We start from the raw sequence: 60,948 nt of genomic DNA, 5'->3' as shown, positions 1-60,948 counted from the left end.
CCTGTCCCTGTCCGGGGTGGCACTGGGTGGCTTTAGGGACCCCTCACCCCCAAACCACTGCAGGATTTTCCCGGCTCTGTGTGTGAGTGCAGCCCCCAGCACAAGCAGGGCTCTGTGCAGAGCCCCCAGCTCCGGAGCAGGGAGCAGAGCTGAGCCTGAGCAGGATTCCCAGCGGGAGCAGGAGCGGTGTGGGAGGCTGCAGGCCCAGAATAGGCTGTGGATGATGAAGAATTCTGGGATCTATTCTTGGCTCAGGATTGAGGCGTGATCTGGTGCCTCCAGCCAGGCATCAGAACAGGATCTCCCCGCGCCGCTTTGACATTAATCTGAGCGGACCCTGCAGGGAGGAGGGGACGAGCCTTCCTCCCCTGTCCTGCAGCCACAGCCTGTCCCGAGCACCCAGCGCTGCTCTGGGAGCTTTTCCAAGCCCAGCGTTTCTCTCTGGCTGCCTTTTGGGCCGCGAGTGACCAGGGCTGGTTGAAACCCCAGAGCTCGGAGAGCCCGCAGGTTGCCGGGCCCGCAGGGAATGTTCTGCCCGCTCCGGGGAACACTGTCCCGGCAGTGCGGGAGCGCCGGGCAGCGGGCCGGCTGCACAGTTAATTATAGCCGCCAGGGCTGGGCAGTGTTGTGTTTGCCGGGGTTGCCGGGGAGATGAGCAGCAGCCCCGGCAGCTCCGAGCTCGGCCCCGGCGCTGGGCTCGCAGCTCTGCCACCGCCAACCTTCCCTAATATGGTCCAGCAGCAGCCCGGAGCTCATCCAGCTCTGCGATCCATCGCAGCCTCGGCAGCCTGTCCTGAGGTGTGTTTCAACTCCCTCCTCCGGGAAAATCCCACTGGGGAACTTCCCCTGCCAGCACTGGCACCCTCGGGCTGGGGCAGGGTCTGACCAGAGGAGCTGAGCAAAGCACTGCTGAGACCTCGGGGCTTCCAACAGGAAACCAGAAATACTCTGGGGCAGGTCCTCAGTTCATGGAAACCTCCTGGGAGCCAGGCTGGGAGAGCTGGGGGTGCTCCCTGGACAGGAACAGGACCCAGGGAGAGCTCAGAGCCCTGCCAGGGCCTGCAGGGGCTCCAGGAGAGCTGAGAGGGACTGGGGACAAGGCTGGAGGGACAGCACACAGGGAATGGCTCCCAGTGCCACAGGGCAGGGCTGGCTGGGATCCTGGGCAGCAATTCCTGCCTGGGCTGCAATTGCCAGAGCAGCTGTGGCTGCCCCTGGATCCCTGGCAGTGGCCAAGGCCAGGCTGGGCACTGGGGCTGGGAGCAGCTGGGCCACTGGGAGGGGTCCCTGCCATGCCAGGGGGGCACTGGGGGGCTCTGGGGTCCCTTCCCACCCAAACCATGCCAGGATTTCCTGGTTCTGTGATTCCAACACTTGCCTGTGCTGCCTGGTGGCTCTGGGAAATTCTCTGTTGAAGGAATGGGGATGCTGGTTTGACATTCTGGGACACTTCCCTGCTTCCTGTGCTTCCACTCTAATGGAAACCCTCCAGCCCTCACTTGTACACTTCTCAGATGTTCTAAGCACCTTTATTCCCTTTTTATTCACAGTTAATTTTCTTCTGCTTGGCCAGGCTGGAATGTTGATGTGGCTGCAGTGAAATCAGCCATGGGAGACCCCTGGACAAGATTAAAACTGATTTTTATTGTGGGACAAAGAGTTACCGAGGAAGAAATCCCAATATTTTTTGTTCATGTTTTCTTCCTTCTATTTTCTGCTTTCCCTTGTCTGGCAAGGGAGCAAGAATCAGCTCCAAGTGTGGCAAGTGTAAATGTAGTGTTGCAGGCTTTATCACAAGCCTGTAATAAATCATAATCAGCATTAATTAGCAGTTCATGGCACAGGGCAGTGGTTAAGTGCAGCTCCTCTGCTCCCAGAGCAGGGGACTTCGACAGGGGCGGGACAAGGACATGAAAGGGCTGAAATGGAACAAACAGCACAGGGGGACCAAATAAGTGCCACAAATAAACAATTAAACCCAGGCTCTGCAGCCTGGCCATCCATGGAATTCCTGTGGGAAAAGCTCCTGGCACACTGGGGGTGCCTGGGGGGACACTCGGTGTCACTGGGCACCTCTGGGCACTCTGCAATCATGGGATGGTTCAGCTGGAAGAGCCCTCAAGGCCCATCCAGTGCCATGGGCAGGGACACCTTCACTGTCCAGGCTGCTCCAAGCCCTGTCCAGCCCGGCCCTGGGGCCCTGCCAGGCGGAATTGTTCCTTCTCACACCTTCCCTTTACTCCTCGTGTGCTCATGGCCTGACCCTGCCATAAATAACCCTGCAAAGTGCCAGGGTGTTCCTCAGCTCCCCAGGAAACGGCCTCTAATCTGATTTATCCCCGATATTCCCCATTTCCACATGTCCCAGAGCAGGCAGCACTCATGCATTGTGTTCACCTGCCTGGAACCCACAAAAATCACAGAAACCAACCCTGGCTCGGCCTCTGCCCGCTGCCTCTGGGAACACCCCGGTGAATCCCCATCCCGGGATAAACTCCAAAAGGAATTGAAGTCATCTCCTCACCTCCGGAAACGTCACTGAGGCCTCAGGTAACTTCTACAACAGAACTGGCTCAATAAATAACTGTCTTGTCAAGCGAAAGTCAGCTTTCAGCTGGGTCACACCATTAATAGTGCGTTAGGCTGGAGAATGTGAGTTACACCGGCAGGTTTTGTGTCAATTCTCCTGCAGAAAAGATGCCATTTTTTTACCCCTTCGTGAGCTTGCTCTGTGGAAATCTCCCTCCTCACGTCTGGCAGGGAATAAACGGCGTCTTTTTTGTCTTTTTTGTTCGGAGCGCTCCTAAAATCGGCCCCTGAGGGACGGGCCCGGGGCTGCGAACGGGGCTCGGGGAGGCTCAGGCGGGCACAGCCGGGGGTCGGACAGGCCCTGGAAGGGACACACGGGGGTGGGACAGGCCCTGAAGGCACACACGGGGGTGGCACAGGCCCTGGAAGGCACACACGGGGATCGGAACCGAGCGGTGAAGCCGCCGTGGGTCCAACAGACCCGAGTCCCGCGGAGCCCTCACGCCGCCGCCATGACACCCGCCACAGCCCCGCCCGCGCCGCTCCGCGCGCCCGCTCCCGTCTCGATGGTCAGGGCGGCGCTCTCGGTCCTCCCGGCCGGCAGGGGGCGCGCTGGCGCTGGGCGGGGTAACGGAGCGGGGTCCTCCCGGCCGGCAGGGGGCGCGCTGACGCGGGGCGCGGGCGGGGTCCTCCCGGCCGGCAGGGGGCGCGCTGACGCGGTGACGCGGGGCGGGGTCCTCCCGGCCGGCAGGGGGCGCGCTGGCGCTGGGGCGCGGGGCGGGGTCCTCCCGGCCGGCAGGGGGCGCGGCGCGGGGTGGCCGCGCGCGGGCGGCGCCGCCATGGACGCGCTGAGCCGGGCCGGGCCGCGGCCCCGCCGCGCCGCCGCCGCTGCCGCCTCACCCCTGCCCTGGGGCCGCTTCGCCGCCTGGATCGACTGCGTGTGTGTGGTGACCTTCGACCTGGAGCTGGGACAGGCCATGGAGGTGCGCGACAGCCGCCCGGGGATGGGCACAGCGCGCCTGGGAGCGGGGGTGATGCGGGGGTCACGGACTGGGAGTGTGAGGGGACGGGAGTGTGAGGGGACCGGGAGTGTGAGGGGACAGGGAGGGACACGAGGGGACCGGGAGTGTGAGGGGACAGGGAGTGTGAGGGGACCGGGAGTGTGAGGGGACGGGAGGGACACGAGGGGACAGGGAGTTGTGAGGGGACCGGGGGTGTGAGGGGACGGGAGTGTGAGGGACCGGGGGTCTGTGAGGGGACCGGGAGTGTGAGGGGACCGGGAGTGTGAGGGGACAGGGAGTGTGAGGGGACCGGGAGTGTGAGGGGACAGGGAGTGTGAGGGGACCGGGAGGGACACGAGGGGACAGGGGGTGTGAGGGGACCGGGGGTGTGAGGGGACAGGGGTGTGAGGGGACCGGAGTGTGAGGGGACCGGGGGTGTGAGGGGACCGGGGGTGTGAGGGGACCGGGAGGGACACGAGGGGACCGGGGATGGAGAGGGGGAATCGGAATAGGGAGGTGGAAAGGGGGTCAGGGAATGGGGGTGTGGAATGGTCAGGGGTGGGAGAGACGGAGTCAGGGATGGCGGAGAGAAAAGGGGATGAAGAATTGGGGATGGAGGGGATTGGGAATGGAGAGTGGGAAAAGTGGGATTGGGAATGGAGAGAGAAAAGCGGGATTGGGAATGGAGAGAGAAAAGCGGGATTGGGAATGGAGAGTGAGAAGCGGGATTGGGAATGGAGAGAGAAAAGCGGGATTGGGAATGGAGAGTGGGAAAAGCGGGGATTGGGAATGGAGAGAGAAAAGCGGGATTGGGAATGGAGAGAGAAAAGCAGGATTGGGAATGGAGAGTGGGAAAAGCAGGATTAGGAATGCAGAGTGAAAAGCGGGATCGCGGTTGGGGTGTGGAAAGGGGCTCAGAGCTGGGCTGGGAGCAGGAACAGGGAGGGGAGGGGAGGCCGAGCAGAGATGTGGGGTGGGGGGTCTCTGTGGGTGGGGGGTCTCTGTGGGTGGGGGGGCACAGGGCAGCATCCAAGAGACCCTCATGGATCCTGTTCATGGAATGAAAACCTGCCCTGGGTGACACGTCCTGGGGAGCCAGGCTGGAGCTGCAGAGGGACTGGGGACAAGGCTGGAGGGACAGCACACAGGGAATGGCTCCCAGTGCCACAGGGCAGGGCTGGGCTGGGATCCTGGGCAGCAATTCCTGCCTGGGCTGCAATTGCCAGAGCAGCTGTGGCTGCCCCTGGATCCCTGGCAGTGGCCAAGGCCAGCTGGGCACTGGGGCTGGGAGCAGCTGGGGCACTGGGAGGGGTCCCTGCCATGCCAGGGGGACACTGGGGGGTCCCAAGGTCCCCTCCCACCCAAACCATACCAGGTTTCCAAAGACAAATTCCCAGCAGCCAGGGCAGGGGAGGTTTCCCTGGCTGGGTTGGAGCAGAGCTGGGCCCAGAGGGGTGGAATTGGATGGGCAGGGCTGGAAAGGTGCTCCCAGCTGCTGGAATGTCCCAGTGCTGCTCCTGAGGGAGGATTTGGGGGAGCTGGGCTCCCCAGGGGCTGCTCTGTGCTCTGGGGATGGGCAGTGTGGATTGCTCTGGGCTGAGGCACCACCTCGAATTCCTTCTCATTTCTGGTGTGACTGTGGGAGTCTCTCCTTTGCTCTGCCCGTTTTGGGAGGTTCTGTGGTTTGCAGAGCATTGAGCTTTCTCAGTTTTAAATGCTGGAGATCCCAAAGGGAATGGGAAGCAGGAGGGACCAACTCCAGCTTGTTGCTGCTCCCTTGCCTTGAATACTTGACTTGTTTCTTCCCCCTGAGCTGAAAATGAATAAAAAATCTCCTCCAGACCCCAAGCTTCACCTGTTTGATCCTTTTTTCCTGCAAAACCAGGTCTGAAATACCCCAGGAAAGGGAGGCATGCTGGGATGATAATTAGCATGGAGAATTGGGTGCTTTGTAGCTGTGTTTTGATGTGTGAGGGTGGGTTCTCCCCTGTCTGGCTTTGTGAGGAGGGGCCTTTGAGGGATGAGGGATGCAGGAATGTTCTTTGTTCATCCCTGGAAGGGAATTTTCCTTCTTTTTCTTCCTTTTCTCCCTTTGCCTGCTTCAGTCAGTGGGAAAATGTCCTTGTGTGGCAGAAATGGCTTAGGAGAGCTGGGATCATCTCACTGTCCCATTCCTGTGGAAAAACCTGGTGCATCTCTGTTCAGAGGGAAGGGAAGGAGCAGGGCTGGGCCATGGGGAGGGAAAGCAGGAGCAGGAGGAGCTGTGGGGGCCTGGGGGGCTCTGGGGACACCAATTTAGGGGGTCTGGGATACAAACCAGACTCAGGGGTCTCTGGTGGGTGCAAACCTCTGAAATCCTGCTCTGAGAGATTCAGAAATTTCAGAGACTCTGAGAAAGATCCCAAAGGTTCTGGAATTCAGCAGTTCCCACTCTGCTTCCACAGGCAGTGGAGAAGCTGTTGGAGAGCAGAACCCAAATCGAGGCAGGAGTGAAATGGAATTCCTGTTCCTGGCCCCTCCACCTTCAAAGACTCAAATAAACACTTTAGGGTGTGATTGGAGCCCTTTTGGGCTGCTCTGGAGACATCCAGGGACTTCTGAGTTCCTTTTCATTTGCCTTTCTTTGGCTTTTGAAAAGTCACAGTGACTCAGATTCCTTTTGCCTTGGGTTTGAGGTTTTGAACTTTTGGATATTTGGTGATTTCCCTGCACCCCAAACATGGAGAAACATCAAAGTTGAAGTGAAGAGGAAGCAGGGATGAGAATCCCAGAGGGATTAACTTTGGAAAGACCTCTGAGATGATCAATCCCAACCCTGGAGGTTAAAGGCTGATTTTCCAGCAGTTGTGTTGCAGGAAGCCCCCCCAGAATCCAGCGAGGAAGCAGAAGCCTTGTCCCAGTTGCTGCTCTGGGTTGGGCAGCAGATGTTGAGGGAAGCACAGTTCTGGGATTCACAGGCTCCTGAGGGATCAGGGTCACATCTGCCATGATTCCCTGGGAATTCTCAGCATGAATGTTCATTTAGGAGGGGATTAATTAGTCCCAACCACAGGGAGTGTTGGGGTCAGAGCAGGGGAACAGGAGAGTGCTGCCCTGGGACAATCCCAATCCCAATCCCAATCCCTTCCCAGTGCAGCAGCCCAGCCTCCCTGGCCCTGTGCATCCCTGAGGATCATTCTCTCAGGGTTCTGTGGCTCTTCCCTCCCAGCTCAGCCTCAGAGGGCCTGGCAGTGTTGATGTTAATTGGGAATTTGGCTGGCTGGGCTGCAGGCACCGCCCTTGCCAAGGGAATTGTCAGAGCTGGGTGAACTTCCAGCCCCCTGGCACAGGGCCACCCTGCTATTTATAGCCTGGAGAGGAGAGCCAGGCCTGCCTGGAGCTGCTGGCTGGAGCAGCAGCTGCTCTGGGGCAGAACTGAGATCAGAGCTGGGCAGTTCCTGCTCTGCTGCAACTCCTGCCCCTCCCAGGCAGCAGGGGCTCTGTGGGACCCTCCCCAGGGCTCTGTGGGACCCTCCCCAGGGGCTCTGTGGACCCTCCCCAGTGCTCTGTGGGATGGACCCTCCCCAGTGCTCTGTGGGACCCTCCCCAGGGGCTCTGTGGGACCCTCCCCAGGGGCTCTGTGGGACCCTCCCCAGTGCTCTGTGGGATCCTCCCCAGGGGCTCTGTGGGATCCTCCCCAGTGCTCTGTTGGGATCCTCCCCAGGGGCTCTGTGGGATCCTCCCCAGTGCTCTGTGGGACCCTCCCCAGGGGCTCTGTGGGACCCTCCCCAGGGGCTCTGTGGGACCCTCCCCAGGGCTCTGTGGGACCCTCCCCAGGACCCTGCCCCAGGTGAGACCCCACTGCAGAGCTGTCCCAGCCTGGGGACACAGCAGCAGCACCTGGAGCTGCTGGAGAGCCCAGAGGAGCCCCAGGGATCCAGGCTGGGAGAGCTGGGGGTGCTCCCTGGGCAGGAACAGGATCCAGGGAGAGCTCAGAGCCCTGCCAGGGCCTGCAGGGGCTCCAGGAGAGCTGAGAGGGGACTGGGGACAAGGATGGAGGGACAGCACACAGGGAATGGCTCCCAGTGCCACAGGGCAGGGCTGGCTGGGATCCTGGGCAGCAATTCCTGCCTGGGCTGCAATTGCCAGAGCAGCTGTGGCTGCCCCTGGATCCCTGGCAGTGGCCAAGGCCAGGCTGGGCACTGGGGCTGGGAGCAGCTGGGCCACTGGGAGGGGTCCCTGCCATGCAAGGGGGCACTGGGGGGTCCCCAAGGTCCCTTCCCACCCAAACCCACCCCCAGGATTCCTGGCCCTGTGCCTGCTGGGCTCTCATGGATGATGAGAAGCACAGAGTCAGCCTGGAGGAGCCCTCCAAGGCTCTCAGGTCCAGCACTGATGGAATTCCTCCCTCCTGGGCCCTCCCAGTGCTGCTCTCCCACCCCTCACCCCCACACCCCCTGCTCCTGTCCAGCTCCATTCCCACCTGTCCCTGCTGTGTGTGCTGTCCTGCTCCTGGCAGATGTTTGCACATCTGGAATTCATTCACTCAGCCATCACCTCTCCAGATTCAATCTAAACCAGGAGCCTTTGGGTCCGTCCCCAAATGCAGATAAACCCGGGTTTAGTGCCAGGCCCAGAGTGTAAATCCTGCCAGGTGCTTTGCTGAGGGGTCTGTTGGCACGGGAGGAGTGGCTGTGTGTGCAGCTGTGGGCACAGGGCTGACACAGGGGCTCTGCTCTCTCCACAGCTGGTGTACCCCCACGACTTCAGGCTCACAGAGAAGGAGGTAACCACCCTTCCTGCATTCCTGCTTTTCATCATTCATTTCCTTTTTGTTCACCCTTCCTTCATTCCTGCTTTTCATTCATTCATTCATTCCCTTTTCACTCACCCTTCCTGCATTCCTGCTTGTTATTCATTCATCTGCTTTTCACTCACCCTTCCTTCATTCCTGCTTTTAATTCATTCATTTCCTTTTCATCCCCCATTTCTACTTTTCATTCATTCATCTCCTTTTCCTTCACCCTTCCTTCATTCCTGCTTTTCATTCATTCATTTCCTTTTCCTTCACCCTTCCTCCCTTCCTGCTTTCCCCTCCTTTGGGAGCAGCTCTCAGGTGGGTCTCACTGGGTGTTGGTTTCTTTGCAGAAAACAAGCATCTGCTACCTGTCCTTCCCAGACTCCTACTCAGGTGGGTGGCACCAGGGTGACAGAGGAGTCCCTGGGGTGCAGCAGGGCTGAGGGGGCTGCAGGGAGCACCCTGGGCTGGGTGGGAACCTGTGCTCCCAGGAAATTCCCAGTGTAGTCCCTGGGGTGGCAGCTGTCACATCCCTGTGTTTGGGAGCAGGAGCTGGGGAGGGGACACTTCCAGCAGAAATGTCCCCAACCTGTGTTTATACATCACAAAGGGACAGTGAGAAATCAATCTGCTCATCCAGGCAGGCCCTGGGGCTTTAGGGGTTGGGTTTCTGCACTTTCAGGGAATCCTGGAGTGGTTTGGGTGGGAAGGGACCCCAAATACCCCCGCAGTGCCCCCCAGCCATGGCAGGGACCCCTCCCAGTGCCCCAGTGCCCAGCCTGGCCTTGGCCACTGCCAGGGTGTCCAGGGGCAGCCTGTGCCAGGGCCTCCCAGGGCAAAGCTTTTTCCTGGAGTTCCCTTCCTTGTCCTTCCCATTCTCTTCCTTTTCCCTCCTTTCCTGCTTCCCCTCTCCCCTCCCTGTTGGATCTCTCTGCTGTGCTTTCCCCTCTGTCCCTGCCTGTCCCCAGCTGCATTCCCCACAGCACCATGCCCCCCTGGAGCTGTCCCCAGCTCAGTGTCCGTGTGTCCCTGCTGTGTGTGCAGGTGGCCTCGGGGACACCCAGTTTCAGTTTCCGGCTGCGCCAGGCCGGGGGCTCCCGCAGCTCCCCGTTCCAGGACGACGGGCGCTACAACCGCGAGGCGCCGCTCACGCTGCAGGTGGGTCCTGTCCTGCATGGGGGTCCTGGCCTGGGTCCTGTCCTGGGTGGTCCTGTTCTGGGTCCTGCCCTGGGTGGGGGTCCTGCCCTGGGTGGGGGTCCCTGTGGGAAACCCTCCCCGTGCTCTGGCCCTGGGGATGGTGACACAGGACCATCAGCACAGGGATTTCCTGCTGTGCTCACAGGGAGCTGCTGGGAGAGGAATTGGGTCAGGGGGGTCAAAGATTGAATTGAGTCATGGGGAGGGGGATCTGAACTGAGTCAGGGGCACCCCAGCTGTTTTGGGAGGAGGAGTGGGATTAAGGGGACCCACTGGGAGAGGGAGCTGAATCAGGAGATCTCAGCTATTTTGGGAGAGGGAACTGAGGCAGGGACCCCTCCCAGTGGCCCAGCTGCTCCCAGCCCCAGTGCCCAGCCTGGCCTTGGCCACTGCCAGGGATCCAGGGGCAGCCACAGCTGCTTTGGCAATTGCAGCCCAGGCAGGAATTGCTGCCCAGGATCCCAGCCAGCCCTGCCCTGTGGCACTGGGAGCCATTCCCTGTGTGCTGTCCCTCCATCCTTGTCCCCAGTCCCTCTCAGCTCTCCTGGAGCCCCTGCAGGCCCTGGCAGGGCTCTGAGCTCTCCGTGGATCCTTTCCCTTCCCTCCCAACCTGGCTGTAGTTGTGTCTCTCCCTGTGTCCCCATGGGAATCTCTCTTGGAGGGCTGGGATGGATTCTGGGCTGTTGCCAGAGCAGAGGGGTGGCTCAGGAGAAGGTTGGTGACAGTGGGGCTGGGCTGTCCCTCACTGTCCCTCACTGTCCCTGTGTCCCTGTCCCTGTGTCCCTGTCCCTGTGTCCTTGTCCTTCTGTCCCTGTCCCTGCAGCGAGAGGCCGCTCACTATTTCGGCTACGTGTACTTCCGGCAGGTCAAGGACAGCTCCATGAGGAGGGGCTACTTCCAGAAGGTCAGTGCTGAGTCCAGAATCCCAAAATCCCTGGGGCTGGAAGAGCCCTCCCAGCCTGACCCCACCTTGTGCCCAGCCCAGAGCCCTCAGTGCCACCTCCAGGAATTCCCTGGGCACTCCAGGGCTGGGGATCCACCCCTGCCTGGGCAGTTCCCATCCCTGATCCCCTTTCCATGGGGAAATTCCTGCTGTGCCCACCCTGCCCTCCCTGCCCAGCCTGAGGCCATTCCCTTGTCCTTGTGTCAGTCCCAGCAGTGTCCTGAGCTTTGTGCCTGCCCCTGCAGGAGTTCCTTTCAGACTCCTGCTGATGCAGAAATCAGTTTTCCATCCCCACTAAAGCAGTGAGTGTCCCACTGGATTGCTCAGGGGAGGAATTGTCACACTTGAATGAGGTTTGAGTTCAAATGGCCACGTTTGGGTTGGACAGGTGTTTAAATGACTCCTGCATTCCCAATTAATGCACTCATTAGTGGTTAAAGAAGAGAATCGGTGTAACAGTGGAACCCCCAGTGGGGCTGGGTGGGACAATTGTAAAAAACTTTTGATTGATTGCACAGGAAAGCCCCAGTTAGAACAAAAAAGGCCTTGCTGGACACAATTCCTCATTCCAAGGTCCTTTGTCCTTCCCCAGCATCTCTTGGCTTTGTTTATCTGCCCAGCTCCCATTCCAGGAGTCGCTCCCCACACCTGAAATGGTTTTTGGGAGCTCTGAACCCACCAGCAGTTGATTTTTATTCCCTCTCCAGCTGCTCTTTTGCTCCATCCCTTTGCTCTCCCAAATCCTGGCTCACTGCAGGTGGGCAGCAAGAATTCCACCCAAGTGCTGCCTGGCACTGCTCCAGGGGTTTTGTTGTGGGTTTATTGTTCCCACAGTTTGGTTTTTCTCTGAATGAGGCAGAGAGATGGAATTTCTAGTTGCTTTAGAAAGTGTGGTTTATTTTTCTTATCTTTTATAAAAAACATGAGTTCTTGTGGTAGGTGTTGAAAGCATGCCTAGAAATCACAAGATTTATGGTTACAAGGTCTTTTAAGGATTTATTAAGCAATAAAACCTTGCTAGCAAAGATATTCATGTTATTTGACTAATACTAAGAAATTTTGTCTAATTACAATGTGACCTTTCTCAGCCAATCCTGTTCTGACACACACATCCATTCTAAGACTTTTGTCACCTCTACAATTACTTTTTATTTTTTCTTTATCTTAAACTTACAGCCAAACTTTTCTCTACTTAACCTGTTTCTGCTTCCAGCTTTGAATTTACATTCTTGCTTCCAGCACCAAAAGCCTGGGAGCTTTTCCCAAGGCCTCAGGTCAGATCCTGTGTGCTTTCCTAGACTCTGATTTACAACCCCAGTGTTCCTGAGCATTGCTTGCATTTTGAACTGCACCACTTTGTGCTGGGTTTTTGAAGCTCACCCCTCTGAGCAGTGCAGGAATGAGCAGTGCTGAGTGTGCAGTGCAGGAGTGTGCAGGAATGAGCAGTGCAGCAATGAGCAGTGCAGGAGTGTGCAGGAATGTTCAGTGCAGGAATGAGCAGTGCAGGAATGAGCAGTGCAGGAATGAGCAGTGCAGGAGTGTGCAGTGCAGGAGTGTGCAGTGCAGGAATGTGCAGTGCAGGAGTGTGCAGTGCAGGAATGAGCAGTGCAGCAATGTGCAGTGCAGGAATGTTCAGTGCAGCAATGAGCAGTGCAGGAGTGTGCAGTGCTGAGTGTGCAGTGCAGGAGTGTGCAGTGCAGAGTGTGCAGTGCAGGAATGAGCAGTGCAGGAGTGTGCAGTGCAGGAATGAGCAGTGCTGAGTGTGCAGTGCAGGAATGTTCAGTGCAGCAATGAGCAGTGCAGAGTGTGCAGTGCAGCAATGTTCAGTGCAGGAATGTGCAGGAATGTTCAGTGCAGCAATGAGCAGTGCAGGAGTGTGCAGTGCAGCAATGTGCAGTGCAGCAATGTGCAGTGCAGCAATGTGCAGTGCAGCAATGAGCAGTGCAGCAATGAGCAGTGCAGCAATGTGCAGTGCAGCAATGTGCAGTGCAGCAATGAGCATTGCAGGAGTGTGCAGTGCTGAGTGTGCAGTGCTGAGTGTGCAGTGCAGCAATGAGCAGTGCAGGAGTGTGCAGTGCAGGAATGAGCAGTGCAGGAGTGTGCAGTGCAGGACATGAGCAGTGCAGGAGTGTGCAGTGCAGCAATGAGCAGTACAGAGTGAGCAGTGCAGGAGTGTGCAGTGCAGGAATGAGCAGTGCAGGAGTGTGCAGTGCAGCAATGAGCAGTGCAGGAGTGTGCAGTGCTGAGTGTGCAGTGCAGGAATGAGCAGTGCAGGAATGTTCAGGCAGGAATGAGCAGTGCAGCAATGTTCAGTGCAGGAATGTTCAGTGCAGGAGTGTGCAGTGCAGGAATGTTCAGTGCAGCAATGTGCAGTGCAGGAATGTTCAGTGCAGGAATGTTCAGTGCAGCAGTGTGCAGGAGTGTGCAGTGCTGAGTGTGCAGTGCAGGAATGAGCAGTGCAGGAGTGTGCAGTGCAGCAATGTGCAGGAATGTTCAGTGCAGCAATGAGCAGTGCAGGAATGTGCAGGAATGTTCAGTGCAGCAATGAGCAGTGCAGGAATGAGCAGTGCAGGAGTGTGCAGTGCAGGAGTGTGCAGTGCAGGAGTGTGCAGTGCAGGAGTGTGCAGTGCAGGAATGTGCAGCAATGTGCAGTGCAGCAATGAGCAGTGCAGGAATGAGCAGTGCAGGAGTGTGCAGTGCAGGAATGAGCAGGGCTGGAGGTGTGCAGTGCAGCAATGTGCAGTGCAGCAATGTGCAGGAATGTTCAGTGCAGCAATGAGCAGTGCAGCAATGTGCAGTGCAGCAATGTGCAGGAATGTTCAGTGCAGCAATGAGCAGTGCAGGGATGAGCAGTGCAGGAATGTTCAGTGCAGGAGTGAGCAGTGCAGGAATGTGCAGGAATGTTCAGTGCAGCAATGAGCAGTGCAGGAGTGAGCAGTGCAGGAATGTGCAGGAATGTGCAGTACAGGAATGTGCAGTGCAGGAATGTTCAGTGCAGGAGTGTGCAGTGCAGGAATGAGCAGTGCAGGAATGAATGTGCAGGAATGTTCAGTGCAGCAATGTGCAGTGCAGCAATGGCAGGAATGTTCAGTGCAGCAGTGAGCAGTGCAGCAATGTGCAGGAATGTTCGGTGCAGGAATGAGCAGTGCAGCAATGTGCAGGAATGTTCAGTGCAGCAATGAGCAGTGCAGCAATGTACAGGAATGTTCAGTGCAGCAATGAGCAGTGCAGGGCTCAGGGCTGATCCCACACGTGCCATTCCCAGTCCCTGGTGCTCGTGTCCCGCCTGCCCTACGTGAACCTGTTCCAGTGCCTGCTGCAGCTCATTGCCCCGGAGTACTTCGACAAGCTGGAGCCCTGCCTGGAGGCAGGTGAGCTGGGACAGGGATTCCAGCCTGGGACAGCAGGGCTGCATCCTGAAACACAGCTGGAATGCTCCAGAGGGAGCAAATTCCAACAGGGGAGAGCTTGGTGTCCGAGAGGATAACAGGGGTACAGGGAGTTCCCAGGGATGCAGGGTGTTCCCAGGGAATGGGGGTGTTCCCAGGGATGCAGGGTGTTCCCAGGGTGTTCCCAGGGAATGGGGGTGTTCCCAGGGATGCAGGGTGTTCCCAGGGAATGGGGTTGTTCCCAGGGAATGCAGGGTGTTCCCAGGGATGCAGGGTGTTCCCAGGGAATGGGGTTGTTCCCAGGGATACAGGGTGTTCCCAGGGATGCAGGGTGTTCCCAGGGATGCAGGGTGTTCCCAGGAATGCAGGGTGTTCCCAGGGATACAGGGCGTTCCCAAGGACTCAGGGTGTTCCCAGGGATGCAGGGTGTTCCCAGGGATGCAGGGTGTTCCCAGGGGATGGGGTTGTTCCCAGGGATGCAGGGTGTTCCCAGGGACTCAGGGTGTTCCCAGGGTGTTCCCAGGTGTGCAGGGTGTTCCCAGGGATGCAGGGTGTTCCCAGGGTGTTCCCCAGGGAATGGGGTTGTTCCCAGGAATGGGATTGTTCCCAGGGGATGCAGGGTGTTCCCAGGAATGCAGGGTGTTCCCAGGGTGTTCCCAGGGATGGGGTTGTTCCCAGGGAATGAGGTTGTTCCCAGGGAATGGGTTGTTCCCAGGGAATGGGAGTGTTCCCCAGGGATGCAGGGTGTTCCCAGGTGTGCAGGGTGTTCCCAGGGATGCAGGGTGTTCCCAGGGTGTTCCCAGGGATGGGGTTGTTCCCAGGAATTCAGTGCATTCCCAGAGCCAGTAATCTACTGTGCCTCCATCAGGCCTTCTCTTGCTGGGTCATTTCATCCTGATTTATCAGCTCTGATTTGCCACAAGCCAGGGGGATTGTGAGCTGGGAACAGGGACAAATTCCCTTTCAATGCCAGGATGAGCTGGATTTGAGCTGGGTTTCCCCTCAGGTGAAACTCTCCCCTTGCCTGTGTCCCTCAGTGTGCAACGAGATCGACCAGTGGCCACCGCCCGTGCCCGGCCAGACCCTGAACCTGCCCGTGATGGGAGTTGTCATCCAGGTACTGGGCTGTGCTGCAGGAACCCTGTGTCCCATGGGACACCCCAGTCCTCCCCACATCCCCACAGCCTTCCCTGGAATTGTGGCTGGAGGAGTTTTCCGTGCTGCTCCCATCCCGGAGTGACGCTGCTCTCCCCCTGCAGGTGAGGATCCCGTCCCGGGTGGACAAGCCAGGCTCCAGCCCCGTGAAGCAGTGCAACCAGGAGGTGAGAGGGGCTGCCAGGGGGGAGGAGCTGCCTCTGGCTGCTGGATCCTGCTGGGATCCTGCTGGGATCCTGTCTCTGGCCTGGGATCAGGGTGCTCTCAGCAGTTCCACTCCAGGCTCTGCTGCCTGCGGTCACACAGGGCTCTGCCCCCAGCCCATGGTTACTCACTGCTCCCCTTGCTTTTCCCTGCTGGGCTCCTGCCTTCACCCCTGAGCTGTTTGGAGTTTGCTGCAGTTTTGGCTCTGCGCTGCCTTGGATTCTTCCCCCTTTCCCCTTTCTCTGTGACTAACACTGGTTTGGTGCCACATCTCTAACCTCTCCTGGCTCTGTTGTGTCTCAAACACTTTCCCTGCAGAGGAAACCCTGGGAAATAAAGGAGCAGATGAGGGCAGCCTTTGCCATCTGGAAAAGCAGGGAATCCTCCTTAGTTTGTAGGCACAGATCTGAAGTGGGGTGCAGAGCTGCCCCCAGCACAGCCCTCGGGATGTGAGGGTGTTCCCTGTGCCCCCCGTGCTGGCTGCTCCCATCTCCTCACAGGTCACTAACAGCTACTAACAGCCTTTTCTCCCTTCCTCATCCAGAACCTGTTACCAGCCCCGCTGGTTCTCCCCAGTGTTCATGAGCTGGATCTGTTCAGGTGAGAGGCTCCTCCCCACCCTGTCCCCTCCACCTGCTGGGAGCAGGGATGGTGCAGTCACACACTGCTGCATTCCAGGGACTCCTTCGAGTTCTGGGCAGGCTCTGGAATCCAGGGCTGTCCTGTCCTGTTTCTCTGACACACTGAACACAGCACCTGTCCCTGCTCTGAATCCAGAGCTGTCCTGTCCTGTTCTCTGACACACTGAACTCAGCACCTGTCCCTGCTCTGAATCCAGAGCTGTCCTGTCCTGTTCTCTGACACACTGAACTCAGCACCTGTCCCTGCTCTGAATCCAGGGCTGTCCTGTTCTCTGACACACTGAACACAGCACCTGTCCCTGCTCTGAATCCAGGGCTGTCCTGTTCTCTGACACACTGAACACAGCACCTGTCCCTGCTCTGAATCCAGGGCTGTCCTGTTCTCTGACACACTGAACACAGCACCTGTCCCTGCTCTGAATCCAGGGCTGTCCTGTTCTCTGACACACTGAGCTCAGCACCTGTCCCTGCTCTGGAATCCAGGGCTGTCCTGTCCTGTTCTCTGACACACTGAGCTCAGCACCTGTCCCTGCCCTGAATCCAGGGCTGTCCTGTCCTGTTCTCTGACACACTGAACTCAGCACCTGTCCCTGCTCTGAATCCAGGGCTGTCCTGTTCTCTGACACACTGAACTCAGTACCTGTCCCTGCTCTGAATCCAGGGCTGTCCTGTTCTCTGACACACTGAGCTCAGCACCTGTCCCTGCTCTGAATCCAGGGCTGTCCTGTTCTCTGACACACTGAGCTCAGCACCTGTCCATGGGAACCTCCTGAGGTTTAACAAGGCTGAGACCAAGGTGCTGCATCCGGGTCAGGGCAAGCCCAGGGATGAATCCAGGCTGGAGCAGCCCTGGCAGAAGGATTTGGGGAGAAGGATTTTGGTCCAGAGGAGGCCCCAGGGTGGCAGGGGTGGCACTGGATGGGCTCTGAGGTCCCTTCCCACCCAAACCACTCCATGACTCTGATCACAGATTGCTTTGACTTTGCTTAGAGCATTTCCTTTAAACTTGTGTGACACAACTGAGTGGTGAAGACCCCTGAATTCCCCTGGCCAATGCTGGGAGTCCATCCTAGATCTCAAATCCTGGATGGGAGCACACCTGGGGGGCTTGCAGGCCTCAGCTGTGTCTGGTCCATCCTGAACTGACCCCCTGCCCTCTGCCTGTCATTGTTCCATGGCCCAGGTGCTTCCAAGCCAGTGCTGATCCACATCCAGATGCTGTGGGAGCTGATGCTGCTGGGGGAGCCCATGGTGGTGATGGCACCGTGCCCGAGCGTGTCCTCAGAGATGGTGCTGGCCCTGACCAGGTAACACCCAGCTGCTGGCAGCTTTCCCTGCCATGTGCACCCTGCTGCTCACCCAGGCTGGGTTGGTTTGCTCCTGAAAGCTTTGCCAAAGTGAAAAGGAGCCTCCCCTGCTGCTTCCAGCCCTGAGGGACGTTCTCTCACAGCTCAGAGCTCTGCCTTAGCACAAACACCACAATCCTGGAGCTGCCCCAGGGAGGACAGCCAGGCCAGGCCAGGGACAGCCAGGACAGGACCGGACCAGGGCCAGCCAGGTCAGGGCCAGGGCCAGCCAGGCCAGGGACAGGGACAGCCAGGCCAGGGACAGGGACAGGACCAGGGACAGCCAGGCCAGGGACAGGGACAGGGACAAGCCAGGCCAGGGCCAGGGCCAGCCAGGCCAGGGCCAGGTGCTGCCCTGGGGACACCCTGAGCCCCCAGAGCGCTCCAGGCTGGGGCAGAGGGGCTGCAGAGCTGGGAAAGGCGCTGGGGCTGCTGAGCCAGGGTGGGCACAGCCCAGGGCAGGGACTGTCCCCTGTGCTGGCCCAGAGTGACCCTGCCATGCCCAGAGTGACCCTGCCATACCCAGAGTGTCTTTGTCATACCCAGGGTGTCTTTGTCATGCCCAGGGTGATCCTGCCATATCCAGAGTGACCATGCCATGCCCAAGATGTCTCTGCCATACCCAGAGTGACTGTGCCATGCTCAAGGTGTCTCTGCCATGCCCAGCGTCCCCATGCCGTATCCAGGGTGACCCTGCCATACCCAGGGTCCCCATGCCATGCCAGAGTGCCCCTGTGCCATACCCAGGATGACTGTGCCATAACCAGAGTGTCCTGTGCCATACCCAGAGTGCCCTGTGCCATGCCCAGAGTGACCATGCCATACCTAGGGTAACCCTGCCGTGCCCAGAGTGACCCTGCCATGCCCAGGGTCCCCATGCCATGTCCAGGGTGACTGTGCCATGCCCAGGGTCCCCATGCCATGCCCAGAGTGACTGTGCCATGCCCAGGTGCCCTATGCCATACTCAGGGTGACTGTGCCATACCCAGAGTGACCGTGCCATACCCAGAGTGACTGTGCCATGCAGGGTCCACATGCCATGCCAGAATGCCCTGTGCTATACCCAGAGTGACCCTGCCATGCCCAGGGTCCCCATGCCATGCCAGAGTGCCCTGTGCCATGGCCAGAGTGACCGTGCCGTGCCAGAATGCCCTGTGCCATGCCCAGGGTGACTGTGCCATGCCAGAGTGCCCTGTGCCATGCCAGGGTCCCCATGCCATACCCAGTGCCCTGTGCCAAGCCCCAGGTGCCCCATGCCATGCCAGAGTGCCCTGTGCCATGCCCAGAGTCTCCATGCCATACCCAGTGCCCTGTGCCATGCCCAGGGTCCCCATGCAATGCCAGAGTGCACTGTGCCATGCAGGGTGCCCCTGCCCCACAGGTGACTGTGCCATGCCAGAGTGCCCTGTGCCATACCCAGGGTGACTGTGCCATGCCAGAGTGCCCTGTGCCATGCCAGAGTCCCCATGCCATGCCAGAGTGACCCTGCCATGCCCAGAGTCCCCATGCCATGCCCAGAAGTGCCCTGTGCCATGCCATGGTGCTCCTGCCATGCCAGAGTGCCCATGCCATGCCCAGAGTGCCCTGTGCCATACCCAGGGTGACTGTGCCATGCCCAGGGTCCCCATGCCATGCCAGAGTGCCCTGTGCCATGCAGGGTGCCCCTGCCCCACCAGGTGACCGTGCCATGCCCAGAGTGCCCTGTGCCATGCAGGGTGCCCTACCACACCAGGTGACCGTGCCTGTCCCTGCAGCTGCCTGGCCCCCCTGCGCTACTGCTGCGATTTCCGGCCGTACTTCACCATCCACGACAGCGAGTTCAAGGAGTACACCACGCGTACCCAGGCCCCGTGAGTGCCCCCTGCCCTGCCCTGGCACCCCCTGGGGGGCACCCAGCGCCACCAGCGCTCAGCTGTGCCCTCCCTGCAGGCCCAACATCGTCGTGGGCGTCACCAACCCCTTCTTCATCAAAACCCTGCAGCACTGGCCACACATCCTGCGGGTGGGAGAGCTGCGCATGGCGGGTGAGTGAGGGGGGAGGGTGTGAGGGGAGAGGGGAGATCAGGGGGAGATCAGGGGGAGGGGAGAGGGGGAGATCAGGGTGAGGGGAGATCAGGGGGAGGGGGAGATCAGGGTGTCTGTCAGGTGAGCTCAGGGTGAGGGGAGCTCAGGGTGTCTGTCAGGTGAGCTCGGGGTGCCAGGTGAGCTCAGGGTACCAGGTAAGATGAGGGTGCCAGGTAAGCTCAGGGTGCCAGGTGAGCTCAGGGTACCAGGTGAGCTCAGGGTGAGGGGAGCTCAGGGTGTCTGTCAGGTGAGCTCAGGGTGCCAGGTGAGCTCAGGGTACCAGGTGAGCTCAGGGTGCCGGGTGAGCTCAGGGTGTCAGGTGAGCTCAGGGTGTCTGTCAGGGGAGCTCAGGGTGTTTGTCAGGTAAGCTCAGGGTGCCAGGTGAGCTCAGGGTGTCAGGTGAGCTCAGGGTGTCTGTCAGGTGAGCTCGGGGTGCCAGGTGAGCTCAGGGTGCCAGGTGAGCTCAGGGTACCAGGTGAGCTCAGGGTGCCAGGTGAGCTCAGGGTGCCAGGTGAGCTCAGGGTGTCTGTCAGGTGAGCTCAGGGTATCAGGTGAGCTCAGGGTGTCTGTCAGGTGAGCTCAGGGTGCCAGGTGAGCTCAGGGTGCCAGGTGAGCTCAGGGTACCAGGTGAGCTCAGGGTGCCAGGTGAGCTCGAGGTGCCAGGTGGGCTCAGGGTGTCTGTCAGGTGAGCTCAGGGTTGCCAGGTGAGCTCGAGGTGCCAGGTGAGCTCAGGGTGCCAGGTGAGCTCAGGGTGCCAGGTGAGCTCTGGGTGCCAGGTGAGCTCAGGGTGTCTGTCAGGTGGGCTCAGGGTACCAGGTGAGCTCAGGGTGCCAGGTGAGCTCAGGGTGTCTGTCAGGTGAGCTCAGGGTGAGGGGAGCTCAGGGTGTCCTGTCAGGTGAGCTCAGGGTGCCAGGTAAGCTCAGGGTGTCTGTCAGGTGAGCTTGGGGTGCCAGGTGAGCTCAGGGTGCCAGGTGAGCTCGAGGTGCCAGGTAAGCTCAGGGTGCCAGGTGAGCTCAGGGTGCCAGCTGAGCTCAGGGTGTCTGTCAGGTGAGCTCAGGGTGCCAGCTGAGCTCAGGGTACCAGGTAAGCTCAGGGTACCAGGTAAGCTCAGGGTGCCAGGTAAGCTCAGGGTACCAGGTGAGCTCGGCCCTGCACCCCAGGGCTGGCAGAGCAGCTGGAGGCTGCAGGGAGCTGCCCTGGCAGGATTTGCTCGCTGCAGTCCTGGCACAGCCCTGGCTGTGGCCATGTGCAGGAGCTGGGGCAGCTGTGGGGAGCAGGAATTGCTGTCCTGGAGATTCCAGGGGAGGAGAAGCCCTTCTGGACAGGGAACTGAGAGAGGAGATAAACAGAGAGAGAAACCTGCTGTAATTACTGAGCACTTTTAACTGGGAAGCCAAGGAGACCCTGGGCATGAGGAGCTGGATTTTAGCTCATCCTCATCCCAGATTCCAGCAGGGAAGGGAGCTGGGATGGCTCTGGGGCTGGGCAAGGCAGGCTGGGTGTCCCCAGGTGCAGAGTGCCAGCACCCAGAGTGCCAGCAGGAGGGGACAGAGCTGAGCTGTCCCCCTGTGTGCCACAGGGGACCTGCCCAAGCAGGTGAAGGTGAAGAAGCTGGCCAAGCTGAAAACCCTGGACACCAAACCAGGTGGGAGCAGTGCTCAGGGCTGACCCTGCCCCTCCCCTGGGGCCCCTTCTCGCTCCTGGCTTTTCCTGACTCTGTGTTTTTGTAGGAATCTACACTTCCTATAAAACATTCCTTCACAAAGACAAAACCCTGATTAAAAGGCTGCTGAAGGTAAGTGAGCATCTCCTGCTCTGTCCTGGCTGGGCAAACCCAAGAGCTTGGTTTGAGCACACAGAGCTCTCCAGAGCAGCACAATTTACACTTGGGGATCCTTTAGTCCATACTGGGACATGTTCATCATGCCAGTTTAGCATTCTCCACGTCATGTTAAGGATTGAGTCCTGGTGGTAACAATAAACTGGGTGGGGAGAATTGATATCAGAAAAAGAGCCTGAAAAAAAAAACAGATTTTATGTAGTGAAACTTGAAATTTTAATGTGTTTGTGTAGAGGGTGGAATCCTGCTTTGGGATCTGGATTTGGGGATCTGGGTTTTGGGGATCTGGATTTTGGAGTTTGGATTTGGGAATCTGGATTATGGAGATCTGGGTTTTGGAGTTTGGATTGGGATCTGGATTTGGGGATCTGGGTTTTGGAGTTTGGACTTTGGGATCAGATTTTGGAGTTTGGACTTTGGGATCTGAATTTTGGGGATCTGGATTTTGAGATCTGGATTTTGGAGTTTGGATTTTGGGATCTGGATTTTGGAGTTTGGATTTGGGGATCTGGATTTTGAGAATCTGGATTTTGGAGTTTGGATTTTGAGGATCTGGATTTTGGGGATCAGATTTTGGAGTTTGGATTTGGGGATCTGGATTTGGGGATCTGGATTTTGGGATCAGATTTTGGAGTTTGGATTTGGGGATCTGGATTTGGGGATCTGGATTTTGGGGATCAGATTTTAGAGTTTGCATTTGGGGATTTGGATTTTGGGCAGCACTTGAAGCTCCCTTGGCTGCAGAGCTGCAGGCTGTGTGTGACACCAAGGGACACCTGGGTGACTGTGTGTGCCATGGGTGTCACCCTGTGACCATGTGTGCCATGGGTGTCACCCTGTGACCATGGGTGCCATGGGTGACAGCAGGTGACTGTGTGTGCCATGGGTGACACTATGTGACTGTGGGTGACACGGGTGCCCCCTGTGACCGTGGGTGCCGTGGGTGACACTGGGTGACCCAGCTGTCCCTGGTGACCCGGGTGCCACCCTGTGACCGTGTGCCCGCAGGGCATCCAGCGGAAGCGCCCCTCGGAGGTGCAGAGCGCTCTGCTGAGGAGGCACCTCCTGGAGCTCACCCAGAGCTTCATCATCCCTCTGGTGAGTGCCAGGGCTGCTGCCAGGCCAGGGAGTGCCCAGGGTTGGGTGGGAAGGGCCTGTGAGCTCAGCCATGGCAGGGACACCTCCCCTGTCCCTGCTCCCAGCCTGGGGTCAGGGCAGCCACAGCTGCTCTGGGCACCACAGGGGGCTCCTCAGCTGTCAGTTATGATTTCTGGTTTTATCTTTTCTTGTTCCAGGAGCATTACATGGCCAGCCTGATGCCTCTGCAGAGGGCCATCACTCCATGGAAGGTAGGATGCACTGCCCATGCTCCTTCCCTTTGGGATTGGGAGTGCTTACAGGTGCTGGGCACTCTCCTGTTAAAGGAACAGGATTTTTACTCCTTTAAAAAACTCATTGAAAAGTTGAGAGAGCTCGTGGGACAGATATTCCCAGATTTGCCAGGAGCTGGATTAGTGGGAATCTCATGTGAGGGTCAGCCTTGGGGTGTTTTATCCTCATGCCTTGAGCACCAGTTCCCCTGGTTTCATTTGGGATTCTGTGGTGTGGATTCTCTGACGTGGCTCTCCCCCTGCAGAACCCCCCCCAGATCCGCCCCTTCTGCCAGGAGGATTTCATGAAGAGCCTGGAGCACGCCGGCCCCCAGCTCACCTGTGTGCTCAAGGGGGACTGGCTGGGGCTCTACAGGTGAGGCCTGAGGGACTGCTGAGCCCAGTGCCAGGATCTGGGAGTGCAGCAAACCCTGCATCAGCAGGAGCTGGGGCCCTGCAGGACTCAGGAAGAGCAAATCCAGGGTGAATGCAGCGCTGGGGTTCGTGTTTTAAACGAGAGGAGATCCTGCAGGGGAGTTTGTGCAGGGTCCTCCTGGCTCTGGATGGGATGGAGAGCAGCCTGGTGCAAGAGGAGTGGGAAAAATCCAGGGGCTGGATAGCCAAGGGAGGAAATGGGGAATGCACAGAGATGGAGAAGGAAAACATCCCAGAAAGGGATCAGAAACAGTCATTATAGAATCATGGAATGGTCTGGGTGGGAAGGGACCTCAGAACCCCTGCAGTGCCCCCCCTGCCATGGCAGGGACACATCCCACTGTCCCAGGGTGTGCAGCCCATCCAGCCTGGCCGGAACACTGCCAGGGACACTGCCAGGGACACTGCCAGGGACACTGCCAGGGACACAGGGACAGCCACAGCTGCTCTGGGGATGTGTGCCCATGTCCTGCTGTGTCCCAGGGTCACCTCAGGGAGCTGGGGGGCCCAGGCTGGGGTTGTTGGGTGGGATCACCCCTGTGGGTCCCCCTCAGTGCCACCAGCCCTGACCCCTCCCCACAGGCGATTCTTCAAGTCCCCCAATTTCGACGGCTGGTTCCGGCAGCGGCACCGCGAGATGAGCCAGAAGCTCGAGGCCCTGCACCTGGAGGCCATCTGTGAGGCGGTGGGTGACGGGTGACAGGGACAGGGACAGGATAGAGCTGTGTCTGTGAGGCGGTGGGTGACAGGGACAGGGACAGGGATGGGACTGGGACAGGATAGAGCTGTGTCTGTGAGGCGGGTGGGTGACAGGGACAGGGACAAGGCTGGGACAGGGACAGGGCTGGGACAGGGCTGGGATAGGGATGGGACAGGATAGAGCTGTGTCTGTGAGGCGGTGGGTGACAGGGACAGGGCTGGGACAGGGCTGGGACAGGGATGGGACAGGGCTGGGACAGGGACAGGGCTGGGACAGGATAGAGCTGTGGTCTGTGAGGCAGTGGGTGACAGGGACGGGACAGGGACAGGGCTGGGATAGGGCTGGGATAGAATAGAGCTGTGTCTGTGAGGCGGTGGGTGACAGGGACAGGCACAGGGCTGGGACAGGCACAGTGCCAGCAATCCCTGACACCCCTGTGCCATCCCTCTGGCTCTTCCCAAGCCAGGCTGGAAGCACCAAAGGCTTTCAGTTTATTTGTCCCAAGTATCAGAAGAAATTCTTTACTCAGAGAGGAGAAGGATCCAGGGAGGGCTCAGAGCCCTGCCAGGGCCTGCAGGGGCTCCAGGAGAGCTGAGAGGGACTGGGGACAAGGATGGAGGGACAGCACACAGGGAATGGCTCCCAGTGCCACAGGGCAGGGCTGGCTGGGATCCTGGGCAGCAATTCCTGCCTGGGCTGCAATTGCCAGAGCAGCTGTGGCTGCCCCCTGGATCCCTGGCAGTGGCCAAGGCCAGGCTGGGCACTGGGGCTGGGAGCAGCTGGGCCACTGGGAGGGGTCCCTGCCATGCCAGGGGGGCACTCCAGGGCTCTGTCACTGTTTCAGGAATGAGGAACCCCCTGCTCACCTTTCCTTCAGGCTTTCCTTAGGGAATCCCTTGGGAAGTGTCCCTGAGGGAAGCCACTCTCTCCTTAGGACATTGTGGCCTGGATGAAGGACAAGTCCGAGGTGGAGATCGTGGACCTGGTGCTGAAGCTCCGGGAGAAGCTGGTGAGTCCCTCCCTCCCCTGCACCCCTTCCTGTCCCGGGTGGAGAGAAATCTGGGGCATGGATCACACCTTGGAAACCTGAAAACCTTGCTGTCCCTCCCTGGAGGGCTGGGAAACTCGGGGAGGTTCAGAACCTCAGAGCTGGGAGGATCCTCCCGAGGCCCAGGTGGCTGCTTTATCCTGAGCTGCAGGGGAACACCCCTGGAATGTGTGAATTCCCATTTCCCCAGTGTGTGAATTCCCATTTCCCCAGTGTGTGAATTCCCATTTCCCCAATGTGTGAATTCCCATTTCCCCAGTGTGTCAATTCCCATTTCCCCAGTGTGTGAATTCCCATTTCCCCAATGTGTGAATTCCCATTCCCCCAATGTGTGAATTCCCATTCCCCAGTGTGTGAATTCCATTTTCCCCATTGCAATGTGTGAATTCCCATTTCCCCACTGTGTGAATTCCCATTTCCCCACTGTGTGAATTCCTATTTCCCCACTGTGTGAATTCCCATTTCCCCAGTGTGTGAATTCCCATTTCCCCATTGCAATGTGTGAATTCCCATTTCCCCAATGTGTGAATTCCCATTTCCCCAATGTGTGAATTCCCATTTCCCCAATGTGTGAATTCCCATTTCCCCAGTGTGTGAATTCCCATTTCCCCAATGTGTGAATTCCCATTTCCCCATCTCCCCAATGTGTGAATTCCCATTTCCCCAGTGTGTGAATTCCCATTTCCCCATCTCCCCAATGTGTGAATTCCCATTTCCCCAGTGTGTGAATTCCCATTTCCCCAATGTGTGAATTCCCATTTCCCCATTGCAATGTGTGAATTCCCATTTCCCCAGTGTGTGAATTCCCGTTGCAATGTGTTAATTCCCAACTCCCCACTGTGTGAATTCCCTTCCCCAGGTGAGGGCTCGCTGCCAGCACCTGCCCGTGAAGGAGGAGACCCTGCAGCGGGTGAGTCTCTACATCGACACCATCATCGGCTCCCTGCCCGAGGACCTGCAGGCCGTGCTGCACCACCCCTGAGCGCCCAGCCGGGGGCTCCTGGAGCGGGAGAGCCTGGCCCAGCCCATCCCAGCCTGTCCCACCCACCCGGGACAGCCCCTCTGGGAGGAGATCCTGCCCTGACCCAGCCGGGATTGCTGGGGGCACGGGGAGCAGGGCTGGAACTGGAACTGTCCCCTGGGTGGCACCAGCAGGGCAGGAGGGACCCCAGTGTCCCTCCCTGGACACCTCACCCTGTCCTGCTTGGATCCTGGGCACTGCCCCAGCCCCGGCCCGGGGGAGGAGCAGGAGCAGCCCTGCAGGGCTGGAGACAGCTCCTGAGCACGGGCAGGAGGTGACAGTGCCACCCCTGGCCCGAGGGAGCAGCGGGAGGAACTGCTGGACGTGGAATGCTGCTCTGAGTGTCCTGGGCACAGCCAGAGGAGGGGCAGAGCTCCCCAGAGTGCCTGGAATGGCTGCTGGCCCCAAATCTCATTTATTCTGCTTGAACACCCAGCCTGAGCTCCAGGACACAGCGGGGCTGGGAGAGCTCCTGCCAGCCCCTTCCCAATAAAACCTGGAGAAGCTGATTCCTGCAGCCTGTGCCCAGCTGGGATAGCCAGGAATGGGCCCTGCTGCTCTGCCCCTGCTCTGGGGGCAGCTGCTGTGCCTGGGAATGGCCCAGGATCCTGTCCTGTGCCTTGGGAATGGCCCAGGGCTCTTCCTGTGCCTTGGAATGGCCCAGGATCCTGTCCTGTGCCTTGGGAATGGCCCAGGATCCCCTCCTGTCCCTTGGGAATGGCCCAGGATCCTGTCCTGCCTTGGGAATGGCCCAGGATCCTGTCCTGTGCCTTGGGATGGCCACAGGATCCCCTCCTGTCCCTTGGGAATGGCCCAGGATCCCCTCCTGTCCCTTGGGAATGGCCCAGGATCCTGTCCTGTGCCTTGGGAATGGCCCAGGATCCCCTCCTGTGCCTTGGGAATGGCCCAGGATCCCTTCCTGTGCCTTGGGAATGGCCCAGGATCCCCTCCTGTGCCTTGGGAATGGCCCAGGATCCTGTCCTGTGCCTTGGGAATGGCCCAGGATCCCCTCCTGTGCCTTGGGAATGGCCCAGGATCCCTTCCTGTGCCTTGGGAATGGCCCAGGATCCTGTCCTGTGCCTTGGGAATGGCCCAGGATCCCCTCCTGTGCCTTGGGAATGGCCCAGGATCCCCCCTGTGCCTTGGGAATGGCCCAGGATCCCCTCCTGTCCCTTGGGAATGGCCCAGGATCCCCCCCTGTGCCTTGGGAATGGCCCAGGATCCTGTCCTGTGCCTTGGGAATGGCCCAGGATCCCCCCCTGTGCCTTGGGAATGGCCCAGGATCCCCTCCTGTCCCTTGGGAATGGCCCAGGATCCTGTCCTGTGCCTTTGGGAATGGCCCAGGATCCTGTCCTGTCCCTTGGGAATGGCCCAGGATCCCCCCTGTGCCTTGGGAATGGCCCAGGATCCCCTCCTGTCCCTTGGGAATGGCCCAGGATCCTGTCCTGCCTTGGGAATGGCCCAGGATCCTGTCCTGTGCCTTGGGAATGGCCCAGGATCCCCTCCTGTGCCTTGGGAATGGCCCAGGATCCTGTCCTGTGCCTTGGGAATGGCCCAGGATCCTGTCCTGTGCCTTGGGAATGGCCCAGGATCCTGTCCTGTGCCTTGGGAATGGCCCAGGATCCCCTCCTGCATTGGGAATGGCCCAGGATCCCCTCCTGTGCCTTGGGAATGGCCCAGGATCCCCTCCTGTCCCTTGGGAATGGCCCAGGATCCCCTCCTGTCCCTTGGGAATGGCCCAGGATCCTGTCCTGTGCCTTGGGAATGGCCCAGGATCCCCTCCTGTGCCTTGGGAATGGCCCAGGATCCCTTCCTGTGCCTTGGGAATGGCCCAGGATCCCTCCTGTGCCTTGGGAATGGCCCAGGATCCCCTCCTGTGCCTTGGGAATGGCCCAGGATCCCTTCCTGTGCCTTGGGAATGGCCCAGGATCCCCTCCTGTGCCTTGGGAATGGCCCAGGATCCCCTCCTGTGCCTTGGGAATGGCCCAGGATCCCTTCCTGTGCCTTGGGAATGGCCCAGGATCCTGTCCTGTGCCTTGGGAATGGCCCAGGATCCCCCCCTGTGCCTTGGGAATGGCCCAGGATCCCCCCTGTGCCTTGGGAATGGCCCAGGATCCTGTCCTGTGCCTTGGGAATGGCCCAGGATCCCTTCCTGTGCCTTGGGAATGGCCCAGGATCCCCTCCTGTGCCTTGGGAATGGCCCAGGATCCCCTCCTGTCCCTTGGGAATGGCCCAGGATCCTGTCCTGTGCCTTGGGAATGGCCCAGGATCCTGTCCTGTCCCTTGGGAATGGCCCAGGATCCCCCCTGTGCCTTGGGAATGGCCCAGGATCCCCTCCTGTCCCTTGGGAATGGCCCAGGATCCTGTCCTGTCCCTTGGGAATGGCCCAGGATCCTGTCCTGTGCCTTGGGAATGGCCCAGGATCCTGTCCTGTGCCTTGGGAATGGCCCAGGATCCCCTCCTGTGCCTTGGGAATGGCCCAGGATCCTGTCCTGTGCCTTGGGAATGGCCCAGGATCCTGTCCTGTGCCTTGGGAATGGCCCAGGATCCCCTCCTGTGCCTTGGGAATGGCCCAGGATCCTGTCCTGTGCCTTGGGAATGGCCCAGGATCCTGTCCTGTCCCTTGGGAATGGCCCAGGATCCTGTCCTGTGCCTTGGGAATGGCCCAGGATCCCCTCCTGTCCCTTGGGAATGGCCCAGGGCTCTTCCTGAATTTCCCCCTGGAGCCAGGCAGGAGCAGCAGGGCACTGCTGGGTGTCCCAGTGCCCCTGTTCCTGCTGCAGTAAGGAATTCTGAGCAGTGTCCTTGGGGTGGTGTAAATCCCATCCACACCCCGGCTGTGTCCCAAACCCTCCTGTAAAATAGGAAATCTTAGTTTAAAAAAATCCCTGGAGCCAAAGTGGGGCCTGGTTTGGAGGCTGGGGAGGTTTATTGGGTTGGGAATGGTTGTTCCTGCTCTTGGTCACATCCTGGTTTTCCAGAGGGCTCACAGTGCCCAGCTCCTGTGGGTGGCTGTGTCCCTGTGCCCTTCCCAAGGCACAGAATCATGGAATCACAGAATCACAGAATCACAGAGGCTTTTGGGCTGGGAAAACCTGGGAGCCCATGAGTCCAACCATCCCCAGCACTGCCAAGGCACAGAATCACAGAATCACAGAATCACAGAGGCTTTTGGGCTGGGAAAACCTCAGAGCCCCTCGAGTCCAACCATTCCCAGCACTGCCAAGGCCACCACTGCCCCTGTCCCCAAGTGCCACCTCCACAGGGCAGTGAAATCCCTGCAGGGATGGGGACTCCAGCCCCAACTCCGTCCTTCAGGAATTCTCCCTCAGGGATGTATTTTTACTTTGCATTCCTCCCAAGGAGGCCAGACTCCATCTTCTGCAACCTCAATATCCCAGAATCCTGGGGTGGTTTGGGTGGGAAGGGACCTTGGGGACCCCCCAGTGTCCCCCTGCCATGGCAGGGACCCCTCCCAGTGGCCCAGCTGCTCCCAGCCCCAGTGCCCAGCCTGGCCTTGGCCACTGCCAGGGATCCAGGGGCAGCCCCAGCTTCTTTCCCAGCCTCAGTGGTCCTGGGATTTCCACACTCTGTCCCTGTGGCTCTGCACGGAGCAGGGGGTGGAAGTTTGGGGATCTCCTGCCCAGCCCCGCCTGTGCCCTCCCCACATCCAGGGGGTCCTGCTGGGACACGGGGACAGGGGCAGGGGTGGCACTGCAGGGGCTCTGGGTCCCTTCCCACCCAAACCATCCCGGGATTCCCGGAGCTGCTGGGAATGTGCAAATCCCAGCGGGGCTTTGGGCAGCCCCAGGGAATGGGATGGGATGGGGTTGGAAATTAGGGAACAGCCCCAGGGAATGGGATGGGATGGGGTTGGAAATTAGGGAACAACCCCAGGGAATGGGATAGGATGGGGGTTTAGGGAACAGCCCCAGGGAATGGGATAGGATGGGGTGGGGATTTAGGGAACAGTCCCAGGGAATGGGATGGGAGCTCAGGGAACAGCCCCCAGGGAATGGGATGGGGTTGGAATTTAGGGAACAGTCCCAGGGAATGGGATGGGAGCTCAGGGAACAGCCCCAGGGAATGGGATGGGGTGGGGATTTAGGGAACAGCCCCCAGGGAATGGGATGGGGTTGGAAATTAGGGAACAGCTCCAGGAAAGGGGATGGGTTGGGGGTTTAGGGAACAGCTCCAGGGAATGGGATGGGGTGGGAGCTCAGGGAACAGCCCCAGGGAATGGGATGGGAGCTCAGGAACAGCTCCAGGGAATGGGATGGGGTTGGAATTTAGGGAACAGCTCCCTGGGAATGGGATGGGGTGGGGATTTACGGAACAGCCCCTGGGAATGGGATGGGGTTGGAATTTAGGGAACAGCCCCAGGGAATGGGATGGGAGCTCAGGGAACAGCCCCCAGGGAATGGGATGGGGTTGGAATTTAGGGAACAGCCCCCAGGGAATGGGATGGGGTTGGAATTTAGGGAACAGCCCCCAGGGAATGGGATGGGGTTGGAATTTAGGGAACAGCCCCCAGGGAATGGGATGGGGTTGGAATTTAGGGAACAGCCCCCAGGGAATGGGATGGGGTGGGGATTTAGGGAACAGCCCCAGGGAATGGGATGGGGTGGGGATTTAGGGAACAACTCCCAGGGAATGGGATGGGGTTGGAATTTAGGGAACAGCCCCCAGGGAGTCGTCGTAGAAAGCCTTGAGCCCCCCGGGGCTGTGCAGGGAGGCGCTCCGGGCCAGCACCTCCCGACGGAAGTTCTCCCTCATCCAGCCGTAGACCAGACAGTGCAGGAAACCCTGCAGGGACACGCTCAGGGCCTGGGGGACACGGGGACCGCGGGTCAGGGCTCCCGGCCCCCGCAGGCACAGCCCAGGCAGGGTGGGGCAGGACACGGGGCAATTCCCTCCGTGTGAGCAGTGAAAGCACTTCCAGCCCCCGGGAAGAGCCAAGGGCTGAGATCCCAACGCAAAACCAGGGGGAAGAGCCAGGCTGGGGTGCCCAGGGTGTCCCCAAGCGCTGTCACAGCTCCCACGTGGGACGGGGACAGACCCATCCTGGGAGCCCTGGAAAAGGAGCGTTACTCACTGTGGACACGTAGAGGACAAAGAGCGAGGCAGGGCTGAGGCTGGTGAAGGAGAGGATGGTGAGGAGGAAGGCTGTGGGTGGGACACAGAACGACATTGCTTGGTGGGACACCTCAGTGTGACCCTGGGGGGCTGGGGACATCTCAGTGTGACCCTGGGGTGCAATGGGACACTCAGTGTGACCCTGGGGGGCTGGGGACACCTCAGTGTGACCCTGAGGGGCTGAGGGGCTGGGGACACCCCCAGTGTGACTCTGCAGGGCTCAGGGTGCTGGGCACACCTCAGTGTGACCCTGGGGGACTGGGGGGTCAGTCGGACACTCAGTGTGACCCTGCGGTGCAATGGGACACTCAGTGTGACCCTGGGGGGCTGAGGGGCTTGGGACACCCCCAGTGTGACCCTGGGGTCAGTGGGACACTCAGTGTGACCCTGGGGAGCTGGAGGTGCTGGGGACACCTCAGTGTGACCTTGCAGGGCTGGGGACACCTCAGTGTGACCCTGCAGCGTGGGGGTGCTGGGGACACCCCCGGGCCTTGCCTGGCGTCCAGCAGAGCAGGAAAACCATCTGGAAGTGCAGCGAGGCTCTGCCGCCGCCGCGGCCGCTCGTGCCCCCGACGCCGCCGTCCGTGCCCAGGCTGAGCAGCGGCAGCGCCGCGTTCCCCCGGTACCGGAGCCGCACCCGCCGGTACAGGAGCTGCGGGCGGCCGGGAATCAGCGGGGCCCGGATCCCCCAGCTCCTGCCCCAGAGCCCGCGCCTCACCGAGCAGCAGCCGAGCACCAGCAGCACGTACAGCACGAAGATGATTTTCCCCTCCACGTTCTTCCCCGCGGCGGACTGCGAGGCGGGGACAATGAACGGGGCCGGGCCGGCGACCCCCGGAGCCCCCCGGAGCCCCCCGGCCCCTCAGTGCCCACCTGGGAGCAGATGTCGTGCTTCGGGCGGATCAGGAGGAGGCAGCTGCAAGGACAGAGCGGTGCTGGGGGTGCCGGAGCTCCCCCGGGGCTGCCCCGGGCGGGGCCGGGCCGTACCTGGAGCAGTAGAGGCTGAAGGAATCGTTGGAGCCGCGGCCGTGCCCGGGCACCGCGGGCGCGATGTCGGTGGCGGAGGAGCCACGGGCGAGCAGCTGAACCAGGAGCGTCAGCGTCGGCAGCAGCCTTGGGAGGGAGGGAGGGAGGGATTGCGAGTCCCGGACATCCCAGCACGGCCCGGCCGCTCCCGGCGGGCACCTACCAGGCCAGCACGTAGGGAATTCCCTGCCGGGCGCTCTCCAGGCAGCGGCTCCGCTCCTGCGGGAGAACCGCCCTGAGCCGGGAATGCAGGGGAGCCCCGAACTGCCGGGAGAAGGGGCTGCCCCGGAGCTGCTCCCGTGTCCTGGCAGGGCCGAGGGCGGCCAGGACGGTTCCCGGCTGTGCCCGGGCGAGGCACGGACCTGCAGCGCTGCCGGGGGCCGGGCTCGCCCCCCGAGGACAGCGCGGTGCGACTCGTAGGCGTAAACCACGACCATGAGGAACGAGACGGCGTAGGAGGTCTGGGAGAGAGAAGGGACAGGGACAGGGGATCCTGCTGTGTCCAGGAGCAGGCACCTCCACCTTCCCTCTGTCCCCCCATTCCTCCCCGCCATCCCCTCCTCCCGCTCCACACCCCCGAGGAGGGGACGCCAGGACAGTGTCCCCAGGACACTCCAGCCGCAGACAGGTCCCAGCTGTCCCCAGCAGTGACCCCTTACCGTGGTCAGCATCCGCCCGTAGGGACAGAGGGCGTAGGCGGGCACGGAGAGCGGGGCCGGCAGCAGCGGGATGGTTGCCGTGGCCAGCAGCGCGGTGGCGCCCAGGAGATCGGCCAGGGCCAGGAGGAACAGGGGCCGCAGCTGGGGACAGCACCGCGTTAGCTCTGCTGGCAGCGGCCGCGTCCCCCGGGAGCTCCCCCGGCCCTTCCCAGGCTCCCGGGGGCCGGATCGGGCATCCCGCACCTCCTGCCCCCCGCACGGGGCTTTAAACCCGGTGTTGGCCCGGATTTGACTCGGGTTTAGCTGGAGCCAGACCCAGCCCTGTGTCCCTGGGAGCCGGTGACACTCACCTGGAAATGGCAGCACTGACACTGCCACAAGCTGGTGGCACTCACCTGGGAATGGCAGCATTGACACTGCCACAAGCTGGTGGTACTCACCTGGATGTGGTACCACTGACACTGCCACAAGCTGGTGGTACTCACCTGATGTGGCAGCGGTGACACTGCCACAGGCTGGTGGCACTCACCTGGGAATGGCAGCGGTGACACTGCCACAAGCTGGTGGCACTCACCTGATGTGGCAGCGGTGACACTGCCACAGGCTGGTGGCACTCACCTGGATGTGGCAGCGGTGACACTGTCAGGAGCCAGCGGCACTCACCTGGATGTGGCAGCAGCGCCCCTGCCAGGAGGTGACAGCCAGGACGGATCCGCTGCCCAGGAGGCTGCAGGGGACGGGGCGGGTGAGGAATGGCCCGGCAGAGCCGCTGCCACCCGCGGGTGCCAGCCCAGGGCGAGGGACAGGGGACAGGACCCACCTGAGCAGCGCGGCCGGGACGGTGACAGCGGCCAGCGCCAGCACCTGCGGGAGGCACGGAGGGAGCGCGGGCTCGGCCGGAACGGGGCCACCCCGGGGACCCTGGGCACGGCCGGACTCTGTCCTTCGGCCATCCCCGCCCAGGAACCGCAGCGAAGGCGTTTCCCATCGCTGCTGGGAGCGCTGGAGGAGCCAGGCCCGGTTCCTCCGCAGCCCCGCGGCGGTGGCTGCACGTGGCGGGGTTTCCCCGCTTTCTCCCGAGTTTTCCCGCTGGGATCTCTCCCGAGTTTCCCTCTCCCGGGGCTGGGGAGGGCCGAGGAGCCGCGTCCCGGCCCGGCCGCGCTGGGAGCGGCTCCCGACGGCGCCTCCGGAACCGGACCCCGGGCCCGGGCCGCAGCCGGGAGCAGCAGCCGGGGCAGAGCCGCTCCTGCCCGGCTCTCACCGCAGCAGCCGGGAGCAGCAGCCGGGGCAGAGCCGCTCCTGCCCGGCTCTCACCGATCCGCGCTGATGCGGTCCCCAAAGCGCTGCCCCCGTCCCGCCTGGGGGGAGCTCCCTCGGGCAGGATTTGTTGGGATGGGAGCGCAGCGCTCGGCTGAGCCTCTCCCGGCCCTCCGGAGCGTCCCGCACGCCTTTACCTGGAGATCCGAGAGCGCCGGGGGCCGTTCCGGTGCTGTGGCCATGGCCGGAGCCCGGAGCCTGCCCGGGATGGAGGGAATGGAAGCTGCGAGCAGCTCCCGCCGCTGCCCGGGCGCGCTCCACGCCCCGCGGTGGGAAACAGCGAAACAGCCGGAGGAACCGGCCCGGCCGGGGCGGCAGCAGCTCCACAGGACAGCAGGAGATTTCCCAGAGCAACAGGAGCTTCCCCAGAGCAGCAGGAGCCTTCCCAGAGCAGCAGGAGCTTCCCCAGAGCAGCAGGAGCTTCCCAGAGCAGCAGGAGCCTCCCCAGAGCAGCAGGAGCCTCCCCAGGGCAGCAGGAGCTTCCCCAGAGCAGCAGGAGCCTCCCCAGAACAGCAGGAGCTTCCCCAGAGCAGCAGGAGCTTCCCCAGAGCAGCCGGCGCCGTGCCAGCCCCGGGAGTGGGGAGGGATCAGCTCCCGGCATGGGAGAACCCAAATGAGCGCCCTGATGCCCCCGGGCACATTGGGAATGAGGGAACAGCGCCGGGAGAGCAGCCGGGAGAGTCCAGAGGAGCCAGAGAGCTGCTCCAGGGCTGGAGCCAGGCTGGGAGAGCTGGGGGTGCTCCCCTGGGCAGGAACAGGATCCAGGGAGAGCTCAGAGCCCTGCCAGGGCCTGCAGGGGCTCCAGGAGAGCTGAGAGGGACTGGGGACAAGGATGGAGGGACAGCACACAGGGAATGGCTCCCAGTGCCACAGGGCAGGGCTGGCTGGGATCCTGGGCAGCAATTCCTGCCTGGGCTGCAATTGCCAGAGCAGCTGTGGCTGCCCCTGGATCCCTGGCAGTGGCCAAGGCCAGGCTGGGCACTGGGGCTGGGAGCAGCTGGGCCACTGGGAGGGGTCCCTGCCATGCCAGGGGGGCACTGGGGGGGCTCTGGGGTCCCTTCCCACCCAAACCACCCCAGGATTCTCAGTGCCAGACTCCTCTGCATCCACACCACGACTGCAGGTGCAGGAATGAACCATTCCCATTCTCACACTCCCAGAACTCTCAGGAAATCACAGGATTGGGATTTAGCAATTTTGTGATAATTTTAAACCCAAGGATGTTCCAATACCCAGCAATGCCCGTCCTGTCCCCAGGAGCCACCAGAGTCCCCTCAAACAGGAATTTTACCTTTATTCAGGGATATTGGCTGAAGGGAGGGAGGGAGGAATGTGAGTGTGAAGGAAGGAGGGAGCAGGAGGGAGAGGGGCTGGAGGGGAGCAGAGGAAGGAATGGCACCGGCAGCTGCTGGAGGGTGACAGTGACACAGAGCTGGGCACTCCTGGAGACGCTCCCCAGCAGCAGCTTCCTCATCTTGCTCTGCCAGGAACAGAGGGAGGGCACTGGGATGGATCCCTGTCCTCCCAGCTGGGTCCTGCCCTGTCCTTGTCCCCCTGTCCCAGCTGGGTCCTGCCCTGTCCTTGTCCCTCCTGTCCCAGCTGGGTCCTGCCCTGTCCTTGTCCCTGTCCCCCCAGCTGGGTCCCACCCCCCGGATCCACTCCAGGTCCCTCCATCCTGCAGGAGCAGAGGGAGAACAGGGATCCATCCCCTCAGCCCGAGCAGCGAAGCCTCAGCAGGAGGAGGCTCCACCTCCCTCTGGAGCTGTGGGAATGGCTCCAGGGAAAGAGCTGGAGCCGTCCCTGCCATTCCTGAGGCACCTCTTGATTCAGCATTTCCAAACTGGGAGCAGGGACTGGGCTCTCCCCCGGCTGAGCCAGCACTTCCATCCTTAAGGAGTGTTTCAAACATTCCTGGGACAAACTGCCCCACTCCCATCCAGCCCCTGGATCCTGCTCCCAGGGGAACATCCCTGGGTGGAGCCCCAGGAGGGCTCGGCTGTGTCCCCCTCCCAGCAGGGACAGGCTCTGCCCAGGGGCTCTGGTTTTCCCTGAGGAGTTTTTGGGGGGAGAAATTGGCACCAAGGGCTGCACTGGCCAGAGTGGAATCCAGGGAATTTGGCTGCACCAGGACAGCCAAGGAGGAAAGGGGGGAAGGTGCAGGTCCCTGTCCTTGTCCTGGCAGTGCCAGGTGGCTGTGGCAGGAGGAATGTCCATCCCAGGGTCCCTGTCCTTGTCCTGGCAGTGCCAGGGGTGGCTGTGGCAGGAGGAATGTTCATCCCAGGTCCCTGTCCTTGTCCTGGCAGTGCCAGGGGTGGCTGTGGCAGGAGGAATGTTCATCCCAGGGTCCCTGAGATCCTTCCCAAGGCTCTCTGGGCAGAGCAGCACCAGGAGCTGCTCCCAAACCTGCTCTAGACTCAGCTCCAGCCCCCCGGGGGTGTTAATCCAGGCCTATCCCTGTCTCTGGGCTGGGGAAGCCAAGCTTTAGCAGCCAGGATTCAATTCCAAGCACGGGGCAGGGAAACAACCCCCGGAGAGGCTCTGGGGGATCCAGGAGAGCAGAGCTGGGAAAAGCCAAATTCAGGAATGCAGCTCTGCCAGAACACCCCAGGGCATCTCAGGATGTCTTGGTTTCCTTCTTCACCAATTCCCAAGAAATCAGGGAAGAACCTCAATGTTCCTGAGCCCTGGTGACAGTGACAGCCTGGCCAGGATCTGTCACCTCCTGTCCCTCCAGCAGGAGCAGCCCCTTCCTTCCCAAATCAGCACCACAGAGCAGCCAAACTTCCCTGGAGGCCTCCAAAGCCAGGAGCAGGGCACTCATTTCATCCTTTCCTCTGCCTCCAGCTCCCAGCCAGGGCTGGGCAGCTCAGACTCCCACTCAGGATGGGAAACATCCACGGGGAGAGCATTTCTCCTCCCTGGAATCCCTGAGAACCCAGAGAGGATCCCTGGGAAGGAAGGAGAGCCTGGGCCCCTGGATGAGCCTGGAGTTGCATCCACTGCTTAAATTTGGCTCTGGAAAAAGAACCTGAGGGGGAAATTCCCAAGATTTCCTGCACTGAGCCCCATCTTCCTGAGCCTTGCAGGGCCTGGTGCTATTTTAGCTCCACCTAAAGTGCTTCCCACCTTCCCTTTCATCTCCTGAGTCACCAGCCTGGCTGGAGCTTGAAGATCCAAGTGAATTCCACTCGATCCCATGCCTGACAGGTAGGGATTGCTTCTAAATCACCCTTAAAAAAAGCTCAGCATCTTCAATTCCATGGTTTTCAGATCAAGCCCCAACTTGGAGCACATTCCCACCGCAGAGGCTCTGGGGCTGGAAAAGTTGGCACAACCCCACTGCAAATTAGTGCTAAAAACACCAAGTGGAGCCCAAATCCCGCTGGATGTGGTTTTGCTCAGTCCTGCCACGGCAAAGGGGAGCAAAGCCCAGCCCTCATCTCTTGCCGTGGAGCCACCAGGAGCCGTGGGCCGAGCTCTTGGCGATGCTGAGCTTCTCCTCGGGGCTGAAGTGCAGGATGGCCAGGATGGCCGTGAGCGTCTGCTGGCGGCCGCGCGCGTCGGGCAGCGTCAGGAACCGGTACACCACGTTCTTCAGGTACTCCAGGTTGGCTCCTTCCCTGCTCTTGTCCCGGCAGCTCTTCTGGATCTCGCCCCGCAGCGCCGCCGCCTCCTCGCGGTGCCGCTCCTCCTCGGCCAGGGCCCTGCCCTGCAGCTGGTGCAGCTGCACCTCCAGCCGGTGCCGCTGCTTGCGCAGCGCCGCGATCTCCACCTCCTTGCGCGCCAGCTGCTCGGCGTACAGGAAGAAGGTGGGCTCGGAGCCGGAGCACGGCTGCAGCTCCTGCGGGAGGATCTCTGAGGAATCCTGCCGGGGAGCGTCCCCGGGAGCGCCGTCCCGGCAGCCCTTGTGGCCGTGGGGCAGCGTGAGGGCGCGCAGCTGCTCCAGCTCGCGGTCCTTCTCGGCCAGCACGGCCAGCGCCCGGTCCCGCTGCTTGTGCATCTCCTCCTCCAGGCGCAGCGCCCGCTCCCGGAACTCCAGCTGGCAGCGCTCCAGCTCCTGCCGGTGCAGCTGCTGCAGCTGCTGCAGCTCCTGCTTCTTGGCCTCCAGCTCCTGCCGCTGCTGCTTCTCCATGTCGTCCGTGGCCAGCTGCAGCAGCACGTGCTTGTCCCGCAGCTCCGCCAGCTGCTCCCGCGCCTCCTCCAGCTCCCTGGCCAGGCCCACGTCCTTGCTGGCCTTGCTCTTGAGCACCTGCTGCGCCCTCACCTTGTAGCGCTCGAACTCCTCCTTGAGCTGCCGCAGCTCCTGCTGGCAGTGCCCGCCCGGGGCCTTGTCCCCGTTCCCGTCCCCCGGGGGCAGCTCCGGCTCCCGCGGCTCCTCCGGGTCCTTCCCGGCCGCCACCTGCAGCAGCCTGCGCAGCTTCTCCATCTTCTCCTTGAGCACGGCCACGTCCAGGGTGGCCTCGTCCACGGCCACCTCGCCCAGGGGGCGGCTGGAGGCGGCGATGGCCAAGGTCTTGTTCTCCAGGTCCAGCTGCACGATGCGGTCCTTGAGCCTCTGGATGGTGGCCTGGTCCCTCTGCTTGGCCTTCTCGTAGGTGCCCAGCAGCTCGGACACCTGGGCCACCTGGGCCTCCAGCTCGGCCACGCGCTGCTCCTCCCGCTGCGAGCGCTGCCGCAGCTGCTCCTCGGCCTGGGCTGTCTGTGCAGGGACACGGGGGGTTAGGGCAGCATGGGGACACCTGGGGTCACACCTGGGGTCACACAGGGTCCCTGCTCCAAATCAACAGCGCGCCCTCCTCACCCTGGGAATTCTGCCCGAGACTTCTCCCTGTCCTGGCTTTTTGGGGATTTGTGTGTTTGGAATCCTGGGGTGGTTTGGGTGGGAAGGGACCCCAGAGCCCTCCAGGGCCACCACCCAGTGCCCCAGCTGCTCCCAGCCCCAATGTCCAGCCTGGCCTTGGCCACTGCCAGGGATCCAGGGGCAGCCACAGCTGCTCTGGGCACCCTGTGCCATTTATTTCAAACCTCCTGGACTCTCAGGGACTGGGAAGAAGAATTTGTCCTACTCCAGTCCCACTCCCTGGATACATCCCACAGAGAGCTGTTCCCCAGGATTGCCATCCCATCAATCCAAGCCACGATGCTTTGGATTCCGAGACTGGAAGAGGGAATCCGGCTCCTCTACCCCCAAACCCCACCCTCATCCCCAGCCAGGAATCACCTTCTTCATCTCCTGCACCAGCTGCAGCTGGAAGTGGTTCTTGAGGCCGGCCATCTCCTCCTGCAGCTCCTGGATCCGCGGGTCCACCCTGCCGCTCTCCTCCCGCACCCCCTGCAGCTCCCTGCGCAGCTCCTCCAGCTCCTGGCTCAGCTGCCGCGCCTGCTGCTCGTGGCCCTGCGCTCGCTCGGCCTCGCGGCACTCGTGCAGCTGCCGGTCGGCGTCGCGGCGCGCCTCGCGCTCGGCGCGCAGCAGCTCCTGCAGCTCGCGCAGCATCAGCCCGTGGTCGCCCTGCTCGCGCTCGCGCTCGTGCTGCTGCGCGATCAGGCGGGCGCGGGTCTCGGCCAGCAGCTCCTGCAGCCGCCGCAGCTCGGCCTCCTGCCGCTCTGCATCCTCATGAGCCCTCGCCGCCGCCTCCTCCAGCTCCTGCTTCATCTGCCGCCGCTCCGCCTGGTACGAGGCCTCCATGCGCGACTTCTCCTGCGTCACCGTGGCCAGCGCGCCCGTCAGCGTGGCCAGCTGGGCTTTCAGCTGCAGCAGCCGCCGCTCGGGCTCGCTGCCGGCGCACGGCTCGGCGCTCTCGGAGCCGCCCGGCTCCTCTGCTCGCTGGGCAGGGGCAGCTGCGGCCTTGTCCTCCTCGTCCTCCTTGGCGCTGCTGGCGCTGGTCAGGCTGGCCGCGGTGTCCGCGCTGGTGGCCGTCCCCGCGCTGTCCTCGCTGTGCTCCGAGCTCCGCTCGTCCGCGGAGTCGCCGGCTGCGGGCGGTGGCACTGCCAGGTCCCCCTCGTGGGACACGGAGAGCGCCTTCAGGCTGGCTTCCAGCGCCTCCTTCTCCTTCAGCAGGCTCTTGTAGGCGAGGACGACGTCCTTGAGGCGCGCCTGGAAGCGCAGGAGCTGCTGCTTCTGCGTCTCGATGGTCTCCAGCAGCTCCTTCCTGCTGGGGCCGCCCCCAAAGTTCATCCCGAACTTCTCCATGGCGGGGCCGTCTGGGGGGAAGGCAGGGCAAGGAGGAGAGGCAGCTCTGGGATGGGCAGGAGCATCGTCCTGAGCCCACCAGGACACCAAAGGGGCGGCAAACATCACAAACGCCACCCTGAGCCCCCCTGCCCAGGACCACCATCCTGAACCCCCCAGGACCCACATCCTGAACCCCCCAGGACCCCCTTCCTGACCCCCCCAGGACCATCATCCTGAACCCCCCAGGACCCACATCCGACCCGCCCAGGGCTCCCACCCTGACCCCTCGAGATCCCCACCCTGATCCCCCAAAACTGCTGTCCTCACCCTTCCAGGAGCCCCATCCTGATGCCCCAAAACTCCCATCCTGACTCTCTCAGGAACCCCATCCTGACCCCACCAAAACTGCCATCCTGACCCCCCAGGACACCACTCTTAACGCCCCGCTAGGAACCCCATCCTGACCCCCCCAGGTCCCTCATCCTGACCTCCCTGGAACCCCACCCTGACCCCGAAAACTCCCATCCTGACTCTCTCAGAAATCCCACCCTGACCCCCCAAAATTCCCATCCTGACCCGGCCAGGACGTGACCCTGACCCCTCAGGACACTCTGAACGCCCCCCAGGACCCCCTTCCTGACCTCTCTTGGCACCCCCATGCTGACCCCCCGGACACCTCCCGGGCCCCCCGGACTCTCCATTTTCACCTCCTCAGGACCCCCCTGACCCCCGCTCCGGACTCTCCAGACACCATCCTGACCCCCAGGGCCATCGTGACCGCCTCGGACCACCCATCGTCCCCCCCTCAGGACGACCCTGACTCCTCCCCGATCCCTCCGGACGCCCCGGGTCCCGCAATCCCCACACCCCCGTCCCCCCGTTCCCCCCGGTCCCCCCTCACCTCCGGCCGGTTCCAACGCGCCACCACTTCCGCCGGAAGCCGCCGTGTGGGGCGGGGCAAAGGGACGGGTGGGGGCGGTGCCACGCCCCGAATAAGGCGGTGTGTGGGCGTGGTTACCCGGGGGCGGGACAGTGCGCGCGCTGTGGGCGTGGCTTGTTCCCAAGTGGGGGCGTGGCCTCCGCGCGCGACCCGAGCGTGGCGTGGGCGTGGCCACGGACGCGTGGGGCGTGGCCTGAGGGCGAAGGGACAGCGGTGTCCCCCGGGGGCGTGGCCATCGCGTGGGCGTGTCCAACGGACGGGGCGTGGCCTTCGTCCGAGCTCAGCGTGGCGGTGACAGCCGTTTGTCCCTGCGTGTGTCACCCGGAGTGCCCCGTGTCCCCTCCGTGTCCCCTCGTGTTCCTCCGTATTCCTCCGTATCCCTCCGTGTCCCCCCCGTGTCCTCCATGTCCCCCCGTATCCCTCCGTGTCCCCTCGTGTCCCCTCCGTGTCCCCCCGTGTCCTCCGTGTCCCCCCCGTGTCCCCCCGTGTCCCTCCGTGTCCCCTCCGTGTTCCCCCGTGTCTCCTCGTGTCACCCCGTGTCCCTCCGTGTCCCCCCCGTGTCCTCCATGTCCCCCCGTGTCCCCTCCGTGTACCTCTGTTTCCCCCCGTGTCCTCCGTGTCCCCCCCGTGTCCCTCTGTGTCCCCCCCGTGCTCCTCCGTGTCCCCTCCGTGTCCTCTCGTGTCCCCCTGTATCCTCCGTGTCCCCTCCATGTCCCCCGAGTCCTCCACCATCCCTTCGTGTCCTCCCATGTCCCTCCGTGTCCCCCTGTGTCCTCCATGTCTCCTGTGTCCCCTCCATGTCTCCCCGTGTTCCCCATGTCCCTCAGTGTCCCCCTGTGTTCCCCCGTGTCCCCCTCCGTGTCCCCCTATGTCCTCTGTGTCCCCCCGTGTCCCCACTGTCCCCACCCGGGGGTGTTCCTGGTGCGGCCGGAATCCCCCGAACGAGGATAAATAAAATTCCAGCGGCACCGGTTCGGTGCTGGCCAGCCCGGCCCCGCTCTGGGCTCGGTCAGGGGCTGTGGCCACCAAAACTCCGCCTCCACAGAGACCCCGGGACAAAACCTGGGCACCCGATTGTGCATTCTGAGGCGACAAAAAATGAATGTTCATTGGTTCTGAATTCCATAAACATCTCTTTCATTAATTAGCGTTCTGTCTGCTACTGCTGATTGAATTCTGCCATGGCAGGGACCCCTCCCAGTGGCCCAGCTGCTCCCAGCCCCAGTGCCCAGCCTGGCCTTGGCCACTGCCAGGGATCCAGGGGCAGCCACAGCTGCTCTGGCAATTGCAGCCCAGGCAGGAATTGCTGCCCAGGATCCCAGCCAGCCCTGCCCTGTGGCACTGGGAGCCATTCCCTGTGTGCTGTCCCTCCAGCCTTGTCCCCAGTCCCTCTCAGCTCTCCTGGAGCCCCTGCAGGCCCTGGCAGGGCTCTGAGCTCTCCCTGGATCCTGTTCCTGTCCAGGGAGCACCCCCAGCTCTCCCAGCCTGGATCCCTGGGGCTCCTCTGGGCTCTCCAGCAGCTCCAGGTGCTGCTGCTGTGTCCCCAGGCTGGGACAGCTCTGCAGGTGGGGTCTCACCTGGGCACATCCCCTGTGGGATCAGCCCAGCACTGGGGGGTCTGGGCTGGCTCAGGTCCAGCACCCCCAAATCTTTCTGCTGCAGCTGCCCACCCCAGCCCGGTGCCAGGAGGGTCTGAGCACTCTCACCCCGTGTTGGTGGGCGCTGCCCCTCAGACCATTCCATGCCTGTGTGACACCGAGCTGTCCCTCCCTGCCCCGCCCCCACATGGAACCGGCCCCTCTGTGACATCACCCCAGCCTGGTGGCACCGCTGGCATCGCCAGGGCCGTGGGCACCAGAGGTGACACCTCGATTCTGCCACCTGCGCTGGCACCGATGGCTCTGCTGGGGCTGCTCGTGCTGCTGGCCCTGGCCTGGCCCGTGGGGGCCACCTGGGACAGCTGCAGGTCAGTGGTCCCAGGCTCTGGGAGGGGGCTCAGGGGCACTCAGGGCGTTCCCGGGCAGAACCGGGGGGACAGATGTCCCTTGGGGTTCTGTGGCCCTGCTGTCCCCGAGCAGGGCAGTGATGGCTTTGTGCTTCCAGAGGGACCTGCGGGCTGCGGCCCTTGGCTTCTGACCACAGCTCTGACACGCCCCGTGCCGTGAGTGGCACCAGCGGCCAGGCAGGGGCCTGGCGTGGCATCGCCAGCATCCAGGTCACCTGGGAGAATGGCACGTGGCACATGTGCACAGGTGTCCTCCTCAGCCCCCAGTGGGTCCTCACGGTCGCACACTGCTTCGCCAGGTCCAGGTGAGAGACAGCAGGGACAGAGATGTCCCCAGAGCACGGGCAGGTGCCCAGGTCACAGCACCACGTGCCACTTGCCTGCTGAGCTGCTGCAGCCCGTGGCTCTGCTCCCTGTCACTCCTCTCTCCCTCTGCTCCCCAGGACCTATTCCACGTGGGACGTGGTGATGGGGGCCTCAGATCTGACTCACCCAGGCCCTGAGGCTGCAGTCAGACACATCAAGAAGCTCCTGATGCACGAGCACTACGTGCCTGCCACAGCCAGGAATGACATTGCCCTGCTGGAGCTGGACCAGCCCGTGGAGTGCAGCGACTACATCCAGCTGGGCTGTGTGCCCGACGCCTCGCTCAGGGTCTCAGAGCTGAAATCCTGCTACATCGCCGGCTGGAACTTTGGCAGAGGTGAGTTCCTGAACAGGATGTGTGCTCTGAGGGGAGCTGGACACCCTGGGGACACAGACTGGACACCCTGGGGACACGGGCTGGGCACCCCAGGGACACAGACTGGGCACCCTGGGGACATGAGCTGGACACCCTGGGGACACGGGCTGGACATCCTGGGGACACGGGCTGGGCACCCTGGGGACATGAGCTGGACACCCTGGGGACATGGACTGGACACCCTGGGGACACGGGCTGGACATCCTGGGGACACAGACTGGGCACCCTGGGGACACGGGCTGGGCACCCTGGGGACACAGACTGGACACCCTGGGGACACGGGCTGGACACCCTGGGGACATGGAGTGGACACCCTGGGAACACGGGCTGGGCACCCTGGGGACACGGGCTGGGCACCCTGGGGGACATGAGCTGGGCACCCTGGGGACACGGGCTGGGCACCCTGGGGACACGGAGAGGGCACCCTGGGGACACGGGCTGGGCACCTTGGGGACATGGGCTGGACACCCTGGGGACACGGGCTGGGCACACACAGAGTCCGGCTCTGGATGTCAGCGGGGCCCAGTGCGGAGCAGCCTGGGCTGTGGGAAGGAGTCCATGCCTGGGGAGGGGGAGTGTGATGGTGGAACTGGATGAATGTTAAGGTCCCTTCCCACCCAAAGAATTCCATGAGTCCATGAAACCTCTGGAGGGATGAGTCTGGCCCCTTCCCCAGGCCAACAGCAGGGACACAGCTGGACAACATGACTCTGGAGGCAAAGCCTGGCCCAGGGAAGGGGAGGGGATGGGTACCAAGCTGCTGGGGGCTCATTCCCATGGTTCTGGGACCAGGCTTGACGCTGCAGGAGGCCAAGGTCCACCTCATGGACACGGAGCTCTGCAACAGCAGCCGCTGGTACGCGGGGGCCGTTCGTGCTGATGACCTCTGTGCTGGGTACCCACATGGTGGCATCGACACCTGCCAGGTAGGAGCGTGTGATGTGTCCCTCAGCGGGTCCCTGTCCCCTTGTCCCCAAGGCCTGGTTCTGCCCCCCACAGCCCCTGAGCCCTCTCTCCTGGCACAGGGGGACAGCGGGAGTCCCCTCGTCTGCAAGGACAACGGAGCCGACTCCTTCTGGCTGGTGGGCATGTACAGCTGGGGAAGAGGCTGTGACAGAGCCAGGCACCCCGGGATCTACACCGACACCCAGTACTTCCACAACTGGATCCTGCACCACACCGGGCTGAGCCAAGCAGAAAAAGCTGGGGCAGCACCGCAGCCGAAATGCGGCCCGACTTCCAAGCCGGAGGAGGGCTCCGCTTCTGAGGAGACCCCGACGGGAGAGACGACGACAGTGCCAGAGCCGACGACAGTGGCAGTGCCAGCGCCCACGACAGTGCCGATACCGGAGCCGACACACGTGCCAGAGCACGAACCGGAGCACAAACCGGAGCAGGAGCAAGAGCAGGAGTCAGAGCAGGAGTCAGAGCTGGAGTCAGAGCAGGAGTCAGAGCTGGAGTCAGAGGAGGAACCGGAGTGGGTGCCCATGCCGGAGCCAGAGCTGGTGCCGGAGTCGGAACCGGAGCAGGAAAACCCCGCCGAGTCCGAGGAGGAGCCGGTGCCAATTCCGGAACCGGAACCGGAGCCAGAACCAGAACCAGAAGCGGAACAGGACCAGGACCGGCTCCTGCACATCTCGGTGCCGTACCGGAGCGTGGTGCAATTCTGTAACCTGCTCAAGGATTTCTTGCAGTTCCTGCGGGACCAGCTGGACTGACCCGGAGCCCGAGCAGAGCCGGTTCTGGCTGCGCTCCCGGCCCGTTCCCGGCTGGAATCGCGGTGCGGGGCCCGAGGCAGCCGCAGCCCGGGGCTGCTCCGTCCCTGCCGCCCCCCGCGCCCACCCCTCGCTGCGGTCCCGTTTGTTGTTGAAATAACGCTGCTCGTGCTGCCCAGAACCGCGGTGTCAGCGCCGTTCCCGGGCGGGGCGGGCGGGGCGGCACCGGCACCGGCACCGGGAGGGAGGAGGAGCGGGGCCGGCCCGGTTCGGGAGGAGGGAGAAGGAGCGGGGCCGGCCCGGTTCGGGAGGAGGGAGAAGGAGCGGGGCCGGCCCGGTTCGGGAGCAGGGAGAAGGAGCGGGGCCGGCCCGGTTCGGGAGGAGGGAGAAGGAGCGGGGCCGGCCCGGTTCGGGAGGAGGGAGAAGGAGAAGGAGCGGGGCCGGCCCGGTTCGGGAGGAGGGAGAAGGAGCGGGGCCGGCCCGTTTCGGGAGGAGGGAGGAGGAGCGGGGCCGGCCCGGTTCGGGAGGAGGGAGAAGGAGCGGGGCCGGCCCGGTTCGGGAGGAGGGAGAAGGAGCGGGGCCGGCCCGGTTCGGGAGGAGGGAGAAGGAGCGGGGCCGGCCCGGTTCGGGAGGAGGGAGAAGGAGCGGGGCTGGCCCGGTTCGGGAGGAGGGAGAAGGAGCGGGGCCGGCCCGGTTCGGGAGGAGGGAGAAGGAGCGGGGCTGGCCCGGTTCGGGAGGAGGGAGAGAGGGCGGGCTCGGGGCCGAGTGGGAAAAGCGCTTTAATTTGCCACGGGAGCGGCGCGGGGATGGAACGGCCCGAGCTGCGAGCCCCGGAGCGCCGAGGGACGCGGAGGTGCCGGAGGTGCCACCCTGAGCTGCTGCTGCCACCCGGGGCTGTCCCCGTGTCACCAGCGCTGCCTCTGGGCTGGGACCCCATCCCTGTCCCCGCTGTGCCCCCGGCTCCGCCCCAGCGGGATCGGTTTGGGATCCCGGGACATTCCCTGTGCTCCAGGGGATCGCGTTTGGGATCCCGGGACATTCCCTCTGCCCCAGGGGATCGCGTTTGGGATCCCGGGACATTCCCTCTGCTCCAGGGGATCGCGTTTGGGATCCCGGGACATTCCCTCTGCTCCAGGGGATCGCGTTTGGGATCCCGGGACATTCCCTCTGCCCCAGCGGGGTCGCTGCTCCCGGAGCTGTCCTGGCTCTGGAGAAGGTTCTGGAGCGTGGGCCCGCCCGGAACGAGTCCGGGGTCCTGTCGGGGCCTCACCTGGAAGGTCCCACACGGAGCACAGGGCTGGGGTCTCCCGACCCCCAGCACCCCGTTATTCTTTGGGGTCCCCCAGGGCTGAGCGTGGTTATTGGGACCGGGTGGGGTTGGGATGTCGGGGTGTCGCTGTGCAGCCACCTGGGGCAGGACCAGGCCGACTGTCACCTCATTTTCACACCCTCGCTCCCCCCTCGGTGGCCCCCGTGTCACTTCCCCTCCCCCAGCTCATCCTCTTTGTCCCCAAAGCGGATTATGGCGCCGGCTCAGCGGGGACACGCCAGTGGGCACGGAGGGGCCACACCTCCGCCGGCCTCGCTCGGGGACACAGGTGTGCACGGAGTGTCACCTCCCCCAGGTGTGCACAGTGTCACATCATCCCCCAGGTGTGCACAGTGTCACCTCCCCCAGGTGTGCAGAGTGTCACATCCCCCAGGTGTGCACAGTGTCACATCCCCCAGGTGTGCACAGAGTGTCACATCCCCCAGGTGTGCAGAGTGTCACATCCCCCAGGTGTGCACAGTGTCACATCCCCCAGGTGTGCAGAGTGTCACATCCCCCAGGTGTGCACAGTGTCACATCCCCCAGGTGTGCAGAGTGTCACATCCCCCAGGTGTGCACAGGGTGTCACATCCCCCAGGTGTGCAGAGTGTCGCATCCCCCAGGTGTGCACAGAGTGTCACATCCCCCAGGTGTGCACAGTGTCTCATCCCCCAGGTGTGCAGTATCACATCATCCCCCAGGTGTGCACAGGGTGTCACATCCCCCGGGTGTACAGAGTGTCACATCATCCCCCAGGTGTGCACGGTGTCACATCCCCCAGGTGTGCACAGTGTCACATCCCCCAGGTGTGCACGGGGTGTCACCTCCCCCAGGTGTGCAGAGTGTCACCTCCCCCAGGTGTGCACAGTGTCACATCATCCCCCAGGTGTGCACAGTGTCACATCCCCCAGGTGTGCACAGGGTGTCACATCATCCCCCAGGTGTGCACGGAGTGTCACATCCCCCCAGGTGCGCAGGGAGGGTCACGCCCCCTCCCTGGGCCCACACCTGTGCAGGCAGTGTGGGCAGGCTGTGCACGGCCCAGCAGGGCAGGCAGCTCAGGTACTGGGGGCAGGGGGTGCCCCAGGTGGGCAGGGGATGCCCCAGGTGAGCAGGGAATATCCCAGGTGAGCAGGGAATGCCCCAGGTGAGCAGGGGATGCCCCAGGTGAGTAGGGGATGCCCCAGGTGAGCAGGGAATATCCCAGGTGAGCAGGGGGTGCCCCAGGTGAGCAGGGGGTGCCCCAGGTGAGCAGGGGGTGCCCCAGGTGAGCAGCAGAGGTGGTGCAGGCAGTGCCAGGTGAGGCTCCCAGGCAGCACACACAGTGACATGCCCTGAGGGGCGGGCAGCACAGGTGGGAGATCCCTGGGCATGGCAGGTGGGGCTCAGGGCAGACAGGGCTGAGGGCTGGGCGGGAGATGCCCCAGACAGGGCAGGTGCCAACAGGTGATGCCCAGGAGATGTGGGCAGGTAGGTGACACCGGGGTGATTCAAGTGCTGCCCAGGTGGTGCCCAGGACAGACAGGTGATGCAGGTGATGTCCGGGTGGTGCGGGTGATGCCCAGGTGGTGCCCAGGCAGGATAGGTGCTGCCCAGGTGATGCAGGTGCTGCCCAGGTGCTGCCCAGCTGGTGCTCAGGTGCCAGGTGATGCCCAGGTGATGCCCAGGTGATGCCCAGGTGGGACAGGTGATCCCTAGGTGATACCCATTTGGTGCCCAGGTGCCAAGTGATGCCCAGGCAGGACAGGCGATCCCCAGGCGATCCCCGGGTGGTGCCCAGGTGGTGCCCAGGCGGGACAGGTGATGCCCAGGTGGTGCCCAGGCAGGACAGGCGATCCCCAGGTGATGCCCAGGTGGCGCCCAGCTGGTACCCAGGAGGAACAGGTGATGCCCAGGTGATGCCCACGTGGTGCAGGTGATATCTAGCTGGTGCCCAGGTGTCAGGTGATGCCCAGGCAGAACAGGTGATCCCCAGGTGATCCCCAGGTGATACCCAGCTGGTGCCCAGGTGCCAGGTGATGCCCAGGCGGGACAAGCGATCCCCAGGTGATCCCCAGGTGATCCCCGGGTGGGACAGGTGATCCCCGGGTGATGCCTGGGTGATGCCCAGGTGATCCCCGGGTGGTGCCCAGGTGCCAGGTGATGCCCAGGCAGGACAGGTGATCCCCAGGCGATCCCCAAGAGATCCCCAGGCGATCCCCAGGCGATCCCCGGGTGATCCCCAGGTGCTGCCCAGGTGCCAGGTGATCCCCAGGTGCTGCCCAGGTGATCCCCGGGTGGTGCCCAGCGCTGCCCAGCGCTGCCCAGGCCGGTCAGGACTCAGGTCCCCGCCGCAGGTCCCGGGTCAGCCCCGCCCCCGGCCCCGCCCCCCGCCCCGCCCCGCCCCCCCCGTCCCGCCGGGCCGGGGCAGCAGCGCCGGGGGCGGCGGCGCCGGGCAGGTACGGGGGGGCGGGGGCCGGGGGGGCCGGGGGCTGCGGGGCCGCGGGGGCGACGGCGGGAGGGGACCGTGGGGGGCCGGGATCGCGGGGAGGGGGTCCCGGGCTGGGGGGGTGTCCCGGACACGGGGGTCCTCATCCCGGGGGTGACGGGCGGGGGGACAGCCGGGACCGCGGGGCGGGAAGGGGGAGCCCCCCGGTTCCCCCTGTGCCCCCCAACAGGGAGCGCGTCCTGGGGGGCGCAGCGCGGGGGACCCCGCTCCCGGTGCCGGGATGGTTGGGGCGGCAGATGGGGAGCGCCCCCCCCTCCCCTGCCCTAATTACCTGCCGCTAATTGGGGGGGGGGGGCGCCATATGGCTCCATTGCCGAGCGCGGGGAGCGCTGAGGGTCCCCCCTGCAGACCCCCGGGCCTGGGGGACCCTCACTGAGCGGGGCGCGGGGGGACACGGGGGGGACACTGGGGGGACACGGCTGGGCTGTCCCACAGCGAGCGGTGCCGGCCTGGCACCTGAGACCCTCGGGCGGGGACAGGGACACCCTGGGGACAGGGGACACGGGTGGGTGACACGGGCAGAGACGCGCACGCACGAGAGGCCCAGGGGAAGGGGACCCCGGAGTGGTGACAGGGCTGGGGACCCCGGGCGAGGGGAGCTGGCAGGGGGACACCGGCACAGGGACCCAGCAAAGGGGATCTCGGGGTGGTGACAGGGCTGTCACCGGGGCTGTCCGGCCGGGGGACACTGCGGAGGGGGCTGGGGACAGGGGTGGCAGCCCCGCTCCTCCGTCCCCGCCACAGGCGCCCCCCGAGGTCCCCGTGTCCCCATGGCGGGCGCGTCCTGCCCGGCGCTCCTGGCCGCCTGCCTGGCGCTGCACCTGGCCACAGGTGAGCACCGGGGGCACCTGGCGGGCAGGCCACACCTGAGGGGGACACCGGGGCCGGGAGGGACGCAAGGAGGGGACCCTGGGAGTCCTGAGGGTGGTGGGGGCCCAAGAGACGAGGTCACCAGGGAATGGGGACTTGGGGACATGGGAAAGGGACCCTGGGAGTAGCAACAGTGAGGGGCGGGACCCCAGGGCGTGAGGACACAGGGGACCCTGGGGGCGACCCAAAGGTGTCACCTGAGCGCAGAATCACTGGGTTGGCAGCCCACTACTGGGGACGGAGACTTGGGGGTGAGGACCAAGGGGTGGGGACCCTGGGGGACACGAGAGACCCGCTGGGGGTGCAGGAGGTGGGACCTGGGGGGGACACGGCGGGGACTGAGCGGGGGAGCTGGGAACGCCGATGGGGGGGTTGGTCCGGGGATATGGGGACGGGGACACGAGAGGAGAGGGGTCAGGGGCTGGGACCCGCGGGGCCACAACCCCCGGACACCCGTGTGCCCATCCCCGGCGCGGCCACGGCAGCCCGGGGCGACGGCTGCAGCGGCTTCGGGAACCTGTTCACGGAGATCGCGGAGAACAGCGCCCACGGCAGCCTGGTGGCGCGGCTGCCCCCGCCGGGGGACGCGGGGGGCGGCGCCGGCCTCCAGCTCTGCCTGGTGGGCGCCGACGCCTCCTGGTTCTACCTGGACGGGCGCAGCGTCCGGCTCAACGTCTCGGCCGGCCAGGCGCTGGACCGTGAGGTGACACTGTCGGGACACTGCCCGACCCCTGTCCTGCCCTGTCCAGCCCTCCTGTGTCTGTCCGTGTCCAGCCGTGTCCATCCTGTGTCCACTGACCATCCTGGATCCACCCTCACCCGTGCTGTGTCCATCCTGTGTCCTTCCTGTGTTCATCTACCTCCATCATCTGCCTGTCCGTCCATCCATCCATCATCCATCCATCCATCCATCCATCCATCCATCATCCATCATCCATCCATCCATCCATCCATCCATCCATCCATCATCCATCCATCTATCATCCATCCATCATCCATCCATCATCCATCATCCATCCATCCATCATCCATCCATCCATCCATCATCCATCCATCCATCATCCATCCATCCATCCATCATCCGTCCATCCATCCATCATCCATCCATCATCCATCCATCCATCATCCATCCATCATCCATCCATCATCCATCATCCATCCCTTATCCACCATCCATCCATCATCCATCATCCATCATCCATCCATCATCCATCCATCATCCATCCATCATCCATCCATCATCCATCATCCATCATCCATCATCCATCATCCATCCATCATCCATCCCTTATCCACCATCCATCCATCATCCATCATCCATCATCCATCCATCCATCATCCATCATCCATCCATCATCCATCATCCATCCATCCATCATCCATCCATCATCCATCCATCCATCCATCCATCCATCCATCCCACGCCTGTGTCCATCCCATGTCTGTCATCCATACTCCGTCTATCCTGTCATCATCTGTCCATGTTCCGTTCATTCTCCTTCTTCTGTCCACCCCGTGTCCACCCCGTGTCCACCCCGTGTCCACCCTGTGTCCACCATCCACGCCCCCTCTGTGCTGAGTCCATCCCGCAGCCCCCTCCATCCCAGACCACCCTGCCCTACCCTCACCCAGCTGGGTCCCTCCTGCCCCCCTTGGTTGGGGTCCCCTCCTTGTCCCCCGGTGTCACCCCGTGTCCCAGTGCCCTGTCCCTTGTCCCCTGCAGGAGCTGGAGTCCCCGGTGCTGATGGTGGCCCTGACCTGCGCTGAGGACGGCTCCTCCCCGGTACGGCCTCACACCGAGGGGACCCTGGGGACCTCGGGGGACCCGGTGCCACCCTGGGCACTCCCCGTGTCCCTCCCTGGGCACTCCCCGTGTCCCTCCCCGGCAGGTGGAGTTCCGCATCATCGTCCAGGTCCTCAATGAGAACGACAACCGGCCCCACTTCCAGGGGGCCACCGTCCTCACCCACAACGTCAGCGAGGTGACAGTGGCACTGTGGAGACAGGGGTGGTGACACGCCGGGGACATGGCCTGGGGGACAGGGCAGGGATGGGGTCAGGGACAGGGGTGGCCATGTGATGGGTGGGGACAGGGACAGGGGTGGCCGTGTGCATGGACTGGGGACAGGGGTGGGGACAGGGATGGGGACAGGGACAGGAGTGGCCGTGTGCATGGACTGGGATGGGCACAGGGATGGGCACAGGGATAAGGACAGGGATAGGGACAGGGGTGGCCGTGTGATGGACTGGGGACAGGGATGGGGACAGGGATGGGGACAGGGACAGGGGTGGCAGTGTGATGGACTGGTGATGGGCACAGGGATGGACACAGGGATGGACACAGGGATGGGGACAGGGACAGGGATGGGGACCGGGACGGGGGTGGCAGTGTGATGGACTGGTGATGGGCACAGGGATGGGGACAGGGATGGGGACAGGGATGGACACAGGGACAGGGATGGGGACCGGGACAGGGGTGGCCGTGTGCATGGACTGGGGACAGGGACAGGGATGGGCACCGGGATAGGCACAGGGATGGGGACAGGAATGGGGACAGGGGTGGCCGTGTGATGGACTGGAGACAGTGACAGGGATGGGGACAGGGACAGGGATGGGGACAGGAATGGGGACAGGGACAGGGGTGGCCGTGTGATGGACTGGGGACCAGGATGGGGACAGGGACGGTCGGGGTCATGTGCACCGTGATGTGCACGGGCACAGGGACAGCGTTGGGGACAGGGTGGGTGCCCAGGAGGGATGGGGACACCCGAGATTAGGAACGGGGACGTTGGGTGTTCTTGTGAATGCTGGGAGTGTTGGGGGACCCGTGGTGACCCCATGGGGCAGCTCGGGGATGTTTGGAGACCACACGGGGTGTATGGGGGTGCGGGGTCTGTTTGGGGGGTGTGGGGTGTCCGGGGACCCCCTGGTGACCCCCGGGACCCCCCGGTGACCCCCGGGGCAGCTGGCTCCGGTGCACTCGGTGGTGTTCAGCGCCCAGGCCGAGGACGCGGACGGGGACACGCTCATGTACGTCATCGACACGGCCTCGGTGAGCGGGGGCGGGGGCGGCGGGGAGGGGAGGGGGGCCCGGGGCCATCTGCCGGGCTGACCGAGCCCCCTCGCCCCCAGCCCGACGCCCGCTTCTTCCGCATCGACCTCCCGAACAGCGGCCGCGTGGTGCTGGCGCGCCCGCTCGACTTCGAGAGCCGGCGGCACCTCGAGGTGGTCGTGACCGCCGTGGTGAGACCCCCGCCCGCCCCCCGCGGGCCCTCCGTGTGTCCCCCCGCGTCCGTGGGACCCTCACCCGTGGCGCTGTGACATGGGACCCCCATCTGCGAGCCCCCCACTTGTGGGACCCTGTACGAGATCCCTGCCCGTGGGACCCCCGCCCAGAGCCCCCCGCCCGCGGGTCTGGGGTCCCGGTGCCCACCGCCCCTCTTCGGGGTCACGGCCGTGCCACGGGCGGGGTGCACAGGCGGGGGTCCCCCCCGGCCTTCCCGCCCCCCCCCCGCCCGCCGCCCGTCCCCGCCGGCCCCGCTAATTGGGGGTGACGTGATCCGGTCACCTGCCCTCAATCCCCCTCATTTCCTTAATGGGCCACCTGCGCCCCCTCCCCCTCCGCCGGCCCGGCCCGGCCCTCGCCCCCGCCCGGCCCCCCCCGTCTCCCCCCGGCTCCCCCCGGCTCCCCTCGGCACCCCCCGGCACCCCCGCGCCGGGCTGGGAGCTCGGGGGGACCCGCGGGCCTGGGCTGCGACCCCCACTCCTGCCTGGGGCCGAGGCTTCCTGCCCCTCGGGGTCACCTTTACATGGGGGTCCCTGTCCCATGAGGGTCACATTCAATGGGTCCCTGTCCCATGGGGGTCCCATGGGGGTCACATTCAATGCGATCCTGCCCCATGGGGGTCCCTGTCCCATGGGGGTCCCTGTCCCATGGGGGTCGCTGTCCCATGGGGGTCACATTCAATGGGGTCCCTGTCCCATGGGGGTCCCTGTGCCCTTGGGGGTCCCTGTGGGGTCGCATTCAGTGGGGTCCCTGTCCCATGGGGGTCCCCGTGCCTGGGGGTCTCTGCCCCATGGGGGTCTCTGTCCCATGGGGGTCCCTGTGGGGTCACATTCAATGGGATTCCTGTCCCATGGGTCTCTGTCCCATGGGTGTCCCTGGGCCACTGGGGTGTCCCCATGCCATGAGGGTCCCTGTGCCTCTCTGTGCACCCCCAGCAGGTTTGGGGCACTCCGTGCACCCCCAGCAGGTTTTGGGGCGCTCTGTGCACCCCCAGCAGTTTTGGGGCGCTCTGTGCACCCCCAGCAGTTTTGGGGCGCCCCGTGCACCCCCAGCAGGTTTGGGGCCCTCCGTGCACCCCCAGCAGTTTTGGGGCGCCCCGTGCACCCCCAGCAGGTTTGGGGCCCTCCGTGCACCCCCAGCAGTTTTGGGGCGCCCCGTGCACCCCCAGCAGTTTTGGGGCGCTCTGTGCACCCCCAGCAGTTTTGAGGCGCTCTGTGCACCCCAGCAGTTTTTGGGGCACTCCGTGCACCCCCAGCAGGTTTTGGGGCGCTCTGTGCACCCCCAGCAGTTTTGGGGCGCCCCGTGCACCCCCAGCAGTTTTGGGGCGCTCTGTGCACCCCCAGCAGTTTTTGGGGCGGTCTGTGCACCCCAGCAGGTTTTGGGGCGCTCTCTGCACCCCCAGCAGTTTTGGGGCGCTCTGTGCACCCCCAGCAGTTTTTGGGGCGCCCCGTGCACCCCCAGCAGTTTTGGGGCACCCCGTGCACCCCAGCAGGTTTTGGGGCGCTCTGTGCACCCCAGCAGTTTTTGGGCGCCCCGTGCCCCTCTCTGCCCGCAGGAGATGAACACTCGGGAGCGGTTCAACGCCTCGGCGCGGGTGCGGGTCAATGTCCTGGACGGGGATGACCAGTACCCCCAGTTCCTGCCCTGCACCCCCCGCGCCCCCCACAGCCCCCCGGTCTGCACCAGCCCCGTCTACACCGCCAACGTCACCGAGGGCCAGCTCCAGGTGGGACAGGGGCCCTGGGGACACCGCGGGGACCAGGGGGGCTGGGGGGGCCGGGGGGCTCAGCCGGACACCTCCACTTGTCCCCTCCTTGTCCCCAGGGGGGTCCCCTGAGCTTCAGCCCCGGCGCCGTCTATGCCGAGGATGGGGACAGGGGGCTGCGGGCGGCCATCACCTACTCCCTGCTGGCAGGTACCGGGGACAGGGACACGGGGGACACGGGGGGACACGGGGGACGCGGGGGGACACGGCAGGGCGGGGGGGGTGGGCACACGGGGACACGGGGACACAAGCAGGCTCAGACGTGTGGGCAGGAACACAGCGCCAGGGGCCGGGACGTGGGGACAGGGGGGTGGTGGCAGGGGACACGGGTGGGCAGAGGTGGCCGGGGTGGCTCCCAGGGCCGCCCTGTGACCCCCAATCCCTGCCAGTGCCGGGGGTCCCCATGCTGGGGGTGTGTGTGGTGATGGGGGGGGGGTCCCCATGCTGGGTGGTGTGTGGTGATGGGGGGGGTCCCCATGCTGGGGGGGTCCCCATGCTGGGAGGGTGTCTGTGTGATGGGGGGTCCCCATGCTGGGGGTGTCTGTGTGATGGGGGTCCCCATGCTGGGGTGTCTGTGGTGATGGGGGTCCCCATGCTGGGGGTGTGTGTGGTGATGGGGGTCCCCATGCTCGGGGGGTCCCCATGCTGGGGGGTGTCTGTGGTGATGGGGGGGGTCCCCATGCTGGGGGGGTGTCTGTGTGATGGGGGTCCCCGTGCTGGGGTGTCTGTGTGATGGGGGGGGTCCCCATGCTGGGGGTGTGTGGTGATGGGGGGGTCCCCATGCTGGAGGGTGTCTGTGGTGATGGGGGGGTCCCCATGCTGGGGGGGGGGTCCCCATGCTGGGGGGGTGTCTGTGGTGATGGGGGGGTCCCCATGCTGGGGGGGTGTCTGTGGTGATGGGGGGGTCCCCATGCTGGGGGTGTCCCCACTGGGGGAGTCCCCGTGCTGGGGGGGTGTCTGTGGTGATGGGGGGGTCCCCATGCTGGGGGGGGTCCCCGCTGGGGGGGTCCAAGTCAGCACAATCCAATTGCCGGATCCACTGGGGCAAATTGAATAAAGGGATTGAGCTGGGGGGGCCTAATCCCCCCCTCCGGGCGGGGGGGGCTGCAGGGTGCGGGGGGCTCCACCCCTGGTGCACCCAAGGGTGCTCCAGCACCGGAGGGGTTAAACCCCCCCATACTGGGGTTCAAAGGGTTAATAACGCCCTCCCCGTGCGTCCCCCTCAAAATAAGGGGGGTCCTCCCCCATGAAGGTGCAGGAATGGATGGGGGGGACATCAGGGACCCCCAAGGGGGAGTTTCCCACAGTGCCCCGGGGCAGGAGGCGGCGGGGGGGGGTCTCGGGGGGTCCCCACCTCTGTGCCCCCCCAGGTCAGGAGAGCAGCAGGTTCCACATCGACAACGTGACCGGGGCCATCACGCTGCTGCGGGCGGTGGAGAGCAGCCGGCAGACCCCCGAGATCTGCCTCAGCGTCATGGTGGGCGGGGAGGGGGGCACGGGGGGGCTGGGGACATGGGGGGGCGCTCAGGGACATGGGGGAACACTCAGGGAGATGGGGGATCTGGGGAGATGGGGGGGTCTGGAGAGATGGAGGGGTCTGGGGAGATGGGGGGGATCTGGGGAGATGGGGGGGTCTGGGGAGATGGGGGAGCACTCAGGGACATGGAGGGGGTCTGGGGAGATAAAGGGTCTGGGGAGATCGGGGAATACTCAGGGAAATGGGGGAGCACTCAAGGACATGGGGGGTCTGGGGACATGGGGGAACACTCAGGGACATGGGGGGTCTGGGGACATGGGGGGGTCTGGGGAGATGGGGGGGCACTCGGGGGCATGGGGGAACACTCAAGGAGATGAGGGATCTGGGGACATGGGGGGGTCTGGGGACATGGGGGAACACTCAGGGACATGGGGGGGGTCTGGGGACATGGGGGGTCTGGGGAGATGAGGGAGCACTCAGGGAGATGGGGAAGCGCTCAGGGACATGGGGGGTCTGGGGAGATGGGGAGGGTCTGGGAGATGGGGAGGGTCTGGGGAGATGGGGAGGGTCTGGGGAGATGGGGGTCCCCGGGACATGGGGGGGTCTGGGGAGATGGGGGTCCCCGGGACATGGGGGTCCCTGGCTGGCGGGAGCTGCCCGGGGCACTCCGTGAAGCCCCCCTGGGTGTCCCCATGGCAGCTGGTGCCAGTGGGTGACACCTGGGTGTCCCGTGTGTCCCCCCACGCCCCCTGTGTCCCCCCTGTGTCCCCCTCCTGTCCCCCCCGTGTCCCGCAGGCCTCGCAGGTGAACGACCCCTCCAAGTACGCGGTGGCGCGGGCCCTGGTGCGGGTGCTGGCCCCGAACCGGCACCCGCCGCGCTTCCCCCGCGCCCGGTACCGCGCGTTCGTGCCCGCGGCCCCGCGCCGCGCCGCGCTGCTGCTCACCTTCGGCGGGCAGGTGCTCGCCCTGCGCGCACACGACCCCGACTTCCCCGAGGTGAGCGGGCAGGGGCGGCGGGGGGGACAAGGTGTGCAGGGGGCGGACAAGGTGTGCAGGGGGTGCAGGTGAGGGAGAGAACAAGGTGTGCACTGGGTACAGGTGAGGGAGAGAACAAGGTGTGCAGGGGGTGCAGGTGAGGGAGAGAACAAGGTGTGCACGGGGATACAGGTGAGGGAGAGAACAAGGTGTGCACGGGATACAGGTGAGGGAGAGAACAAGGTGTGCAGGGGGTGCAGGTGAGGAGAGAACAAGGTGTGCACGGGGTGCAGGTGAGGGAGAGAACAAGGTGTGCAGGTGGTACAGGTGAGGAGAGAACAAGGTGTGCAGGGGGATACAGGTGAGGGAGAGAACAAGGTGTGCACTGGGTACAGGTGAGGGAGAGAACAAGGTGTGCACGGGATACAGGTGAGGGAGAGAACAAGGTGTGCAGGGGGTGCAGGTGAGGAGAGAACAAGGTGTGCACGGGGTGCAGGTGAGGGAGAGAACAAGGTGTGCACGGGGTGCAGGTGAGGGAGAGAACAAGGTGTGCACTGGGTACAGGTGAGGAGAGAACAAGGTGTGCAGGGGGTGCAGGTGAGGAGAGAACAAGGTGTGCACGGGGTGCAGGTGAGGGAGAGAACAAGGTGTGCACTGGGTACAGGTGAGGGAGAGAACAAGGTGTGCACTGGGATACAGGTGAGGGAGAGAACAAGGTGTGCACAGGATACAGGTGAGGGAGAGAACAAGGTGTGCACGGGCCGGACAGGGTGTGCAGGGGGTGCAGGTGAGGGGGCACAGGGGTGGGAAGTGGTGCAGGTGGGATGCAGGTGGGATGAAATAAGGAGACGATAGGGATGCAGGGGATAGAGATAGGGATGCAGGGGAAGGTGCGGATGAGGGTGCAGGTGGGATGAAGGTAGGATGCAGGTAGGGATGCAGGTAGGATACAGGTGGGATACAGGTGAGAGTGCAGGTAGGGATGCAGGTGAGGGATGCAGGTGAGGGTGCCGCAGGTAGGGATGCAGGTGAGGGTGCCGTGGGGGTGGATGGGGATGCAGGTGGGATACAGGTGAGGGATGCAGGTAGGGATGCAGGGACTGGGTGGGGATGCAGGTAGGGAATACAGGTACCAGGTAAGGGATGCAGGTGGGATACAGGTGAGGGTAGCAGGTAGGGATGCAGGTAGAGCTGTAGGTGGGATACAGGTGAGGGATGTAGGTAGGATGAAGATGGGGATGCAGGTGAGATGCAGGTGAGGGATGCAGAGGCTGGGTGGGGATGCAGCTAGGGAACACAGGTAGGGGATGCCGGTACCAGGTGAGGGATGCAGGTGGGATACAGGTGAGGGATGTAGGTAGGATGAAGATGGGGATACAGGTGAGGGATGCAGGTAGGGATGCAGGCAGGGATCACAGGTAGGGGATGCAGGTACCAGGTGAGGGTGCAGGTGGGATGCAGGTGAGGGATGTAGGTAGGATGAAGATGGGGATGCAGGCAGGGATCACAGGTAGGGGGTGCCGGTACCAGGTGAGGGATGCAGGTAGGGATCACAGGTAGGGGGTGCCGGTACCAGGTGAGGGATGCAGGCAGGGATCACAGGTAGGGGGTGCCGGTACCAGGTGAGGGATGCAGGTGGGATACAGGTGGGATACAGGTGAGGGATGTAGGTAGGATGAAGGTGGGGATGCAGGCAAGGAACACAGGTAGGGAATGCAGGTACCAGGTGAAGGTGCAGGTGAGGGATGTAGGTAGGATGAAGATGAGGATGCAGGCAGGGATCACAGGTAGGGGGTGCCGGTACCAGGTGAGGGATGCAGGCAGGGATCACAGGTAGGTTGTGCCGGTACCAGGTGAGGGTGGGCGCAGGCAGGAGCTGACCCCCCCCCGCAGGGGGTGAATCCCCAGGTGCGCTACACGCTGATTCCCGGCGCCAACCAGAGCCAGCAGCTGTTCCAGGTGATGCCCAACGGGCTCGTGGTGGCCCAGGCGGACCAGCTGCGGCCCGGGCAGAGCTACCGCCTGCAGGTGGGCCTGGGGGGGACGGGGGGCACGGGGGGCGCGGGGGGCTGGGGGTGTGGGTACCACAGGGACACCAAGGGCTGGGTGGGGACACGGCGGGGACATTGAGGCTTGGGGACACCTCCGTGTGCCCCCTCCCCGGTGCCACCACAGCCATGTCCCCGCGTGTCCCCTGTCCTCACCGCGTGTCCCTGTCCCCTCCGCGCCCCCTCCCCCTCAGGTGCTGGCGCGGGACGAGGAATCGGGCGAGACCTCGAACACCACGGTGGAGCTGGAGGTGCTGTGGCCGGGGCAGGCGGGTACGGAGGGGGATCCCCCCCAGAAACCCCCCCCGGGACCCCTGCGTGACCCTCCCCATCCCCCGGCACCGGGACACCCCCCAGGAACCCCCCCCGGACCCCTCCCCACCCCCCGGCACCGGGACACCCCCCAGAAACCCCCCCGGGACCCCTCCCCATCCCCCGGCACCGGGACACCCCCAGATCCCTTTACAGGGATCCCCGTGGCACCGGGGAGCCCCAGGACCCCCGGGACCTGCCACAAGGTTTTGGGGACCCCCCCGGGCCCCCCCCTGCCCCCAGCGATGGGGAGGAGCCCAGAGGCGCCCCCCACGCCCCCCAACGCTGTGTCCCCCCAGGGATGGACTCTCCCCGAGCCCCCCACGGTGACGCGGTCCCCGGGCCCCCCGAACTGTGATGGGGTCACCCCAGGGTGGGATCCCCGGGATGTGATTCTGTCCCCCCTCCCCTCTCTGTGTCCCCTCGGAGCCCCCCGGGGTTTGTCCCCTCTCGCTCCCCCGTTGATGTCCCCCCCTCTGACGTGTCCCCTGTGTCGCGCAGCGCCGCGGGACCCCTCGGAGCCGGCGGCCGGTCGGGGGGTGCCGGCGGGGGCGGTGGCGGGGGTCGCGGGGGCGCTGCTCCTGCTCGGGGCCGTTCTGCTGCTGGCGCTCCTGGCGCTGCGGGCGCGGCGGCGGCGGCGGCGGCAGCAGCGCACGGCGGACCGGGCCGCGCTCGCCATCGAGAAGCACCCCAACGTGGTAGGGGCCCCCCGACCCCCGGGCCCCCGACCCCCGGGCACCCCGACCCCCGGGCACCCCGACCCCCGGGCACCCCGACCCCCCTGCAGCTCCAAACCCCCGCTCCGGGGCACCCCCTCCTGCACCCCCAGACCTGACCCCACGCCCCCAGAGCCCCCCAACCCCCTCCCCGAACCTTCAAAGCTCCCCCAGTTCCCCCCCCGCACCCCAAACTCCCCCCAGCTCTCCCCACACCCCCCGGGCTGGGAGGGGGTCCCGGGTCAAGGGGGGCTCCGCGGGACCCTCCGGGGGGGGGAAAGGGGGGCCCTGCTTTGGAGGGGCTGGGAAGGAAGGGGTCTGTGGGTCTGG

At 63.5% G+C, this 60,948-nt stretch overlaps 5 protein-coding genes across 7 annotated transcripts; 2 read left to right on the top strand and 3 right to left on the bottom strand.

Moving 5' to 3' along the window:
- Positions 1–3,028: 3,028 nt before the first annotated feature.
- On the bottom strand, positions 3,029–3,370 carry LOC116995141 (vegetative cell wall protein gp1-like). The gene has a single exon (XM_033057526.1). It carries the CDS (start codon positions 3,368–3,370, stop codon positions 3,029–3,031), a length of 342 nt encoding a protein of 113 aa, XP_032913417.1.
- Positions 3,369–26,169, top strand: DENND6B (DENN domain containing 6B). The gene is given in 22 exon segments (XM_033057525.1): positions 3,369–3,512; positions 8,257–8,295; positions 8,658–8,700; positions 9,352–9,371; positions 9,373–9,465; positions 10,328–10,408; positions 13,713–13,818; positions 14,874–14,953; positions 15,096–15,158; positions 15,740–15,795; positions 17,020–17,029; positions 17,031–17,143; positions 18,937–19,032; positions 19,112–19,206; positions 20,826–20,891; positions 20,977–21,041; positions 22,095–22,184; positions 22,382–22,435; positions 22,723–22,832; positions 23,474–23,576; positions 24,526–24,600; positions 25,499–26,169. Coding segments are annotated over 22 exon segments (1,725 nt in total). The 3' UTR covers positions 25,622–26,169.
- Positions 26,170–31,241: 5,072 nt separating this feature from the next.
- LOC116995138 lies at positions 31,242–32,892 on the bottom strand. Its single transcript, XM_033057519.1, has 7 exons — positions 32,482–32,892; positions 32,185–32,283; positions 31,986–32,041; positions 31,784–31,909; positions 31,670–31,712; positions 31,515–31,589; positions 31,242–31,448 (listed from the first exon to the last, which is right to left on the bottom strand). The coding sequence occupies exons 1-7, from the start codon at positions 32,890–32,892 to the stop codon at positions 31,242–31,244; spliced, it is 1,017 nt and encodes a 338-aa protein (XP_032913410.1).
- Positions 32,893–36,053: 3,161 nt separating this feature from the next.
- Positions 36,054–40,916, bottom strand: GCC1 (GRIP and coiled-coil domain containing 1). Of its 3 annotated transcripts, none has more exons than XM_033059015.1 (3): positions 40,872–40,916; positions 39,020–39,999; positions 36,054–38,497 (listed from the first exon to the last, which is right to left on the bottom strand). In XM_033059015.1, the coding sequence occupies exons 2-3, from the start codon at positions 39,986–39,988 to the stop codon at positions 37,235–37,237; spliced, it is 2,232 nt and encodes a 743-aa protein (XP_032914906.1). In that variant the 5' UTR covers positions 39,989–39,999; positions 40,872–40,916; the 3' UTR covers positions 36,054–37,234. The 3 variants fall into 3 exon arrangements, with proteins under 3 accessions (XP_032914906.1, XP_032914905.1, XP_032914904.1); XM_033059014.1 differs by having other exon boundaries at positions 39,020–40,034; positions 40,872–40,908; XM_033059013.1 differs by lacking the exon at positions 40,872–40,916 and having other exon boundaries at positions 39,020–40,141.
- Positions 40,917–42,805: 1,889 nt separating this feature from the next.
- LOC116995137 (acrosin-like) lies at positions 42,806–45,375 on the top strand. Its single transcript, XM_033057518.2, has 5 exons — positions 42,806–42,876; positions 43,014–43,220; positions 43,359–43,618; positions 44,450–44,583; positions 44,683–45,375. Exons 1-5 carry the CDS (start codon positions 42,806–42,808, stop codon positions 45,373–45,375), a joined length of 1,365 nt encoding a protein of 454 aa, XP_032913409.1.
- Positions 45,376–60,948: the final 15,573 nt, after the last annotated feature.

Source organism: Catharus ustulatus, chromosome 4 (genome assembly GCF_009819885.2).
Source record: "Catharus ustulatus isolate bCatUst1 chromosome 4, bCatUst1.pri.v2, whole genome shotgun sequence".
Lineage (NCBI taxonomy): Eukaryota > Metazoa > Chordata > Aves > Passeriformes > Turdidae > Catharus > Catharus ustulatus.
This window is presented reverse-complemented; position numbering and strand designations above follow the sequence as displayed.

Excerpts from the sequence above, each read along its gene's own strand:
- LOC116995141 (XM_033057526.1), bottom strand. The coding sequence starts at position 3,370 with ATGGCGGCGCCGCCCGCGCGCGGCCACCCCGCGCCGCGCCCCCTGCCG.
- LOC116995138 (XM_033057519.1), bottom strand. The coding sequence starts at position 32,892 with ATGCTGCCATTCCCAGGTGAGTGCCACCAGCTTGTGGCAGTGTCAGTG. Across the intron at positions 32,284-32,481 it reads ACGGGCGGATGCTGACCACG|ACCTCCTACGCCGTCTCGTT; the intron begins GTAAGGGGTCAC and ends TCTCTCTCCCAG. Across the intron at positions 31,449-31,514 it reads TGGTGCTCGGCTGCTGCTCG|CTCCTGTACCGGCGGGTGCG; the intron begins GTGAGGCGCGGG and ends GGCCGCCCGCAG.
- GCC1 (XM_033059013.1), bottom strand. The coding sequence starts at position 40,093 with ATGTTTGCCGCCCCTTTGGTGTCCTGGTGGGCTCAGGACGATGCTCCT. Across the intron at positions 38,498-39,019 it reads TGGTGCAGGAGATGAAGAAG|ACAGCCCAGGCCGAGGAGCA; the intron begins GTGATTCCTGGC and ends GTCCCTGCACAG.
- LOC116995137 (XM_033057518.2), top strand. The coding sequence starts at position 42,806 with ATGGCTCTGCTGGGGCTGCTCGTGCTGCTGGCCCTGGCCTGGCCCGTG. Across the intron at positions 43,619-44,449 it reads CGGCTGGAACTTTGGCAGAG|GCTTGACGCTGCAGGAGGCC; the intron begins GTGAGTTCCTGA and ends TTCTGGGACCAG. Across the intron at positions 44,584-44,682 it reads GTGGCATCGACACCTGCCAG|GGGGACAGCGGGAGTCCCCT; the intron begins GTAGGAGCGTGT and ends CTCCTGGCACAG.